The sequence below is a fragment of the Hevea brasiliensis genome, chromosome 10, assembly GCF_030052815.1.
Source record: "Hevea brasiliensis isolate MT/VB/25A 57/8 chromosome 10, ASM3005281v1, whole genome shotgun sequence".
In the NCBI taxonomy this organism is placed as follows: domain Eukaryota; kingdom Viridiplantae; phylum Streptophyta; class Magnoliopsida; order Malpighiales; family Euphorbiaceae; genus Hevea; species Hevea brasiliensis.
Genome location: NC_079502.1, coordinates 100,414,686 through 100,486,774, shown reverse-complemented (window position 1 = coordinate 100,486,774; position 72,089 = coordinate 100,414,686). Strand labels below are relative to the sequence as shown.

The 72,089-nt window shown below is 33.1% G+C and overlaps 3 protein-coding genes and 1 pseudogene across 6 annotated transcripts; all 4 read right to left on the bottom strand.

The window, feature by feature from the left end:
- Window positions 1-552, bottom strand: part of LOC131169451 (lectin 7-like) — a 730-nt pseudogene extending 178 nt beyond the window's left edge.
- A 110-nt stretch (window positions 553-662) lies between these two features.
- LOC131168806 (probable 1-deoxy-D-xylulose-5-phosphate synthase 2, chloroplastic) lies at window positions 663-6,055 on the bottom strand. Its single transcript, XM_058128504.1, has 10 exons — window positions 5,922-6,055; window positions 5,595-5,756; window positions 5,234-5,398; window positions 4,969-5,119; window positions 2,756-3,027; window positions 2,381-2,654; window positions 1,998-2,305; window positions 1,633-1,914; window positions 1,261-1,545; window positions 663-1,150 (listed from the first exon to the last, which is right to left on the bottom strand). Exons 1-10 carry the CDS (start codon window positions 6,009-6,011, stop codon window positions 1,004-1,006), a joined length of 2,136 nt encoding a protein of 711 aa, XP_057984487.1. The 5' UTR covers window positions 6,012-6,055; the 3' UTR covers window positions 663-1,003.
- Window positions 6,056-36,000: 29,945 nt separating this feature from the next.
- Window positions 36,001-42,636, bottom strand: LOC131168719 (probable glycosyltransferase At5g03795). 3 transcript variants are annotated; one of them, XM_058128502.1, is made up of 6 exons: window positions 42,027-42,636; window positions 40,720-41,006; window positions 39,889-40,121; window positions 36,674-36,831; window positions 36,418-36,530; window positions 36,001-36,246 (listed from the first exon to the last, which is right to left on the bottom strand). In XM_058128502.1, exons 1-5 carry the CDS (start codon window positions 42,531-42,533, stop codon window positions 36,429-36,431), a joined length of 1,287 nt encoding a protein of 428 aa, XP_057984485.1. In that variant the 5' UTR covers window positions 42,534-42,636; the 3' UTR covers window positions 36,001-36,246; window positions 36,418-36,428. The 3 variants fall into 3 exon arrangements, with proteins under 3 accessions (XP_057984485.1, XP_057984486.1, XP_057984484.1); XM_058128503.1 differs by lacking the exon at window positions 36,001-36,246 and having other exon boundaries at window positions 36,276-36,530; window positions 42,027-42,363; window positions 42,479-42,631; XM_058128501.1 differs by lacking the exon at window positions 36,001-36,246 and having other exon boundaries at window positions 36,276-36,530.
- Window positions 42,637-43,267: 631 nt separating this feature from the next.
- On the bottom strand, window positions 43,268-50,272 carry LOC131169304 (uncharacterized). 2 transcript variants are annotated; one of them, XM_058128500.1, is made up of 4 exons: window positions 49,832-50,272; window positions 48,422-48,716; window positions 47,213-47,263; window positions 43,268-43,838 (listed from the first exon to the last, which is right to left on the bottom strand). In XM_058128500.1, the coding sequence occupies exons 1-4, from the start codon at window positions 50,146-50,148 to the stop codon at window positions 43,455-43,457; spliced, it is 1,047 nt and encodes a 348-aa protein (XP_057984483.1). In that variant the 5' UTR covers window positions 50,149-50,272; the 3' UTR covers window positions 43,268-43,454. The 2 variants fall into 2 exon arrangements, with proteins under 2 accessions (XP_057984483.1, XP_057984482.1); XM_058128499.1 differs by having other exon boundaries at window positions 43,268-43,848; window positions 47,213-47,256.
- Window positions 50,273-72,089: the final 21,817 nt, after the last annotated feature.

Here is a 72,089-nt window from a genome sequence, read left to right as displayed (position 1 = left end):
TCTACACGTAAGGTATTGCTGCTGGAGCTATAAGTCACCCATGCATTTGCAACCAATCCACTGCTAAAAATCCAGGGAGCATTTGTTACAGATTCAATGGAGTTTACATTAATCCCTACATGACTAATATTGTAGCTTGGATCCCAGGTGTTTCTCTAAGCATCAAACTCAACCGCAACAACTTGATTTTCTATGAAGCCAGTGTAAGTAGAATTAGGACTAAATAGTGCAAGAAATCCCCCACTTGAATCAGGAGGGATCTGAGAGCCAACTGTTGCTATGAAGAAGCATATTCCATCGCCATAAATTGTAGGGTCAGTTGTTTTCACCACAAAAGAAAAGTGGTTTATAAAGTCAGTGAGCTTTCTTCTTTGGGCATCCCAGATATGCACTGGTTGAATATTTGCATGGAATAAGATAGAGGAATGCTTTAAATATTTGTAGCAGGTAACAGAATAGGTAACAGAATTGTCTTCTAAAATTTTGCCCCTTTTTTTTTCTTCTGAATTTTCTAAGATATGCCTTGTTTGTTCCGAATCTTGAAGTTACCATGTTTGTACTTGAATCCAATGTAAATTGGCTACATCTTCTCACAGCAAAAGCCAATACTTCTGTATTCGCTAAATGATTCACTCAGAGCATAATGTATTTTTTGGACTATGTGCATGGAAGTTTGTGTTTCACATTGACAAATACTTCTGTTTTTACATATGAACAAACAGAATAGAAGAAGGAATATTACTGAATGTTTTAAGAGAAATTTCTCGGTTTTGTCTTTTAAAGTTCTGACTAGTGCATATACAGAGGCGCTATTGGTGACTTAAACTCAAGTGAATCATTTTTGAATCCTCATATCGAGATCCATTTTAGTCATGGGATTGGAGGAGTTCCAAATCTTTGTACATTAATATCCAAATATAAACTTGTAAGTTGCAATTTTCACAGGAGTCTCTCACTTGCAGTGATGTGCATGGCTTTTGCTATTCCTGAAGCAATACTCACTTCACTTGAACTGAAGAGCTTCTTTTGGCTTCCCCAAGAGAGATAAGACTGTGGCAGTGATATGGTTTGAGGAGAGCCCTGCTGCTTGAATTTGGTCTTGAGGTGATCCATGCTCAATATATCTGTCAGGGAGAACCATTGGTCTCAACTGCAATACGCTTTAAGAAGGTTAGAACAGAAAGAAAAGTGAAAAGTGAACAAAATGAAAGCAAGTCTTTTACGAAGCAGCTGAAATTTGCATGTTGAAAGAAAAATCACCTTTATTGGTCCATCCAGAATGCCACTTAAACTCAGGAAGTGGGATACATGGGAAGAAAACCCTCCAATGGAACCCTCTTCTACTGTAATTAGGAACTCATGCTCTTTAGCCAATCTCCTGACAAGATCTGTGTCTAAAGGTTTGCAAAATCTCGCATCAGCTACTGTCACAGAAATGCCTCGGGTTCTGAGCATGCTTGCAGCTTCTACACATTGTTGAACTATAGAACCATATCCCAAAATGGCTACTCTATTGCCTTCTTTCAGTATTCTTCCTTTTCCAATCTATTCAGTAATTAAAAAAGAAACATTTTGGTTATCTGTTATTGGTTCTGCTGTATGTAATTTTCTGAGTTGATTGCTTACGCTAACCTCAAGTGGGGTTCCTTTGTTGTTAGGAGGAAGAGCTGCTCCAATTCCATTGCCCCTTGGGAACCTGAAGCAGCTGGGTCTGTCATCTATGGCTGCAGAAGTGGCAATCATGTGCATCAGCTCAGCTTCATCAGATGGGGCCATGACCACCATGTTGGGCAAGCAAGACATGTATGTGACATCAAATGCTCCACAATGAGTGGGTCCATCTGCACCAACCAAACCAGCTCGATCCATGGCAAAGCGGACTGGTAACTTTTGAAGGTCCACATCATGTACCACCTATGTTACCCAGAAAAAACTTAGTATGGTATTTTGCAGCGGACTTATCTTAATTAATCAAGTATCAACTTCCGTTGGCTCACCTGATCATAACCTCGTTGCAGGAATGAAGAGTAGATAGCACAGAATGGCTTAAGTCCTTCAGTGGCCAAACCAGCTGCAAATGTAACAGCATGTTGCTCTGCGATGCCCACATCGAAGCAGCGATCTGGAAACCTCTTCTGGAAATAATTGAGACCAGTCCCACCACCCATCGCAGCATGAATGGCTACAATCTTGTTGTCTGTCTCAGCTTCCTTGATCAGAGCTTCAGCAAAGTACTGTGTATATGAAAGTGTAGGGGATTTTGGCTTGAATTGCTTCCCAGTTGGAATATCAAACTTGACGACACCTGAGAGTATGAAAGAATAAGGATCTTCTAAGGAATTCATAACACCACTACGTGACAAGAAAGTTGTAGTCTCACCATGCATTTTATCAGCTGCTGCCTCAGCTGGGGGATAGCCCTTCCCTTTCTCTGTCACAATGTGAATCAGAACTGGTCCTGGGGCAGGCATTGCTTTAACTTTTTGAAATATGGTCACTAGATCTTCAACGTTGTGCCCATCCACTGGACCGATATAATATAAACCTAGCTCCTCGAAGAGAGTAGATCCAGAAGCACTAATCATTCCCCTTGCATACTCATCTACCTTCGCTGCAACTTCATGCGCTTGCGCACCTATTTGCTTTGTGATGCTCTTCAACACACAAAACCAAAAGTCAGATGTCTTCTGATATTAAAATTAAATGCGAGGACCAGAGCATGGAGATAAAAAAAAAATGAAAACTTGTAACTTACTTTTGCAGCTTCACGAAGTTTGCGGAACTGGGTGCTTGCCTGGAGCTTGGTCAAAGCACTACTAAGTGCTCCAACTGGAGTTGCAGGGCCATCGATCGTAGCAGTGGGTAAAGATACTTGCTTATTGTCATTCAATATAACAATTAGATTAGCATCAAGGAATCCTAAATTGTTCATGGCCTCGTATGCTTGTCCAGCTGTCATGGCTCCATCTCCGATTACAGAAATGACATTGTTGTTCTTCCCCAACAAGTCTCTTGCAACTGCCATTCCTGCATATTTTATTTTGTAGAAAACTTATTACTACATTGAATTCCTACTTGTACAAGCAGTACTGGTTAGTAATATGAATTTAATTGTTGCATATAGCCTGTAACTGGATCTCTTCTATTCAATTTGATTTGCATACTAACTGGATTGATGGGAAAAATTATATTATTAAACGGTGACTTAAATTTACTTGGTTGTTAAGGATTGAAGTCTTATAAAGTGGGTCAAAACTTACGAGTAAAGTAATAATTAAAAAATAAAAAGGAAATTAACTTTTCCAATTTGCTACTGAATTGCCGACTCAGTAAGCAGATCATGTTTAGCTATGTAAGGAGATTGATTCTCCATTTTGAGAGGAGCCCAATTTTGTGATAGAAAACCCATTTTGTGAGAGAGAAAATTAGAGTGAATTTTCTATAAACCAAACCTTTGAGAGGCTTTGAGTGTAATTGGGTACGAGAGTTTGAGTGATTTGAGAGATAGAAATATTTAGTGTTTGTAATTATTTTGTTTATAATAGAATATTTATTTATAGAGTAAATTTATGATGAATCACTTTAAATTTAAATTTTGTGTTTTTTGTATTTTAAATAATATTTAGTGCAATAATATGAAATTATTTAAATTATATTATATAAATTATACATTAATTATATGTAAATAGGTTTAACATATGAAATATTTAAGGAGATAATGTTATAATAATGATACAAAATTCTCTTCTGAAGGCAAGTTTAAAATGCTAACAATAAAGTTCATATTTATTATTTAATCAGTATGAAATAAATTACAATCATTTATTTTTTTTATAAAAAGAAAAGATATTTCATAAATTAAAAATAAAGTAAAAAATAAGTATGAATTAATATATAATATTTTTCATAAATAAATTAAAATTTATAAAAAAAAGTAATAAAAAAATATTTTAATAATATATTTAATTCGTAAAGGTCTTAATTTTTAAAAGTTAGTTTTTAAAGAAAATAATAATTTAAATAATAAAAAATTAAAATAATAAAGTTAATAATAATAATAATCATAATGAAAAGAAAAATTAAAGAAATTAAATAATTAGTGTAAAAGAGAATTATATATTCATTCTTTGTAAAGAGTGACATGTAGCAAATAATGTTTTTGCATAAATGAATTCAAATAAAAAAAATTAATGTAAAAAATTTTTAAATAATGTATTTAATTACAAATATATTAATTTTTAAATATCAAATTTTAAAGAAAACAATAATTTAAATCATAAAAATTAACGTAATAATGTCAATAATAATTTTAATTAAAAGAAAAATAAAAAAATTAAAATAATTAGTAGAAGGAGAGTTATACACTATTTTTTATGGACGTTAATACGTGGTAAATAATATTTTTATTTTATAAATAAATTTATAAAAAATGTAATATAAAAAATTTTTAAATAGTACATTTAATCACAAATGCCTTAATTTTTAAAAATAAAATTTTAAAGAAAATGATAATTTAAATTATAAAAATTAAGTAGTAATACTAATACTAATAATAATTAAAAAATTAAAAAAAATAAAATAATTAGTATAAAAAAACTATACACTGTTTATTGATGGTGATATATGGTAAATTTTTTAATAATTAAAAAAATAAAAAAATAATTAATTAAATTAAAAAAAATTATATAATTATTTATGAAGCATGACAAATTTTTAAAAAAAATATCACATAGTAACGCTATTTGAATACTGCTTGCTTTATAATATAGGAAATATTATGAAAAATTCTTCGCACATATAAAAGTAATATTATTTTTTTTACAAAAAAATGAACTCTCTTTGTAATATAAAAAAATATCTTACATAATTATAAAAAATAATACATATATACTAAATTCACTTAATAGTTTATGTACTTATAGATATAAAGATTACACTTCTGAATAAAAGAGCTGCGCCTATACATACCAAGACCAGCAGAGATGCTTGTGGAGCTATGTCCGGTGCCAAAGGCATCATAAACGCTCTCATCTCTTTTAGGAAATCCTGCAAGCCCTGAAGTTTTCCTTATGGTGTGCATCCTAGACCTTCTTCCCGTTAGAATTTTATGTGGGTATGCCTGCAAAAAAAAATCCAGACCCTGTTTAGGATTACATACTCTGGACATTCAAACTCACCATTCTGCTCTTTTTTTTTTTTTTAAACTGATTGTTTGGAATGTAGAGTATCCCACCTGATGACCAACATCCCAAACGATTCTATCGTCAGGGGTGTTGAACACATGATGCAGAGCCACTGTTAGCTCGACAACTCCTAAGCTGGCACTCAAATGCCCTCCTGTCTTTGATACACTGTATATAATATCTGCTCTAAGCTCTGCTGCTAGTTGTTCAAGATCCTGAAAGTTATCGATATATAACAACCAAAATAAGTAGGCAGTTCAAAAAGATTCCACGTTAAAAGCAAACAGAACAAGAACGCCAAAAAAAAAAAAAAGGAAGCAGCAGTTCTCATTGGTGTGATAACAACCCTGTAAACAGATACAGAAGATCACCATCAGCTCTGCGTTTTTTTTTTTTTCTCTTTCTTGTTACCTGTGTGGATAGGTTCTTCATGTGAACTGGGTAATTGATTGTATCTAGCAATGGTGTGGCTGTTTTCCCTCCTGAGAAATCAATTTTCCAGCCATTTTGATCTTTCCTTATCATCGTATTCCCTTCCTCATCTGGGTGGCCGGCAGATGCTTGTATAAAGAACTGAAACGAATAACCAACCATCATTTAACTACCCATAAACAAGATCACATCGTCAAACACCAAAGCGTAAAGAATAAACCAGAAATGAAGATGGTTAACAAGATGAACATCATCATCATCATCATAATCATCATCATCATTATCATCATTATTATTATTATACACCTGTTTTCTGCCATAAAGGATTGATCTTGGAGCTTTCAAGAATGGAAAGAGAGATTGGTTTGCTATAAAAGAAGAACTAGAAACCGCCATGGCTTCTAAAATTTATGTAGTAAGAGAAATAAGGAGAGAGATTTTGTGTGAGGGACTGAAGAGGGGGAAGTACCAAATTTATATAGCGGGCAGCCCGGCAGGGTAAGACAAACAACGACTTGTGTATCTTTTTAGTGTTTATTCGATTAAATTCTATTAAAATGTGTTTCAGTAATATATAATTAAATTTTAATTTTAAATATAATATTTATGTCAAATTTAAATTTTATTAAGTGTTGTTCTTCGTACTATAACTTGTTTATATAAATGATTAATTAAATATAATATATATTTTTTAATAATATTTATAAATATTTTTATATATTATATTTTAAATAAATAAAAATTAAATATTTTATAAAAATATTAAAATATTTGTATTAATAAAATTTATAAAAGTAAATGGGTCAATATATTAATAAGATAATATTAATAATTGAATTTGGGCTAAATTAAATAATTTAAGGTGAATTTTAATTAAATTTAAGGTGAATTTAATTATTAGAAATATTAATAATTTTTTTAAAAAAAAGATAATTTTCGTAAATACTCATAAAAAAGAGAACTTTTGTGTCATAAAATATTCTATCAGTCTCACAAAAATATTTTTACTTCTATTTTTAGTAAATATAAATAAAATAATATATTTTAACACCCACTTTTTAAAATAATAGTTTTTTTTCTTTACATCAATCGATATAAAAAAAAATAAACACATATTTTTTATAATTAATTTTGATTAAAATTAAAATTTATAATTTATAATTTATAATTTTAAAAATACTCTAATATTATAAATCAGAGCTCATCGATAAGCCATGCATTATCCAATGGGTGGTTGGCAGCTCCCTTTCATATTGTATTTTTTTTTTTTACCCATGACTATATCTATATGTCCCTATTGGAAGGATTAATTATTCAATGCAATATTTTATATTTTAAAAAACCTTACCAATATCCAATATTTTTCCCTTATATATATAATTAAAAATATTAAAATTTAAATTCTTAATTTTTATAATATGACATCGGAATCTGATCATGAAATTATTAACTCTATGACATTAATATAACAAGATAAAGACAATGGACATGAAATAGAATTTGTTAATGATAAATAATTGCATATATGCAACTATATATTATACAATTTACATTAACTAATAATAATAATAATAATAATAAACTTAAACTGACTTATCCATTAAAAGCGTATAATTCACTTGACAAACTTAGATTCGAGTCTCTATTCTGTTAATTTCCTATTAAAAATAACAATAATAATCGAATCATATACGTATGTCAAATTGTTATAATTTATTGCTTAAATTGAGATAGGGGTGCAGATATATTACCATAATTGCATAAATTTCTTTAAATTAATGGATTTAGAAAAAGAAAAGTTATACAAGGATTAAAATGAAAAATAAGTTGCTTGAAAAGGATTGAAGTAGCTATGTATGGATGCTCTTCTCAAATCCCTTCAAGGGAAGAATCTTCATCATCTAATCAGTACAAAAACAAATTAATTATTCCTTTATAATACTATGGGGATTTCACAATTAACATGTTATTAGCTAGAAAATTAAAAGAAATTATTAGAGTTGAGTTTAGTTAAGAAATTATCAATTTGATAGATATGTTGAAAGGTGGAATATCACTAAATCTAGCATCACAACCACTGCTAACCAAGCTATCTTTGGCTGTGTAATATAATATTATGACTGAAATGGCATTTTAATTTTTTAAAAAATAATTATTATTTCTGCACTTGCATGCGCACACTGAGTACTCCAATGATTTTTTTTTCTTAATATATGATGATGATGATAAAAGGAAACTACCAATTTAAGCATATATAGGGTTAAAATTGTTTTTGAAAAAAAAAAAGATTAAATAAGATCATAATTCGTTAAATAAATTCAAAATTAAGTTTTGAATAAAAAAAGAATATAACCTTAAATAAATTTAATTAAAAAAATAAAATATTATTTTTCTATTTTTTAATAATAAAATATTTAAAATATCAATTTTTATTAATTTTATAAAAATTTATTTTAATTAAAATTAATATATAAATTTTAATATTTAAAAATTAAAGAATTAATATTTTATTATTAAAAAATAATTTTTTATTAGGTGAAAATTTATTTGACTTAAAATTTAATTTTGAGCTTATTATATATATATATATATATATATATATATATATATATATATATATATATATATTTTTTTTTTTTTTTTTTTTTCTGTGGGTAAAGAGAGATGTGATGATATCACCTACCATCTTTATGTATCTCCAAAAACGCAGAGTTTCCTATAATGCAAAATGTTTTGAAGATATATACTTAGAAAATAATGATAAATATTGAAAGCATAATTTATTCCTTTAATGTACTTTTTCTTTTTATGGTTCTAATATGTCTTTAAAAGGATATGTAATAATCCTTTTTGTGAGACACCTATTAACTGGTTTTACACTACAATGCATTAAATTTGTGGATTTTTATTTTAAATTAAAAAAATTAAATTTTAAATTTAATAATTAATAAAAAATTAATTAAATTAAATTCTTATAAAAATTTACCTCCCAATAAAATTGTTATAAAAATTTCAGTGCTTGTCAATTATCAAGAATTTAGAGTTAAGTTAGGCGTGAAGGTTAAGAAAAAGAAAAAAAAAAAAAAAGCTTAAATTTGTCGTTACGTAGAGAATCAACAAGTCAGCATTCATTTCCAGATTCCTACATAACATTTTCAACGGCTCATTTTTCTTTCATGTTTATATATATATATTACGTTTCTTACTAAAATTATTAGTGTTTACATAAAAATAATTTATTTATTTATTTATTAATTATTTTTGTTTAAAAATTAATTCAATTAATTTTTTATAAAATTAATTCAATAAATTTTATTTTATTAATTTAATTAATTTATGATCTAAGTTGATTATTAAGTAAATATATGGTTAACTAAGATAAGAACTCCCTCTATAATAATGCATTTACAATTTTTCTTTTCCTCTACAAAGACAATTCCAATATAACTTTAGACAAGAAATTAACTTTGACTGGGAAGTATTATGGATTTATTATTAAAATAATGTTAAAAAATGTATTTACTATATCAATGTCAAATCTGGCGGTCCAAGGGACCACTACGGTTACTTTTTTCTCTATAATCCTTACTTTCCTTATTAATACATATATAATTTTTCTTCGAGCATAAGTTTAGATTCAGTCTCAATGGAAAAATGCACATAATAACATATCTTTACAGATTAAGATCTATGAGATCACCCCTTTCATTATGGCGTGACAGCGAAATAGTACCATTTAAACCTTGTTTTTTATACTTTTCTCAAAAGTTTGGAGAAAGATGCAATTAAGGTGAAATTCTTTTTCCTCTCTGTGAGGATCTGAAGATTGAATCTAGCCGTAAGAAGAATACTTGGTCGATAAATAACTCACTTCTTGATCTTTAACCTCCTTAGTCATTACGAGCGTCCCCTATCAGTGTAATAAGACGTATCTATTTGTTTATTTCTTACCTTAAAATGGGAGTAGATTTGAAAAAGGATCTTAAAATATCTAATATGGGGCCTAAGGATCTCTTAACACCCTCTTTTTCTTCTCATTGAAATTATTTCAAAAAAATTGATCATAGTAAAGAAAAAGGGGAGAACAAACACACTTAGAGATAACATGTTATTAAAAAATAACATTTTCTTAAGCAAGTTGAGTTATCTTTGAAAATCTGATAAGAATAACATTTTTTTATAAGCCAATAAGAATAAATTCAAACCTGTATAATTTTGAAAGCAATATAATTAATATCATTATTTTAAAATGTCATACCTTACCCCTCTGTAAGGCATAACATGATCTCGTAGAATACCTAATGAACTACCGAACTTCACCTACCGATAACTCATTAAGTACCCGATAAGGGATTTTAAAATAAATTTTTTTTTCTTATTTTTGATAAGTAGTGAGCATTTTCTAATAGGCATTAAAATATTTAATTGAAGTTAAAAACTAATTAAAACTTTTGGCCCATTTTATTTTTCCACAAAATTTATAAAAATTTTGTGAGTTCTTCTGTATTTTGAGAAATCAGTTCTTCAAATACCTGTAAAAAGCACTTCTAAAAATTTTTCTCAACAACTACTTCAATTTCACAATCAAACTCAATCCATTTCAACAACTCCACAATCATTTCAATCAATTTCTCAAGTCCAAAATTCAATAATCCTCAAAATATTAGCAATACATTTCATTCAGATTAAATAAAATAGTTCCACTCATATTTCATTAGAGACAAAATAATTTATATTCATCATACTAGAAATTTACATTCAGAAAATCCAAACTAAATTTATTATAACTTTATACAAACTTTTGTACAAAATGCTCAAGACCGATTTTACAAGTCCATAAAATTACATGCATACATACATCAAAATGAATATTTACAGTCAGAGTATAAATTATACCTGATAACTTCTAGTAGGTAGATCCCCTGTCCTCAGCAGCTCAATCTGCTGCTCCTCGAGTCTCTATATCTGCGATAGCATACAAAGCTATCGCTGAGTGGTGCACAAACTAGTAATTTAAAACTTAATACAAATTATGCTTGACAATTCATAACAAATAGAATTTTAAAATTTCTAAATTCTTCAAAATCCATGACCTTCAGAAGTCAACATTATCATTCATGCAAATTATTCATTTGAATAACATTTTGATCAAATAGTAACTATTTATTTACATTTCTTTTAAATTCCGAAACAATACAAAAATTTTTGAATTACTGACAGATTATTTATTTCAATCACAATTTATCAAATCATGCATAATTTAAAGGGCGTTACCAACAATACACACAATCGAACCCATGACCCAAAATTCAAATAGATGTCGTGTTGTACACCACGACATTTCACACTCTCCCAATAAATGAGGCTAAAAGAGAGAAACAAAGACTAGCTAGTATATATGAGTACTCATTCACATCATTCCCCAACTAGCAAGCAGAGAGGAAGAAACTCGCCCCATCAAGTGGAGGAGTTATCTCACTAGACAAGCTAATGAGAATTCACAACATATTTTGTCATATCAACTGTGGTTTCAAATCATATTCAAAATAATTTCTATTTACAAAGTGTTTACAAATCATTAGCATATTTAATCATCATAAATTCATGCTCAAGGTTGGCAACACATCAAACTTAAAATTTACAATCCTTAAAACAATGCAATAAATCCTTAAATGCATAAGAAAATTTATATTCAAATTATACAATTTCATTCAATAAGTTAAAATTCTCAACACAACAAAAATCATAAATCATACAATAAATTTATTTCAAATCAATTTGGAATTAAAAAATAACAAAAGAGTTAGTTGTGCACAAACCTCAAGCGAGTCGCCTCTTGACGTTGACTCGGTTCCTTGGGTTCTTTCCCGGTATTCTTTCCAATTGAAATATACAATTTCACAATGTTTCAGTACTAGAACTTAACATAAATCCAAAATAAATTTAGCTTCACTTTTACCTAGCTCTAACGTGCTAAACTCGACGTTCTTGAAATTTTGTGTTTCGGGGTTACTATTTATTATACTATTCAAGTCAAATTGTTGACTTTCTAAGGCTTAATAGGTATGGAAATTCCAACTTCACCCACATACCACATTTTGGTCACCAAACTTGTTGGTTTTGGTTGTTTACTCAAATTCTAAGTCTTTTAGGCAAATTTGGTAAATTTCAGTTTTAGAGTTCTAAGTTGCACTGTTCCATTGGTCACTTTATTGTTGGAATTTGGCAAAAATTTCTTCATAGAAAATGTTCCCCATTGTCTTAAGTTTATTCTCCTTTTTGAATCACCCCAATTGGAGTTTTGTAGCTCAAGTTACAGCCAAAATACAGTTACTGTTCATGCTGCAGAATTTATTTCTAGCAGATTTATTGATCCAACTTCGCTCAGCAATTTGATCAAGTTAAGTCTATAATTTGGTCTAATTTTCTTCATATGAAATGTTCTACTATGTCTTAGGTTTCCATCGGTTTAAGAATCACCTAAATCGGAGTTTTCTAGAGAGAGTTATAGCCATTGAAACTTTACTGTTCATATAGTAAATCTGCAGTTTTGCAGATTCAGTGAGTCAACTTTGCTCACTAATTTGATTGGGTTAATGGCATAATTTGGGTTGGTGTTCTTCATGAAAGTTTTAGGCCTATATCTCATCTAACCACTGGTAAAATTTCAGGTCATTTTGATTTTCCTAGCTGGAGTTATGACCCAAACACAATTACTGTTCATGTGTACTGTTCATACTACAGATTTTCAAGTTTGGCTAGTTTGTTCACTAGGTTTTGGTCACTTTTTGAGCATGCTTCCTAAATGAAAATTGTGTCATTTAGTGCCTATTTTCAGTCTCAATTGGTCCCATACCAATTGGACTTGTAAAATTTCATATTTGGTCCCTCAAAGTTGACTTTTGGTCATGGTGCATACCTAATCCGAATTTGGCTTTTAATTTAACACTCCTAACACACCTCTTTAGGTCACAATTGACCATTTCTTTCCTTAAACTATGTCAAAGATATCATTTAGCACTTCTTCACATTTTTGGTCTCTAAACCCTAATGTTCAAAACCCTAATTCATGTCATTTGTTGCATTTAGCTAATTAAACACTTATAAACATGCTCCCTTAACTCAATTAAGCTTCCAAACATGTTTAGCTCAAACAAATTTATAAGTTGTCCAACCAAACCCCAGCTGTCCAAAATTCTATATAATCCCTCAACAATTTTTCTTTCCATTTTAAGTTTATTTACAAGCTCAATAAGTTAGAAATGTAAGAATCAAACTCAAATTATCAAAATTGATTACTAACCTTTTATGTAAAATTTCTTTTTCTTCAAAACTTCTTTCTTTCTTTTTCTTTTTGTTGTCAAGCTCCTTCCCAAGTGACTATAACAAGTTTTTGTGAGCAAGTATGGGAGAAGTTGAGGTTTAGTGAGGGTTTCAAAGCTTGAAGACAACTTTAATGGAGGAATTTCCATAGAGATGAGAGGGAAAGGGAAAGTGACGTTTTGAAGAAGACCTTTATCTCTTTTTTTTTCTTTCTTTTCTTTTTGTTTTTATGTCTTTAGGAAGACCAAAAATCTAATTAACTAAATATATTAATTATTATTTTTATGGCATCATGCATGAGGTCATGCATGATGTCATCACCTTTTGACTTTTCCATTTTCTTCTTTTTTTTATTTATTTTTCTATTAGTTCTTTAATTTAATTCTTGATTCTGAAATTTTCTTTTCTCCAATTTTATTTGACAGTTAGGTCAGGAGTCAGCTCTCAGGGTCAATTGATCAAATTGCCCCTCGCCGGTTCAACCCGGTTTGCAATTAATTTAATATTTCTTCCGGCTCCCTGACCTAATTATTTGACTGGCTTAACAGTTCTTTTTCGTGATTTTCTCTTTTCCACTGTGTTTATAAGGGTCCTAAGGACCGCGGCGTCACATTTTATGGTTCGAAATTTGAGTTTAAATCGACTTCGCAGTCGTTCCCGAGACGGTCACCATCATTGTGACTCTCGGCTCGTTTAACTTCCTATGTTCAGTTTTTCTTGTTTATACTTAACTAATTGGATATTACTAATTATTTGTGTTTATTGTTTATTTAGTTGTCTTAAGTATGGTTCTAATCCCCTTAATTTTCCGGACCGAAATCGATCACCGGAACAGTAAAATATATCAGGCTATACAAATAGAGGTGTTACAATTCTCCCCCCCTTAAAATAATTTAGTCCTTGAAATTGTGTTCACTATCTGTTCTCAAATAGTCATACATATTGTTTTCTCGTGTTTTTCTCACATTTCTGCGTAGCTTCAAAATCGGAATAATGGTCTGTAGCACTTTAACCAACACTATTTACTCATCAATTGCTTATCTCGTATGCCAAGTTTCTTATGAGCTTCTGTCATAAGTTAGATTCAATTTCATTTCAATTTTAGAGGTAAGCAAATCTGTGTGTTAGTGGATCCACTCTTTCTAGGACCTCGTATGATCCTATGGGGGAGAACTTAGTTTTACTCTTTTCTTATCAAATCTATTGATCATTTAATGCAACCTTCAGTTTAGTTTAAAATATTTTAGTCTTTTCTTGTTGTTGTTTTAACAATTATTTTTCTTTATAGTCTTTTTTTTTTATATGACCCTGTTGATCATATATAAACTGTTCATCTCTTTCTTGGCCATAGGTCCATAACCATTATCTTACTATCTCCATTTATGACCAAGGCCTATGTGCCATTTTGCACTATCTTGTTTGCTTTTGTTTAACTTATTTCCTTCTTGATAAAATAGTTCGGGATATCATTACGCGTCTTAAGTAAGTCGTTTGCCCCGGTGGCAAACTCTCATCTAGTATTTTTCTCATTTCTTACTGTTCTTTGTTTCTTTTCATTCCACAATTTAACTTTAATTATTTTATTCCTCAATCTTATCTTCTTCCTTAACTTGGCTGTCGAGTCGTAATTTAGTACCTCTTATTGTCCCTAATAAATCCACTATACTTCAATATTACTTGATTTGGTCCTCCGACCATTCTAGTCAACACTTTAACTAATATTCATAATGTTTCTTTATTACATTCACACTAACTATTCTAATTTTTACTTCCACAACTCTTTTATCTATCAATATTCTATAGCTTATTTTCTGCTGATTTGTGATCATTACCCCCTTTTTTTTATTTTTTTAACCATAAACAATTCTTTAATCTTAAGAAGGGAGTCTACAGGACTCTCCTGTTTCCCATGCTATTCAAAAGTTTCGCTTGAATTCTAATCTAAATCTTATGATCCGCACAATAAAATTGTGCTCTTCCTAAAGAATACTTGGCCAACTAGTTCTTATTGAATTACTGTTATCAGTAGAATATCATTTCTTAATTGTTTTATAAGTTATAATTGTCATCCATAGCATCCTGTCTCTTCTAGGAAAATAAAATTATATTTTGTGTCTTACCGTTACACAAATAGAATACTGTTCCTTACTAAACTTTGAGCACAAGATCCATTGCAATACCAGAACAACTATAAACTCCATATCGGAGACTGGATGACTTAGCCCTATAGGTGTTATTTTTAAATTTTTACCATGCTAAAATCTCTAGTCCTATAATAATTCTTGGTGTACTGTAATTCATGCTACGGTAACGGAGTCTTTAACTCTCACTACCTTGTAACCATGATATTTTGATATTCTAATTATAGAGTTTTAAATCCTGAATTAAGATTTTCAAACTTAGTTCTAGTAATAAAACTCTATTCTGGTACATTTGTACCAAAGCGAAAATCATTTATAACTATTCTTATCCTTATGTACTATTGGGTAGTACGTAGCTCTACACAATAAATCTCAAGTCAATACTGTAATCTGCAGCTTACAGCACAAACATCAAGTATATTGTATAGTTACTATGATAAATCCCAATAGATCAAACTTCCCTATGTTTTATTTCTTTCAAATCCACTAACATCTTAAACTTATTTTGGTTATGGTACTTACTGACATCTATCAACAGTAATACTTTTACTTCCATCTAGGGCAGATATATTACTACAACTTACTTTTAGGTCCTCTTGCCTTACTTAATTAGGCTTACTAATTAACTTTATAATTTATCATAGTCTAGGAGATGTCTCTCACTAGAAACTTTTTCAAAATTAATTCCAATCATGCTTATTATCGCAATTCTTATCTTAAAAGACTAATTACTAACACATTAAAATTTATCTCCATGCAAGGGAATAGCAGTAGAAAATATAATTTTAGCATTAGTATATAAACAAGTAGAGCCGGAATCAAATAGTACATAATTATTCCTTTCACAAGTTAAGATCATATCGGCAACTACATCTGAAGTCTCTGCTTCTTCCCCTCGATGCACGGTGTTCCCTCTTTCTAGTGTATTCCTCTGCTCGGGTTGGTCCATTGTGCAAGGATTACCTGAAGTGTTGTCTCTACTTCTGCCTCTGCCCCTACTGACTATTAATGAGCCTCTAAAATTAGAACCTCGGACTGATTCCTTTGGTGTAGTATGTGGCATAACTCGACGTGCACTAGTACAATCTCGGGTGAAATGTCCAATTCCACCACAATTGAAGCAGGCTCCAGTGACCCTATGGCATATACCTCCGTGTAATTTCCCACAAACGTCACAGATACGGGTAGGGTAGGAACTTCTGGTTCTTTGACGAATGGTTCTTAATTGCTTCCGCCCTAAAGATCTGCCTCTCTCATACTTGAGAGCTCGGGATCCCTCAAAAACTTTTCTCTTTCCCAAATTTCTACTTGAACTTTGACCAATAGATTTCCCACTTTTCTCTTTTTCATGTTGTTCTTGAGGGGGTTGGGTTTGTACTTGGGCTGGTGTGATTATCACCATTTCTTTGAAAGAACATGGCCATCTGCTGGGCCGTTTGTGCAGTAATTTGTATAGGAGGGATTGGTGCAGTTGGACCCCCAACGCTCTGTGAAACTGGGGTCTCTCTTTATACGTTAGCTGTATCAGACTGCTCTATAATTTTATCCCTCTTATCCATATTTATTCACAGGAATTTTTTTCTATTTTCTGTACACCTAACACAAGGAGATTTCTCCCCGTTAGTTCATATTTATGATGTAAATGTACTGTATGTAACAAATATGGACTTTGAGCAGTTATACTTAACAAGGAAAGATACAAATTCTTAAGTTAAAACATACTTCAAAAATTTTGCTCTGATACCACTAAAACATGTCACACCTTACCCCTCTGTAAGGCATAACATGATCCCCTAGAATAACTAATGAACTACCGAACTTCACCCACCGATAACTCATTAAGTACCCTACAAGGGATTTTAAAACAATTTTTTTTCTTATTTTTGATAAGTGGTGAGCATTTTCTAATAGGTATTTAAAACATTTAATTGAAGTTAAAAACTAGTTAAAACTTTTGGCCCATTTTATTTTTCCGCAAAATTTATAAAAATTTTGATAGAGTTACATTTGTATTATGAGAAACCAGTTCTTCAAATACCTGTAAAAAGCACTTCTAAAATTTTTTTTTAACAACTACTTCAATTTCACAATCAAACTCAACCCATTTCAACAACTCCACAATCATTTCAATCAATTTCTCAAGTCCAAAATTCAATAATCCTCAAAATACTAGCAATACATTTCATTGATTAAATAAAATAGTTTCACTCATATTTCATTAGAGGCAAAACAATTTATATTCATCATACTAGAAATTTATATTAAGAAAATCCAAACTAAACTTATTACAATTTTATACAAACTTTGTACAAACTGCTCAAGACCGAATTTACAAGTCCATATAATTACGTGCAATACATACATCAAAATGAATATTTACAGTCAGGGTATAAATTATACCCGATAACTTCTTGCAGGTAGCTCCCCTGTCCTCAGCAGCTCAATCTGCTGCTCCTCTAGTTTCTATATCTGCGATAGCATACAAAGCTATCGCTGAGTGGTGAACTCAGTGGTGCACAAACTAGTAATTTAAAACTTAATACAAATTATGCTTGACAATTTATAACAAATAGAATTTTAAAATTTCTAAATTCTTCAAAATCCATGACCTTCAGAAATCATCATTATCATTCATGCAAATTATTCATTTGAATAACATTTTAATCAAATAGTAACTATTTATTTACATTTCTTTTAAATTTCGAAACAATACAAAAATTTTTGAATCACTGACAAACTATTTATTTCAATCACAATTTATCAAATCATGTATAATTTAAAGGGCGTTGCCAACAATAAAATTTGTTAATGATATATAATTGCATATATGCAACTATATGTTATACAATTTACATTAACTAATAATAATAATAATAAACTTAAACTGACTTATCCACTAAAAGCGTATAATTCACTTGACAAATTCAGATTCGAGTATCTATTCTGTTAATTTCCTATTAAAAATAACAATAATAATGGAATCATATATGTATACCAAATTGTTATAATTTATAGCTTAAATTGACATAGGAGTGCAGATATATTACCATAATTGCATAAATTTCTTTAAATTAATGGATTTAGAAAAAGAAAAGTTATACAAGGATTAAAATGAAAAATAAGTTGCTTGAAAAGGATTGAAGTAGCTAGGTATGGATGCTCTTCTCAAATCCCTTCAAGGCAAGAATCTTCATCATCTAATCAGTACAAAAACAAATTAATTATTCCTTTATAATACTTTGAGGATTTCACAATTAACATGTTATTAGCTAGAAAACTAAAAGAAATGATTAGAGTTGAGTTTAATTAGGCCACAGGTTTAGTTAAGAAATTATCAAATTGATAGATATGTTGAAAGGTGGAATATCACCAAATCTATTATCACAGCCACCGCTAACCAAGCTATCTTTGGTTGTGTAATATAATATATGATGATGATGATAAAAGAAACTACCAATTTAAGCATATATATGTTTTAAATTGTTTTTGAAAAAAAAGATTAAATAAGATCATAATTCGAAAAATAAATTCAAAATTAAGTTTTGAATAAAAAAAGAATATAACCTTAAATAAATTTAATTAAAAAAATAAAATATTATTTTTCTATTTTTTAATAACAAAATATTTAAAATATTAATTTTTATTAATTTTATAAAAAATTATTTTAATTAAAATTAATAAATAATTTTTAATATTTAATAATTAAAGAATTAATATTTTATTATTAAAAAATAATATTTTATTAGGTGAAAATTTATTTGACTTAAAATTTAATTTTGAGCTTATATATATATATATATATATATATGTATGTATTTTTTTTTTGTGGGTAAAGAGAGATGTGATGATATCACCTACCATCTTTATCTATCTCCAAAAACGCAGAGTTTCCTATAATGCAAAATGTTTTGAAGACATATACTTAGAAAATAATGATAAATATTGAAAGTATAATTTATTCCTTTAATTTACTTTTTTTTCTTTTTATGGTTCTAATGTATCTTTAAAAGGATATGTAATAATCCTTTTTGTGAGACACCTATTCACTGGTTTTACACTACAATGCATTAAATTTGTGGATTTTTTTTTAATTAAAATTTAAATTTAATAATTAATAAAAAATTAAATAAATTAAATTCTTATAAAAATTTACCTCCCAATTAAATTGTTATAAAAATTTCAGATAAGGAATTTATGAATATTAAAAGTGCTTGTCAATTATCAAGAATTTAGAGTTAAGTTAGGAGTGAAGGTTAAGAAAAAGAAAAAAAAAAAAAAAGCTTAAATTTGTCTTTACGTAGAGAATCAACAAGTCAGCATTCATTTCCAGATTCCTACTTAACATTTTCAACGGCTCATTTTTCTTTCATGTTTATATATATATATATATATATATATATATATATATATATATATATATATATATTAATTAAATTAATTCAATAAATTTTATTTTATTAATTTATGATCTAAGATGATTATTAAGTAAATATATGGTTAACTAAGATAAGAACTCCCTCTACAATAATGCATTTACAATTTTCTTTTCCTCTACAAAGACAATTCCAATATAAATTTAGACAAGAAATTAACTTTGACTGGTAAGTATTATGGATTTATTATTAAAATAATGTTAAAAAATGTATTTACTATATCAATGTCAAATCTGGCGGTCCAAGGGACCACTACGGTTACTTTTTTCTCTATAATCCTTACTTTCCTTATTAGTACATATATAACTTTTCTTCGAGCGTAAGTTTAGACTCAGTCTCAATGGAAAAATAAAATGAAGCACATAATAACGTATCTTTACAGATTAAGAACTACAAGATTATTCTTTCCATTCTGGGGCGATAGCGAAATAGTACCATTTAAACCTTATTTTTTATACTTTTCTCAAAAGTTTGGGGAAAGATGCAATTAAGGTGAAATTCTTTTTCCTTTCTGTAAGGATCTGAAGATTGAATCTAGCCATAAGAAGAATATTTGGTCGATAAATAACTCACTTCTTGATCTTTAACCTCCTTAATCATTACGGCGTCCCCTATCAGTGTAATGAGACGTATCTATTTGTCTATTTCTTAACTTAAAATGGGAGTAGGTTTGAAAAAGGATCTTAAAATATCTAATATGGAGCCTAAGGATCTCTTAACACCCTCTTTTTCTTCTCATTGAAATTATTTCAAAAAAATTGATCATAGTAAAGAAAAAGGGGAGAACAAACACACTTAGAGATAACTTGTTATTAAAAAATAACATTTTCTTAAGCAAGTTGAGTTATCTTTGAAAATCTTGATAAGAATAACATTTTTATAAGCCAATAAGAATAAATTCAAACTGTATAATTTTGAAAGCAATATAATTAATATCATTATTTAAAATGTCACACCTTACCCCTCTGTAAGGCATAACATGATCCGTAGAATACCTACTGAACTACCGAACTTCACCTACAGATAACTCATTAAGTACCCTACAAGGAATTTTAAAACAATTTTTTTTTTCTTATTTTTGATAAGTGGTGAGCATTTTCTAATAGGTATTTAAAACATTTAATTGAATTTAAAAACTAGTTAAAACTTTTGGCCCATTTTATTTTTTCGCAAAATTTATAAAAATTTTGATAGAGTTCTGTCTATATTTTGAGAAATCAATTCTTCAAATACCTGTAAAAAGCACTTCTAAAAATTTTTCTCAACAACTACTTCAATTTCACAATCAAACTCAACCCATTTCAACAACTCCACAATCATTTCCATCAATTTCTCAAGTCCAAAATTCAATAATCCTCAAAATACTAGCAATACATTTCATTCAGATTAAATAAAATAGTTCCACTCATATTTCATTAGAGACAAAACAATTTATATTCATCATACTAGAAATTTATATTAAGAAAATCCAAACTAAATTTATTACAACTTTATACAAATTTTGTACAAACTGCTCAAGATCGATTTTACAAGTCTATACAATTACATGCAATACATACATCAAAATGAATATTCTGATCGAGTATAAATTATACCTGATAACTTCTAATAGGTAGATCCCCTGTCCTCAGCAGCTCAATCCGCTGCTCCTCTAGTCTCTATATCTGCGATAGCATACAAAGCTATCGCTGAGTGGTGAACTCAGTGGTGCACAAACTAGTAATTTAAAACTTAATACAAATTATGCTTGACAATTCATAACAAATAGAATTTTAAAATTTCTAAATTCTTCAAAATCCATGACCTTCAGAAATCAACATTATCATTCATGCAAATTATTCATTTGAATAACATTTTGATCAAATAGTAACTATTTATTTGCATTTCTTTTAAAATCTGAAACAATACAAAAATTTTTGAATCACTGACAGATTATTTATTTCAATCACAATTTATCAAATCATGCATAATTTAAAGGGCGTTACCAACAATACACACAGTCGAACCCATTACCCAAAATTCAAATAGATGCCGTGTTGTACACCACGACATTTCACATTCTCCCAATAACCGAGGTTAAAAGGGAGAAACAAATACTAGCTAGTATATATGAGTACTCATTCACATCATTCCCTAACTGGCAAGCCAGAGAGGAAGAAACTTGCCCCATCAAGTAGAGGAGTTGTCTCACTAGACAAGCTAATGAGAATTCACAACATATTTTGTCATGTCAACTGTGGTTTCAAATCATATTCAAAATAATTTATATTTGCAAAGTATTTACAAATCAACATATTTAATCATCATAAATTTATGCTCAAGGTTGGCAACACATCAAACTTAAAATTTACAATCCTCAAAACAATGCAATAAATCCTTAAATGCATAAGAAAATTTATATTCAAATTATACAATTTCATTCAATAAGTTAAAATTCTCAACACAACAAAAATCATAAATCATACAATAAATTTATTTCAAATCAATTTGGAATTGAAAAATAACAAAAGAGTTAGTTGTGCACAAACCTCAAGCGAGTCGCCTCTTGGCGTTGACTCGGTTCCTCGGGTTCTTTTTCTGTATTCTTTCCAACTGAAACACAAAATTTCACAATGTTTCAGTACTAGAACTTAACATAAATCCAAAATAAATTTAGCTTCACTTTTACCTAGCTCTAATGTGCTAAACTCGATGTTCTTGAAATTTTGTATTTTGGGGTTACTATTCATTGCACTATTCAAGTCAAATTGTTGACTTTCTAAGGCTTAATAGGTATGGGAATTCCAACTTCACCCACATACCACATTTTGGTAACCAAACTTGTTGGTTTTTATTGTTTACTCAAATTCTAAGTCTTTTAGGCAAATTTGGTAAATTTCAGTTTTAGAGTCCTAAGTTGCACTGTTCCATTGGTCACTTTATTGTTGGAATTTGGCAAAAATTTCTTCATAGAAAAATTTTCCCATTGTTTTAAGTTTATTCTCCTTTTTGAATCACTCCAATTGGAGTTTTGTAGCTCAAGTTATAGCCAAAATACAGTTACTGTTCATGCTACAGAATTTATTTCTGGCAGATTTATTGATTCAACTTCGCTCAGTAATTTGATCAAGTTAAGTCTATAATTTGGTCTAATTTTCTTCATATGAAATGTTCTACTATGTCTTAGGTTTCCATAGGTTTAAGAATCACCTAAATCGGAGTTTTCTAGAGAGAGTTATAGCCATTGAAACTTTACTGTTCATGTGGTAAATCTGCAGTTTTGCAGATTCAGTGAGTCAACTTTGCTCACTAATTTGATTAGGTTAATGGCATAATTTGGGTTGGTGTTCTTCATGAAAGTTTTAGGCCTATATCTCATCTAACCACTGGTAAAATTTCAGGTCATTTTGATTTTCCTAGCTCGAGTTATGACCCAAACACAATTAATGTTCATGTGTACTGTTCATACTCTGATTTTCAAGTTTGTTCAGTTTGTTCACTAGGTTTTGGTCACTTTTTGGGCATGCTTCCTAAATGGAAATTGTGTCATTTAGTGCCTATTTTCAGTCCCAATTGGTCCCATACCAATTGGACTTGTAAAATTTCATTTTTGGTCCCTCAAAGTTGACTTTTGGTCATGGTGTATACCCAATCCGAATTTGGCTTTTAATTTAACACTCCTAACACACCTCTTTAGGTCACAATTGACCATTTCTTTCCTTAAACTATGTCAAAGACATCATTTAGCACTTCTTCACATTTTTGGTCTCTAAACCCTAATGTTCAAAACCCTAATTCATGTCATTTGTTGCATTTAGCTAATTAAACACTTATAAACATGCTCCCTTAACTCAATTAAGCTTCCAAACATGTTTAGCTCAAACAAATTTATACTTTGTCCAACCAAACCCCAGCTGTCCAAAATTCTATATAATCTCTCAACAATTTTTCTTTCCATTTTAAGTTTATTTACAAGCTCAATAAGTTAGCTCAATAAGTTAGAAATGTAAGAATCAAACTCAAATTATCAAATTTGATTACTAACCTTTTATGTAGAATTTCTTTTTCTTCAAAACTTCTTCCTTTCTTTTTCTTTTTGTTGTTAAGCTCCTTCCCAAGTGACTAAAACAAGTTTTTGTGAATCAAGTATGGGAGAAGTTGAGGTTTAGTAAGGGTTTCAAAGCTTGAAGACAACTTTAATGGAGGAATTTCCATGGAGATGAGAGGGAGAGGGAAAGTGACGTTTTGAAGAAGACCTTTATCTCTTCTTTTTTTTCTTTCTTTTCTTTTTGTTTTTACGTGTTTAGGAAGATCAAAAATCTAATTAAGTAAATATATTAATTATTATTTTTATGGCATCATGCATGAGGTCATGCATGATGTCATCACCTTTTGACTTTTCCATTTTCTTCTTTTTTCTTTTTTTTTTAATTTATTTTTCTATTAGTTCTTTAATTTAATTCTCAATTACGAAATTTTCTTTTCTCCAATTTTATTTGACATTTAGGTCAGGAGTCAGCTCTAGGGGTCAATTGATCAAATTGCCCTTCGCCGGTTCATCCCGGTTTGCAATTAATTCTATATTTCTTTCGGCTCCCTGACATAATTATTTGACTGACTTAACAGTTCTTTTTCATGATTTTCTCTTTTCCACTGTGTTTATAAGGGTCCTAAGGACCGCGGCGTCACATTTTACGGTTCGAAATTTGAGTTTAAATCGACTTCGCAGTCGTTCCCGAGACGGTCACTATCACTGTGACTCTCGGCTCTTTTAACTTCCTATGTTCGGTTTTTCTTGTTTATAGTTAACTAATTGGACATTACTAATTATTTGTGTTTATAGTTTATCTAGTTGTCTTAAGTATGGTTCTAATCCCCTTAATTGTCAGGATGACATCGGTCAGGAACGATGAAATATACCGAGCTATACAAATAGGTGTGTTACAATTCTCCCCCCTTAATATAATATCGTCCTCGAAATTGTGTTCACTATCTGTCCTCAAATAGTCATACATATTGTTTTCTCGTGTTTTTCTCACATTTCTGCGTAGCTTCATAATCGGAATAATGGTCTGTAGCACTTTAACCAACACTATTTACTCATCAATTGCTTATCTCGTGTGCCAAGTTTCTTATGAGCTTCTGTCATAAGTTAGATTCAATTTCATTTCAATTTTAGAGGTAAGCAAATCTGTGTGTTAGTGGATCCACTCTTTCTAGGACCTCGTATGATCCTATGGGGGAGAACTTAGTTTTACTCTTTTCTTATCAAATCTATTGATTATTTGATGCAACCTTCAGTTTAGTTTAGAATATTTTAGTCTTTTCTTGTTATTGTTTTATGATTATTTTTCTTGATAGTCTTTTTTTTTTTATATGACCCTGTTGATCATAAATAAACTATTCATCTCTTTCTTGGCCATAGGTCCATAACCATTATCTTACTATCTCTATTTATGACCAAGGCCTATGTGCCATTTTGCACTATCTTGTTTGCTTTTGTTTAACTTATTTTCTTCTTGATAAAATAGTTCGGGATATCATTACACGTCTTAAGTAAGTCGTTTGCCCTGGTGGCAAACTCTCATCTAGTGTTTTTCTCATTTCTTACTATTCTATTTGTTTCTTTTCATTCCACAATTTAATTTTAATTATTTTATTCCTCAATCTTATCTTCTTCCTTAACTTGGCTATCGAGTAGTAATTTAGTACCTCTTATCGTCCCTAATAAATCCACTATACTTCAATATTACTTGATTTGGTCCTCCGACCATTCTAGTTAACACTTTAACCAATATTCGTAACGTTTCTTTATTACATTCGTACTAACTATTCTAATTTTTACTTCCACAACTCTTTTATCTATCAATATTCTATAGCTTATTTTCTGCTGATTTGTGATCATTACCCCTTTTTTTTTGTTTTTTTAACCATAAACAATTCTTTAATCTTAAGAAGGGAGTCTACAGGACTCTCCTATTTCCTATGCTATTCAAAAGTTTCGCTTGAATTCTAATCTAAATCTTATGATCCGCACAATAAAATTATGCTCATCCTAAAGAATACCTGGCCAACTAGTTCTTATCGAATTACTGTTATCAGTAGAATATCATTTCTTAACTGTTTTATAAGTTATAATTGTCATCCATAGCATCCTGTCTCTTCTAGGAAAATAAAATTATATTTTGTGTCTTACCGTTACACAAATAGAATAATGTTCCTTACTAAACTTTGAGCAAAAGATCCATTGCAATACCAGAACAACTATAAACTCCATATCGGAGACTGGATGACTTAGCCCTATAGGTGTTATTTTTAAATTTTTATCATGCTAAAATCTCTAGTCCCATAATAATTCTTGGTGTACTGTAATTCATGCTAGGGTAACGGAGTCTTTAACTCTCACTACCTTACAACCATGATATTTTGATATTCTAATTATAGAGTTTTAAATCCCGAATTAGGATTTTCAAACTTAGTTCTAGTAATAAAACTCTATTATGGTATATTTGTACCAAAGCGAAAATCATTTATAACTATTCTTATCCTTATGTACTACTGGGTAGTACGTAGCTCTACACAATAAATCTCAAGTCAATACTGTAATTTGCAGCTTACAGCATAAACATCAAGTATATTGCATAGTTACTACGATACATCCCAATAGATCAAACTTCCCTATGTCTTATTTCTTTCAAATCCACTAATATCTTAAACTTATTTTGATTATGGTACTTACTGACATCTATCAACAGTAATACCTTTACTTCCATCTAGGGCAGATATATTACTACAACTTACTTTTAGGTCCTCTTGCCTTACTTAATTAGGCTTACTAATTAACTTTATAATTTATCATAGTCTAGGAGATGTCTCTCACTAGAAACTTTTTCAAAATTAATTCCAATCATGCTTATTATTGCAATTCTTATCCTTAAAGACTAATTACTAACACATTAAAATTTATCTCCATGCAAGGAAATAGCAGTAGAACATATAATTTTAGCATTAGTATATAAACAAGTAGAGCCGGAATCAAATAGTACATAATTATTCCTTTCACAAGTTAAGATCATACCAGCAACTACATCTGAAGTCTTTGCTTCTTCCCCTCAATGCACGGCGTTCCCTCTTTCTAGTGTATTCCTCTGCTCGGGTTGGTCCATTATGCGAGGATTACCTTAAGTGTTGTCTCTACTTCTGCCTCTGCCCCTACTGACTATTAATGAGCCTCTAAAATCAGAACCTCGGACTGATTCCTTTGGTGTAGTATGTGGCATAACTCGATGTGCGCTAGTACAATCTCGAGCGAAATGTCCAATTCCACCACAATTGAAGCAGGCACCAGTGACCCTATGGCATATACCTCCATGTAATTTCCCACAAACGTCATAGAGACAGGTAGGGTAGGAACTTCTGGTTCTTTGACGCATGGTTCTTAATTGCTTCCACCCTGAAGATCTGCCTCTCTCATACTTGAGAGCTCGGGGTCCCTCAAAATCTTTTCTCTTTCCCAAATTACTACTCGAACTTTGACCAATAGATTTCCCACTTTTCTCTTTTTCATGTTGTTCTTGAGCGGGTTGGGTTTGTACTTGGGCCTGGGTTGACAGATTATCAGCCATTTGCTGAAAGAACATGGCCATCTGCTGGGCCGTTTGTGCAGTAATTTATATTGGAGGGATTGGTGTAGTTGGACCCCCAACGCTCTGTGAAATTGGGGCCTCTCTTTGTACGTTAGCTGTATCATACTGCTCTATAATTTTATCCCTCTTATCCATATTTATTCATAGGAATTTTTTTCTATTTCCTGTACACCTAACACAAGGAGATTTCTCCCCGTTAGTTCATATTTATGATGTAAATATACTGTATGTAACAAATATGGACTTTGAGCAGTTGTACTTAACAAGGAAAGACACAAATTCTTAAGTTAAAACATACTTCAAAAATTTTGCTCTGATACCACTAAAATATGTCACACCTTACCCCTCTGTAAGGCATAACATGATCCCGTAGAATACCTAATGAACTACCGAACTTCACCTACCGATAACTCATTAAGTACCCTACAAGGGATTTTAAAATAATTTTTTTTTCTTATTTTTGATAAGTGGTGAGCATTTTCTAATAGGTATTTAAAATATTTAATTGAAGTTAAAAACTAGTTAAAACTTTTTGCCCATTTTATTTTTCCACAAAATTTATAAAAATTTTGATAGAGTTTTATCTGTATTTTGAGAAACCAGTTCTTCAAATACCTGTAAAAAGCACTTCTAAAAATTTTTCTCAACAACTACTTCAATTTCACAATCAAACTCAATCCATTTCAACAACTCCACAATCATTTCAATCAATTTCTCAAGTCCAAAATTCAATAATCCTCAAAATATTAGCAATACATTTCATTCAGATTAAACAAAATAGTTCCACTCATATTTCATTAGAGACAAAATAATTTATATTCATCATACTAGAAATTTACATTAAGAAAATCCAAACCAAATTTATTACAACTTTATACAAACTTTGTACAAACTGCTCAAGACCGATTTTACAAGTCCATACAATTACATGCAATACATACATCAAAATGAATACTTACAGTCAGGGTATAAATTATACCCAATAACTTCTAGCAGGTAGCTCCCCTGTCCTCAGCAGCTCAATCTGCTGCTCCTCTAGTCTCTATATCTGCGATAGCATACAAAGCTATCGCAGAGTGGTGAACTCAGTGGTGCACAAACTAGTAATTTAAAAATTAATACAAATTATGCTTGACAATTTATAACAAATAGAATTTTAAAATTTCTAAATTCTTCAAAATCCATGACCTTCAGAAATCATCATTATCATTCATGCAAATTATTCATTTGAATAACATTTTGATCAAATAGTAACTATTTATTTGCATTTCTTTTCAATTCTGAAACAATACAAAAATTTTTGAATCACTAACAAATTATTTATTTCAATCACAATTTATCAAATCATGCATAATTTAAGGGGCGTTGCCAACAATACACACAGTCGAACTCATGACCCAAAATTCAAATAGATGCCGTGTTGTACACCACGACATTTCACATTCTCCCAATAACCGAGGCTAAAAGGGAGAAACAAATACTAGCTAGTATATATGAGTACTCATTCACATCATTCCCCAACTGGCAAGCCAGAGAGGAAGAAACTCGCCCCATCAAGTGAAGGAGTTATCTCACTAGACAAGCTAATGAGAATTCACAACATATTTTGTCATGTCAACTGTGGTTTCAAATCATATTCAAAAAAATTTCTATCTACAAAGTGTTACAAATCATTAACATTTTTAATCATCATAAATTCATTCTCAAGGTTGGCAACACATCAAACTTAAAATTTACAATCCTCAAAACAATGCAATAAATCCTTAAATACATAAGAAAATTTATATTCAAATTATATAATTTCATTCAATAAGTTAAAATTCTCAACACAACAAGAATCATAAATCATACAATAAATTTATTTCAAATCAATTTGGAATTGAAAAATAACAAAAGAGTTAGTTGTGCACAAACCTCAAGCGAGTCGCCTCTTGGCGTTCACTCGGTTTCTCGGGTTTTTTTCCGGTATTCTTTCCAACTGAAACACACAATTTCACAATGTTTCAGTACTAGAACTTAACATAAATCCAAAATAAATTTAGCTTCACTTTTACCTAGCTCTAACGTGCTAAACTCGGCGTTCTTGAAATTTTGTGTTTGAGTTACTATTCATTACACTATTCAAGTCATATTGTTGACTTTCTTAGGCTTAATAGGTATGAGAATTCTAACTTCACCCACATACCACATTTTGGTCACCAAACTTGTTGGTTTTTATTGTTTACTCAAATTCTAAGTCTTTTAGGCAAATTTGGTAAATTTCAGTTTTGGAGTCCTAAGTTACACTATTCCATTGGTCACTTTATTGTTGAAATTTGGCAAAACTTTCTTCATATAAAATGTTCCCCATTGTATTAAGTTTATTCTCCTTTTTGAATCACCCAATTGGAGTTTTGTAGCTCAAGTTATAGCCAAAATACGATTCTTGTTCATCTTTGAGAATTTATTTCTGGCAGATTTATTGATCCAACTTCGCTCATCAATTTGATCAAGTTAAGTCCATACTTTGGTCTAATTTTCTTCATATGAAATGTTCTACTATGTCTTAGTTTTCCATCGGTTTAAGAATCACCTAAATCGGAGTTTTCTAGAGAGAGTTATAGCCATTGAAACTTTCTTGTTCATGTGGTAAATTTGCAGTTTTGCAGATTGATGAGTCAATTTTGCTCACTAATTTGATTGGTTAATGGCATAATTTGAGTTGGTAAACTTCATGAAAGTTTTAGGCCTATATCTCATCTAACTACTGGTAAAATTTCAGGTCATTTTGACCTGCCTAGCTCGAGTTATGACCCAAACACGATTACTGTTCATGTGTCTTTGTTCATCTGCAGATTTTCAAGTTTAGTCAGTTTGTTCACTAGGTTTTGGTCACTTTTTGGGCATGCTTCCTAAATGAAAATTGTGTCATTTAGTGCCTATTTTCAGTCCCAATTGGTCCCATACCAATTGGACTTGTAAAATTTCATTTTTGGTCCCTCAAAGTTGACTTTTGGTCATGGTGCATACCCAATCTGAATTTGGCTTTTAATTTAACACTCCTAACACACCTCTTTAGGTCACAATTGACCATTTCTTTCCTTAAACTATGTCAAAGACATCATTTAGCACTTCTTCATATTTTTGGTCTCTAAACCCTAATGTTCAAAACCCTAATTCATGTCATTTGTTGCATTTAGCTAATTAAACACTTATAAACATGCTCCCTTAACTCAATTAAGCTTCCAAACATGTTTAGCTCAAACAAATTTATACTTTGTCCAACCAAACCCCAGCTGTCCAAAATTCTATATAATCCCTCAATAATTTTTCTTTCCATTTTAAGTTTATTTACAAACTCAATAAGTTAGCTCAATAAGTTAGAAATGTAAGAATCAAACTCAAATTATCAAATTTGATTACTAACCTTTTATGTAGAATTTCTTTTTCTTCAAAACTTCTTCCTTTCTTTTTCTTTTTGTTGTCAAGCTCCTTCCCAAGTGACTAGAACAAGTTTTTGTGAAGCAAGTATGGGAGAAGTTGAGGTTTAGTGAGGGTTTTAAAGCTTGAAGACAACTTTAATGGAGGAATTTCCATGGAGATGAGAGGGAGAGGGAAAGTGACGTTTTGAAGAAGACCTTTATCTCTTCTTTTTTTTCTTTCTTTTCTTTTTGTTTTTATGTCTTTAGGAAGACCAAAAATCTAATTAAATAAATATATTAATTATTATTTTTATGGCATCATGCATGAGGTCATGCATGATGTCATCACCTTTTAACTTTTCCATTTTCTTCTTTTTTCCTTTTTTTTATTTAATTTTCTATTAGTTCTTTAATTTAATTCTCGATTCCAAAATTTTCTTTTCTCAAATTTTATTTGACAGTTAGGTCAGGAGTCAGCTCTCGGGGTCAATTGACCAAATTGTCCCTCGCCGATTCATCCCGGTTTGCAATTAATTCCATATTTCTTCTGACTCCCTGACCTAATTATTTGACTGACTTAACAGCTCTTTTTCGTGATTTTCTCTTTTCCACTGTGTTTATAAGGATCCTAAGGACCGCGGCGTCACATTTTACGGTTCGAAATTTGAGTTTAAATCGACTTCGATGCGTTCGAGGCAGTCACCATCACTGTGACTATCGGCTCTTTTAACTTCCTATTTTCAATTTTTCTTGTTTATACTTAACTAATTGGACATTACTAATTATTTGTGTTTATAGTTTATTTAGTTGTCTTAAGTATGGTTCTAATCCCTTAATTGTCTGTGACACCGATCAAGGAATCATGAAATATACCAGCTATACAAATAGGGTGTTACAAAAATTCATCGATTGTAAATAGTTATAATCATTTGGTAAATTATTCTTAATTAACTTTTGCTGATGAATGTTAAATTGTCATTAAGATATTATATCTAATTTTTACATACAAATATATTATATTTTTGGTTTATTCTTAGTTAAATTTTTGTAAAATCAAATTCAATGATTTCAATTTCAATAATTTAAACTAAATTGATCAAATTAATTCCAGTTTCATTCAGCTAATAAAATTAATTAAATTTGATAAAAACAATATTTTATTTATTAAAAATATATATATGCATTTATTTTTAATCTCTAATTTGTAAAATATTTTATTTTAATAATAAAAATAAAATTTTTTATTTTAAAATTTTTAATAATATATGTTTTCTTTCTTATTATTTTTCTTAAAATATTGTTAAATTGACATAGTTATCAACATGATGATTAAGAAAATCCTTAATGGGACATAATTTGGGGACATTTTTCTATTGTAAAGTCACACACTCTCCTAATCAAAGATTAGGCATGATTGTTTGTCTTAAAAAATGTCATTTTAAGTAACATTTGGTGTTTCTTCACAGCAATCCATCCTATATAGATGTGTCAGCTTTTGGAAATATCACTTCGATTGACATTTTCTATAATCTATCTCTATTCATATTAAATGAAAAAAAAGCTAATAATTACTTTAAAAAATATCATTTTTATTGATATTTTGAGTGCAAATATATTGACAGTTTCTTAAGTAATATATTATTTTATTAATTATTTTGATTTGACATTACTTTAGTATAGATTTAATATTATTTTAATAATGCTCTAATTCCTCAATCAATAGTTTTCAACAAACATTGTAGCATACTCTCCAACACATGAAAATAATACTCTCTTCCCTTTAACAAATATACACTTCTTATATAAAGAATATTTAATAATTTCTATACTTTGAATTCATTAAAATCCAAAATAAGACAAAAATTCAACAGAGTAAAAATTAAGAAACGACAACGTATTTAGCTCTAATTGGGAGGTTGACTAGCAGTGCCGGTCGCTTTTCGGAATCTATCTTCACTTGAATTGTCTTTGGAAATTCCTCCCTCTTCAAGCTGTCCATATCTGACCCAACGAAGGCTTGTATACAAATGGTAAGGTGGGGTCTCTATTTTAATTGTCTGTCTTCTCTTTATGTAGAAATAGGAAATTCCATGTTTGAATGTTCTTGAAGTCCAAGCAATCTTGGACGGTATATCTTTCAAGTCGGTGAGATTTTTTTTTTTTTTAAGTAAAAATAGATACACACTAAGAGTTAGTGACGAGAATAGATCACACCTTAAATTCATTATAATTTTGAAAAATTATTATTTCAATATAACTCAACGTACACACACATTCACAACAGAAGTGAAATCTCAAAAGATAACTCTAAATAGGCACGCTCTATGCAAAGTACATAAAAATTTTTTTTTTCATATTTTTTAATATTTAAAATATTTAAAAAATTAATTAATAAATTTTTTCATAATAAAAAATTAATTATTTTTTTAAAAAATAATTTTTTCTTTTAAAAAAATTATTTTCTTATATTTTTAAAATTTTATTAAAATATAAAAATATTTATATGTAATTAACATATATAAATTAATAAATACACTAGCTAGTAAAAGACCAGGACTAATCAAGAACCAATATATATATATATATAAATAATTCTATAATAATTTTGTTTATTGTCAATAATGAAGCAAAACCCATTTGGCTTTTTCAAGTCTTGAGTAAATAAAGTAAAATGATTGGTCTACAGGTTGACAAGAAAATTAATAGTTACAGGCTTGAAATGCAGAGATTCAATGGATGAATTGAAGTTGCCAATGTTGATTTGGAGTAGGAAAGAAATTAAATAAATGTTTGGCACGTCAAAGTCAAGCACCACTCACAAATTTTATATATATTTTTTAATTAATTAATTATATATATATATTAATATAATTATATAATTTAACATTGTTAAATTCATTTTTATATAAATTTAAATTTTTATTAAATATATTTAAAAAAAAAATTTAAAATGACTCATTATTTAAAATAATTTAAATTAAAATAAGTCAAATGAACCCAAGTGAACTGATTATAGCATTTATAAGTTAATTTTTATGAGACTATTCTTATTCTTCGCATGTGCCATGAAGTTGAGGAAGTTAGATATTGTTAAACATTAATTGATGGACAGCTTTGAAATTAAGTGTAAATAAACTCTATATCAATTAATTTTTAAGTCAAAGTGCAATACCTAAAGCTAGAAAGCTATGCATTTGGAGTCTACCAACTTGGACAAAATTAATAATTTTTTTTTCTCTGCATACCCGTAATCAATTGGCTATGTGTAATATAGATATTTAACTTTAAGTTTATTTTAAAATAAATTTAAAAAAATATAATTAAATTCTCTCATAATTATACTTAATTTTATTTCATTTAAACTAATTTTTTTTAAGTAAAAAATTAATTTTTTTCATTATAAATATGAAAAATAATAAAAAAATTAATTAAATTAAATTTTTATAAATTTTAATGTCTAAATAGAGGATTAAAGAATTTTAAATGAGGATAGAATAGATAAATATTTATGAATACAAATAGCATACGAGTTACGGCCTTACACATGGAGTTTTGATATAAATAAGTTGAATTTGATATTATAAATTTAGAGTGTATAATTCAAATCTTATGGGGACATTGATGCTGAGAGAGATGGTTAAGCTATCGTGTCATGTATCTAAGTTGTGATGGAGCATTCAAGAGTTTAATCCCACCGCTTGCCGCCACCGTATAAAACGTGTTACGCTAAAGCCAAAGAGCTGTTAGTAAATGACGGCCAAAATCAATCCCTGACTTTAGTCCAGAGGCGAAGCAAAGTTATGAATGGCGTACTGCTGACGAACTGCCACTTGACAAATAGGATAAACTTTATTATCGTCAGCTTTATGTAAATTTCATCGTAATTAACTATTAACAATTACATGAAATAATAATTTCTCCGAGGATAATGGATCTAAAGGCGCAAATAATGGACTCCATCTACTAGTGAAATAGGTTGAGCAGTTGATCCCAAAATCCAACAAAACTACCTTTTGAAATAAATTATTTAAAAAAAATTAAATTAAATTAAATTATTGTACAACTTATATTCTTGATATTGAAATCTATAAAGATACATAGAAAAGAATGATAAATTTATTTCAAAATCTTTATTAAAAAAAGTGTTAAAGAAATTTAACATGTTTTATTACAAGAGGAGATTGTTATTAGTAAAATATGATATTCATCTTTCTAAGAAAATATCACCAAAAACACTTGAATAAAGAGAGAAAATAACAAAGATTCCATTTTTTTCTGTAATTAAAAATTTAATGAATGCAATATTGTATATTAGATCAGATATCGCTTACACTGTTAGTTTGACTAACAGGTTTCAATTTAATTCGAGTGTAGATCACTGGACAACTGTAAAGAATATCCTTAAGGATTTATTTTTGATATATGGAGGAGGTGATCTTCAAATAGATGATTTTATGGATTCTAATTTTTAGTCAGACGTGAATGATAGAAAGTCTATCTCCGATTTTGTGTTCATATGTAATGGAGGAGCAGTCAGTTGGAAGAGTTCCAAACAGTTAACAATTGCAAACTTTATTACAAAAGCTGAGTATATTACTGTATCAGATGCTGCAAAGGAAGCTGTTTGGATTAAGAAATTTGTAACAGAACTTAAAGTGGTTCCATCAGTTATATCACCAATTCCATTGCATTGTGATAACAATGGTGAGGTTATATGAGCAAAGCAACTCTGGTCTCACCAGAAATCATAGTTGAAGGGGCAATGAAGCCATGCAAAAAATAGTTTCAGCTGATAATCCGGCTGATCCCTCTACCAAAGCCATGACACAAAACCAGCTAGACCAACATTTTGAGAAGATAAATCTCAGATTTTGTCATGAATGACTCTAGTGCAAATGAGAGATTGTTAGTAATATACACTAGAGCATATTATACTATATTATGTAAATAATTATTCTCATTTAATGGCAATTATTATTTTCATTTATGTTCAAATTGTTTGAATTTAATTTGAAAATGCCCTTTAATATCTTATTAGATGTTCTATTCTTAAGTTGTTAAAACTATCTAATACAAGTATTATATTATAAATTCGGTTCACAATTTAGGATACTTCACTTGGCATGACTTGTTCAGAAAGATTGACACTTGTTTTTATTTCCATGAATTAGTATGAGATGCTAATAGGATAAAATGATGAGTCTTATACTATATAACAAGCATGATGGACACTTATATGATAAATAGGCTGAATCAATGATACAAGATGACTTATGCAAGGAGTTTACTCTTATCAATATAAAGCCATCTAGATCATAATAGTGCATTGTAATCCATTGACTTGAGATAACAAAGTTATCTTATATATAAGTGATTTGAGTTTAATACTACTTATAATTTTTATTTTTTTCAAAATAATTTTTTTAAAATATTTTTCAAATAGAGAGTCGATCCAAAAGAAATCAGTTGAATTGATTTTTTTATAAAATTTTAATTTCCTATTCAGCTCAAAAATAATAAAATATGCAATTAAGGCAGTTCCGGTTTAGACCAAGAAGTCGATGGTCATTTCCTTCTATCTATCAAGAGATTTCCCTAACTGCAAAATTAATTGACACCCAATTGCCTTTTCCGTCTCTTCAAAGCAGGAATTGGGCTAGATATGATGATATATAATTAGGCATCAGAACAAGAATCACAGATCGTATCTGCATACAAAAGATGCAAAAGGTGAATGTAAAGAACAAATTAAATAATGACCTTAATTGTCTTAGAATCCCATTCACAAAGAGTCATTAAGTATGACATTAATAATTTACAAGCTTTGGGTTGTTAGCGTGCAACCTTTAAGCGTATACAAAAGTTAATTGGAAACGCACCCGTTATCCAGTTAATATTTAATAACATGATGACGCAGCCAGAGATCGTACATGACCATATGGAATGCATCATATTTGATTGGAGGCGAATTCCATTGGAAGTGCTTCTGGACCTAATATAACATGCCACAAGAAATTTCATTAGTAAATAACAGGCATGGAACATGAAGTTACCAAGTCTAAGACATCTCTAGCTCTATGACAAAAACATATTCACTGGACAAAATAAGCAAAGTTTTTAAGTTATGATCTCTACCTCAACCAAATTCTTATGCAAAGCTACAAACTCATCATCAGACATGTTCTTGAGAACTTGCTTGAGGCTGTATACGTCTTGCTCCTTAAGTATGACAGAAAATTTTCGCCAATCAAGAATGTCATTGAATGGCAGGTCATAGTAGTTGGATAATATTACTGCCAAAGAAGGGACACAAATGAAGGAAAAACCGATTATTACACATTTTTAAGATAAAAGCCCAAACCTCAGTCAAACAAACCAGTGCATTGCAATTCCTTTGAAAATGTAGAATACCAAGACAGGTTAACAGACTATCAAGCACCTAACGTCACTCAACTAGGGCAAATTTCACCTAGTTCTCCTCAACTAAGAAAGTTGTTTCATTACCGTACCTCAACTTTAATTTGCTTATTAAAAATCCTTCAACTCTAATTAGATACTCCACTATGTCCTTCTGGCCAAATTCTGTTGACTCTGGCGAACCGCTGACATAGTGCGTCCAAGCTGGCTTTTTCATAATTAAAAAATTTCTCTCCTCAATGTGGCACTGCACACTCCCCCTCCTTATGAATTTCTTTCTCCTCACTCGTTGGGTTTTCTCACTCAGTCCACTTTTTATCTCTCACTCTGATGACATTCAATTCCTTCTCACTTGAAATCACCTTCTTTGTTCAAAGAAAAAAGAAATCCTATGGTGAAAAATAATTTTTTGTTTTTCATTTTATAAGAAAACTCCAATTTTCATTTTCCATATAAAATAAGGAAAAACATAAAAAAACACGTTCACCTGTCAATAATAAAAATCAATTTTCTAATTCAAAAAATTTTTAAAAATTATTCATATCGTTTATAATTAAAAACACATTATTATAAAATATATTTAGAAAACTTATTTTACTTTAAAATTTTTCTAATGTATTATTTATTTTTATAATAATATAATTAATTTTTTGTCATTGTAAATAAATATTTTCCAAAATAATTATTTAATTTTAGTTGTGAAAAGTTATAGTGCAATTTTGAACATAGAAAAGTCGTTATTTTCCATTTGAAAAGCAACTAAAAAACAAAACTTTTATTATAAAGGAAAATAATGAAAAACAACTGAAATTGTTTTTCAAATTTTAGTTAAATTTTACAAAACTAAGAAAAAAAAAACTAGTTTTCTAGTTCTTCATTTGGAAAACTAACACATGTGAATACAAAACTCTATTTTTCAATTTTCTTAAAAAAAAATTCAAAAGAATGCCCTAATTTTCCACAAGTGAACATACTCTTAAGATTTTCCAAATTTGGAAAATTCCAAAAAAAAAAAAATTGAAGTGAGGAAAGAAAGAAATGTGGATGCCAAATGCTAAAAAACTGGTGACGAAAGCTCTTTGAATTTTCACTGAATTTGACAACAATAACACACTCAATTGAAAAGCGAGAAAGAAAACATAAGAAGGAAACCACATTCTACTTCTTAAACAACCAACCAAACCAAATTTGTAAACCAAATCCAAACACATGTCTCACACCCCTACTCACCTCCTCCCAAACATGGCTATTGTTGCTTGCTTCTTCACCTCCTCTGTCCCTATTCCCTAACACCAACCCCAACCTCAATCTCCACCCACCATTTCTTTCCTCCCACCTATCTCTCCTCCACCTCTGCCTCTCTTCCCCCTCCCCATTCCTTCGCCACTGACCTTTTCCCCCTCTTCGTCCTTTTTGCCTCCTCTTTTAGCAGAGATGGCGAGTGCGGTTTCCAAGATGGCATAATTTCTGGTGGGGTGGTTTCCAGGTTTTTAGACCTAGAGAAATTGAGAGTGTTCTGGTGGTTGCTTCAATTTGATGGGTTCAAGAAGAGGCTTTTTGTAATGATCTGTTTTTCGCTAAGGTTGGCATCAAGAGTGGTGTTAGTATCTTCAATAAGGTATAACTCTTTAGATGCTACTAAAATGGAAATGAATAAAATTACGAATAGTAGAGGAAATTGAGGAGATGCTTTAGCTAGCCATGTGGTAAAAGAAAAGATGGTTAGTGGCATGGCATTTTCCAAATTTGGAAAATTTTAGGATTCATTCTGTTCTTTGAACAGAGAAGATAATTTTAAATGAGAAGGAATTGAAGGTCATAATTTTAAATGAGAAGGAATTGAAGGTCATCAGGGGATGAGATAAAAAGTGGACTGGAAAGGCAAGAGTGAGAAAAATCTAAAATGTGAGGAGACGGAAATTCAAAAGCAGAGAGTGTTAGTGAAATGGTGCTTCCAAGTTGATTTTTTTAACTGTGAAAAAAATCAACTTGGAGGCACCATTTCAGTAATTCACTGGAGTCCCCAACGGAATCTGGCCAAAAGGACATCGTGAGTACCAAATTAATTTAAGAAACAAATTAAAGTTAGGAGATGGTAATGAAACAACCCTCTAAGTTGAGGGACGGTAGGTGAAATTTCCCCTTGAATTAAGTATGCAATTTTGCCACTCCCCACCATTAACCTTGTGACAACAAAAATAGGTTATTAAACTAGAACTAAAGCAAATAACCAGAGTATCAGACTCAAGTTATAAGTCCAGAAACAAAGGTGCATCAGATGTGCATGTGTAAAAGGGGGCCCTCATCATGCTAACTAAAGAGGTAATCAAAATTAGTATATATAAATTAAAAAAAGTAATAATAATTATCAGTTGTGCCTTATAACTAGACATACGGAGACTCCAGTTAGACAAGTAGAGCACATTAGGTTAGATGATAGAAAGAAAGAAAGGGGTAGACCTAAATTGACACTCCAGTTAAATTTCTGAGGATTTAACCCAAAATCGTTTAGAGTAGAAAAAGCAAATCCATATAACCGACCCCAAATTTTTTGGATAAAAGCTTAGTTAAATTGAGTTGAGTTGTGCCGTATAACTAAAAAGATTAGAAAGAATGAGCTTTCACCGAACACTCTGCAAGGAGTTGCAAAGGCCAGAACCTCTGTCGGGTCTACCACCCTGCTTGCTAACCTCCACTTAAATAACTATTGTGTATAAGTAAGCAATGAGAAAAAAGAAAAGGAAAATGAAATACTAATCTTACTATAGGCCCTTTTTCTTCACCCTCCTTTTGAAATTGGATCAGGGGATTGTGGGGACCTTGGCTATAGATTTTAAACATTATCTTCATTGTCTGACAAGTGAAAAAGTACATGCATATGCATACTATTCTTAAATATGTTCAAGAAATAACAATGGATCGCAAATACTTACCAGGAACACATCCATAATGGATTGAATCAGCTATGCGAGCACTGTTGACCTGAGAGCCACCAGGGCATATGCAGAATTTAGTCCTGTAAAATCTCTTTTGATACACTAGATGTCCAGTAGCCCTACTTATTCTGTTATTGGAAATATCAAGCTCTGTATCATTCTCCCACACACGTGCTAAAACGACTCTAATTTTAGAGTTTCTATGACCAGCCCAAAAACCAAGTGTTGTCCTGCAAAGAATGCTTATTGTTAAGCAAGGAACTTATGGAAAGACTGTTTCTTGTTCAAAACCATTTAACATCCTTTCAGGGCATTCATCATACATTAATTGACAACCACTAAAATAGGTAAAAACTCAATCAAAGAGCTACTGCCATTCTAATAACCATTTTCCAAAAATGACAATACACAAAACAGAGTAGATGCTAATATCAATTGTATTTAAGATTCCAGAGATTAGATTCATCATTAAGAAGTGATGAAACTGCAGTTAATCTGAGTGGTTTTTGGTAGCAATGCTGCTTTAACAAAATCTTGACCACAATTTCCCAACCATATGATAACAGAAAGAGACTGAAGGCTAACAATGAACTAAGGAGAAGACCAGGGCTTCAGAGAAACTTGATAAAACTATTGAATGGTCCAGTTTTGCAACACAACAAGAATAGAAGTGAACTAAGCTCTTAAATTGAAGTGAGCATCTGAGTTAGATAACATGAACTTATACATATTGCTTAAATCTCAATTGGTAACATAATAAGGATACAACTGATTACTGATCTGAACCCCTAAAATCAATGTTCATAAGTTCATATTTCACGATGTTACCTATTTTCTACATCATTCCCTCCAGCTGGAAGGGCAAATGGCTGCAATACTTGAGGAAGAGCAACATCTTTGTGTGGAATGAATCCAACATCATAGCTTGGGGAGCACACAACTCGTATTGCATTCTTTACAAGAAATGGAACTCCTTCAGTTGCCCTTACACCAACATCATGACAAGTGACAAAGAAGTGATCTGCACCCAATGTTCGGTTCCAATAGGGATACTTTGCTATTAAGCTCTCCACATAATTCTGAACAATAATGGTCATATTCTCATAGGAGGTTCCCTAAGAGAGAGAGAGAGAGAGAGAGAGAGAGAGAGAGAAAACATCATATACCATTAGATAAAGGAACCCAATTCTAGGTTAGATAATGAAAGGAACTTAATCCATTAAACCAACATTGCTATACAAGGTTCAGCAAAGAAAATATGATGTCATCAACAAAAGATTGCCTCACAAGTTGCAGACGATCATGTATCAAAGTATAGAGAATAACACCAGACAGGCAAAATTGATGAATATGATCAACCAACACAATCACAGGAACAAGCGATAATTGCTGCGTTGTAAATTTTCAAGACCTTTACCTTCAAATCAAAGGATTTCCCCATAATCACCTAATTAAAGACTCACACTTAAAAAATTTTATCATCTTTAAGAAAGAATCGGCAATTTTCCTAATAGAATTATATTGTTTGCTTATGGAGATGTAAAATTTTATAAGAATGTATATTTTGATAATTCAAAAATTTGCATAGACTTATCTTCTCATTAATCCGTTGTCCTAGTCAACTAATTAGTTGAGTAATTGCGACTGAATTTCCATGAAAAGTAGATTCTCACCATGAACTAATGGTATCCCTCAGTAACACAAGTAAAAAAGAGCAGACTCCACAGGTTAAAAAATTTTTGGCATAAAAAAATGGGAAAAGATCCATCTGCATTGTACAACTGTGACACAACTTTGCATGCCTAGAAATAATATTCTGTTTCACTTTAACAACTCTAGGAAAGATTTCTATGTGACCCACCACTGAAGTAGTATTCTCCATTTTACAGAAGAAGTGGTGGACATTGCTTTCTTGATTTAGTTAACTTTTAACTTATAGGTAGCTGTTTTCCTTTTTCTTTGAAATCACTCACAGGTAGTTCAAAAAACTTTATCAGCAAATTACATGCATTGTGTTGTAACTGATCTCAGTTGACGACAAACTAGGAATCCTACTGAAGAAAAGCTAATAATATCAAAAAACGAGGGCAATGCCTCATCTATGAATACCACTACTTTGAGCAAGAAACAATTACCTTGCCTCGCATCTTGTGGCAGGAGATGGGGATAAAGAAGAGGTGAGCCTGATCGGCATCCTCAGTCCGAAAGCGACTCTCTCTGATATTCTGGAAAAAATAGCCCTCGCTAGCGTACTTGCCAGTCAATTTCCTAGGTGTTTGATAAAAGGTGTTGGGATCCCCATCGGGATATATAAAAACTTTGAAGTCCCTCTCCATTGCCTCGTAATTCAATTTGAAAATCTGAGGCAGGTAGTACAGATCCGATATCTCATCCTCAAATAATTTCCCTTCCTTGTTTGTCTCTGTCTCCGTCTCTATAACCGTCCCTTCCTGTGGCTGCTTTACAACGGAACTGGAGAGCAGAGGAGAAGAAATGGAGGAGGACGATGAAGACGAGGATTGGAGAGAATTGATGGGAAGGTAAGCGAATGAGATTAGGGTTAGGATAGCGAGAGTGAGGAGTGAACCTTTTAGAGAACACATGTGTTGTGACGCTTGCTGTTGGAGCTTTCCGGCCGACATTGCCGGGGAACTTAAATGTGGTTTCCGATGATAAAGACTGTTCAGTGTCCGCTGGCAACGGTGGTGGTAGAGGTGGAGTGTGCAGTAGGTATTGATTGAGTAAAAGGAGCCAAATCGGAATCTGCGGAACGAGCTGCGAAGGTTCAGTTTAGCGTGAAAGTGGCAGAGTGGACTTTCGCTGCTCAGCCTGCCGTGCTAATAATCAATGGTAGCATTTTTGGAAAAAACAAAAAAAATTCCATATGGAACCATTTTTATTTTTAAAGAAAGAAATGGATTAAAAAAAAAAAAACTTGTTAAAAAGAAAATGCTTTCATTTTCAGTTCAATTATTTATTAACAAAATAATATAATACTAAAATAATTAATAAATTCTATTGTAAAATAATAACTAATAAATTTTAGTTGAATAGTATTACACTAATTTATAAAATTATAAAATTTGCATATATAAATATATACATATAAAATAATTTTTTTTATTAAAATTCAAATTCAAAACTACTTATAACATTAATAATAATTTTGCATATCTAAATCTAATAATATAATATTTATATAAAATACTAGCACCATGAGTGTTTTTATCACTAAACTAGTCTTAATGTTTTCCTATTTTAATTTAAATACGTTCATACAAGTAATTATAAGAACTTCTAGACATGAACCTTTTTTTTTTTAATTAAGGGAGATCCATATTTTCAATTTATACACATGAATAGTACATTATCAAAGTTTTTCGATGGTATTTCTAACTTTTCACGAAAGGCAAGCAATTTAGCCTGCAAAATTCAACCACACCAGTCTTTGAAACCTGCTCTGCAAGTAAAAGGTCAGGTCAGGTCAGCTACTCTCTACTTCTCTAGCTATCTAACCAAGCTTTTTTGAAGACAAATAGAAAGCATTAAAGAATTCTTTGGTTTTAAGGCTGCAGCATGTACAAGAAAATGCCACCCGCAACAGCTACATTAAGAGACTCATAGTTTCTTGCCATGGGTATGCTCACAAGCTCGCATTCTCGTAGAGACTGCTCTGAAAGGCCATGCCCTTCACTGCCCAAAACCAAGCATAATGGAACATCAGCTAAAGAATCTGCAAGCCCTTGAGATAACTGCGACACTGGTTTCAGTTCATCATTACTTGCTGGGTGGCCAGCAAGCAATTGCATTTGGAATTCATGTTTGAGAGCTTCAAGGTGTTGCCAACTGCCTGCAACTATAGGGACCTGAAAGGAGGCTCCTCGACTGGCTTTGAGTGCTTTGTCATTGAATGGATCACAACAGCCGGGAAGTAGGAAAATACCACCCTGTTCATATCTGCTACCGTATCAAATCTTCTGCTATTAAAGGTGAAGAAATAACAACTCAACTAGAATCTCAACCTAAGGAATGCATTTGATGTAATAAACATCCAAAGAACAATTTGATGGAGGGAAAAATTGCAGTGGCAAATCAAGGCTCCTAAATTTGTGGGGACGAAAATACATTTATATAAAATAATTAATAAAAAATTCAATTCAACTAAAAAATCATTAAAAGATTGTATGTATTCATACATCTTCAACTAAAATAATAAAAACAAAAGTAAGAACATAACAACTTATATATGTACACATCTATTAATGTTAAACATTCTAAATTGCATTCACCTCTCTTTATTTGCATCAAATGCCACAATAATTGAATCAATATCAAATTTTCCAGCTCCATGTAAATGATAAGTAAATTGGTAACAAAATCACCATCCATTTTATTGTGCAGTTTTGTTTTAATAATTCTCATAGCAAAAAACATACATTCTATTGTTACAATAAACACAAGTAAAATTAACATAAGTAGATTAACATATCAACAAAAGGTTATATAATTTTTTATTTTCCTGTCTTTAGTCAGATTTGACACAACTTTAAAATTATTGACATCTTTTGGAAGTACAATTTTGATCAATGTCAAATTTAAAAAGTCAATTCTAAATAAACTTTTGAATGCAACTTCAAATGCCACAATAATTGAATCAATATCAAATTTTCCAGCTCCATGTAAATGATAAGTAAATTGGTAACAAAATCACCATCCATTTTATTGTGCAGTTTTGTTTTAATAATTCTCATAGCAAAAAACATACATTCTATTGTTACAATAAACACAAGTAAAATTAACATAAGTAGATTAACATATCAACAAAAGGTTATATAATTTTTTATTTTCCTGTCTTTAGTCAGATTTGACACAACTTTAAAATTATTGACATCTTTTGGAAGTACAATTTTGATCAATGTCAAATTTAAAAAGTCAATTCTAAATAAACTTTGAATGCAACTTCAAATGCCACAATAATTGAATCAATATCAAATTTTCCAGCTCCATGTAAATGATAAGTAAATTGGTAACAAAATCACCATCCATTTTATTGTGCAGTTTTGTTTTAATAATTCTCATAGCAAAAAACATACATTCTATTGTTACAATAAACACAAGTAAAATTAACATAAGTAGATTAACATATCAACAAAAGGTTATATAATTTTTATTTTCCTGTCTTTAGTCAGATTTGACACAACTTTAAAATTATTGACATCTTTTGGAAGTACAATTTTGATCAATGTCAAATTTAAAAAGTCAATTCTAAATAAACTTTTGAATGCAACTTCAAATGCCACAATAATTGAATCAATATCAAATTTTCCAGCTCCATGTAAATGATAAGTAAATTGGTAACAAAATCACCATCCATTTTATTGTGCAGTTTTGTTTTAATAATTCTCATAGCAAAAAACATACATTCTATTGTTACAATAAACACAAGTAAAATTAACATAAGTAGATTAACATATCAACAAAAGGTTATATAATTTTTATTTTCCTGTCTTTAGTCAGATTTGACACAACTTTAAAATTATTGACATCTTTTGGAAGTACAATTTTGATCAATGTCAAATTTAAAAAGTCAATTCTAAATAAACTTTTGAATGCAACTTCAAATGCCACAATAATTGAATCAATATCAAATTTTCCAGCTCCATGTAAATGATAAGTAAATTGGTAACAAAATCACCATCCATTTTATTGTGCAGTTTTGTTTTAATAATTCTCATAGCAAAAAACATACATTCTATTGTTACAATAAACACAAGTAAAATTAACATAAGTAGATTAACATATCAACAAAAGGTTATATAATTTTTTATTTTCCTGTCTTTAGTCAGATTTGACACAACTTTAAAATTATTGACATCTTTTGGAAGTACAATTTTGATCAATGTCAAATTTAAAAAGTCAATTCTAAATAAACTTTTGAATGCAACTTCAAATGCCACAATAATTGAATCAATATCAAATTTTCCAGCTCCATGTAAATGATAAGTAAATTGGTAACAAAATCACCATCCATTTTATTGTGCAGTTTTGTTTTAATAATTCTCATAGCAAAAAACATACATTCTATTGTTACAATAAACACAAGTAAAATTAACATAAGTAGATTAACATATCAACAAAAGGTTATATAATTTTTTATTTTCCTGTCTTTAGTCAGATTTGACACAACTTTAAAATTATTGACATCTTTTGGAAGTACAATTTTGATCAATGTCAAATTTAAAAAGTCAATTCTAAATAAACTTTTGAATGCAACTAGTCTTTCTCAAAGAAATATTCAAAATGAAATTTATTTACGAGCATGCAAATATTTTTTCAACATTAAAGTCATGTCTAAAGGGTGGTTTTAGTGTAACGGTAAAGTTACTCTATTTGTGACTTGGAGGTCATGGGTTCATACCACAGAAACAGCCTCCCTGCAAGAGGTAAGGCTGCATTACATCAACCTTTCCCAAAACCCAAATGGAATGTTTCATGCACTAGGTCACCCTTTTATTAAATACAAGCAATTCCATTACATTTTCTCTAGAATAATTGTTCATCCCCATAATTATAAGTTCATTTTAGCTAAAAAATTTAATTAAAATTTTCATTAACTTAATCAAAATTTTAATTTCTAACTAAAAGAATTATACTTTTTTACTTTGAGAGGGCAGAATAAAAATTTTAAAAATAGTATGAGGGGGCAGATAATAGCAAGTGATAAAATTTTCTTACAATATATAATATTTGTGAAGGGTTTTTCCAAAATGTTGGGGAGGGAGGCGCAATTGCTTCCCCTCCCTGTGGATCCAACACTGAATAATTGAACCTGCTGTTCACTAAATTGAAGGATAAATATCTGATTGGAAGAAAAATTGTGGCTTGCAACAACCACAGCCATTTCCTTGATGATGTTGACAGGTAAATAGGGCAACTAGTGTTCAATAAATGAATTCATGATTACAATTTTCAAACAGTTCCAAACTTAGATACATCACAATGTAGTGGTATAGAAGGTTGAAATTGCAGGAGAAAAGGACAGGCAAACTTAAAAAAGCAAAGGGTGAATTAATGAAAAAGGATATAACAGCCGTAAACTGTGCAGAATGGAAGAAAAAAATCCATAAAGCTATCCACAACTTAATTACAATTAATTCTTAGTTAAGCTAAGCACCAGAGTATCAAGCCAATCAGTATGAACGCAAGTTGTAACTTAATTGGGAAAATTTTATATATACATAGGATAGAATGCACCAAACAATTAACAAAAAAAAGCTCAAAAAGTAGAGGGAAAAGATGAGTTTTGCAGGTTGTTACTTACCCATCTAAATGCCACAGCTGATCTGACCAATGTTCCCAGGTTACCTGGATCCTACAGTGAACAGCACTCATTAGTTAGTGAGATTTACGTCCAGGTAATTCCTTTAATTCCTTAAATCATTGCCAGCAGGTGCAATCAGAAAACTATAAGAATAAACAGCAGTTTGAGACTCAATCACCAAATGAATATATTTTGTGAGGCAGCAGGAGAAGTAATTAACTAATATGTAAGGGACTTCAAATAATTACAGTTCCTCTGCAGAAGAAGTGGTTATGATCAACATAGTTTCATGCTTTACATTCACTAGGGCTTATTTATAGATGGGCTCGAAATGACAAAAGCACCATTAGGAAATTGAGTTTCAAAGGAGAAAAAGGAAGATTGCAGAAGGGAAATTGAGTTTCAAAGAAGAAAAAGGAAGATTGCAGAAGGGAAAGTGGCCTCTTGTTTTGGTTTTTTATAGGGCCTTTTTTCGTTAGGTACCTGTTAAATATTATTAGCTCATGGGTACACAACCTCTCTTTTTCTTTTGCCATGGAGCTTCAACAACAAACAACGATATGCTTACAGTTTCTCACTAAGCATAGAGAAGGGAAAAGGGGAGTGGGAAAAGGGGGAAGATGCATGGTAGCCGTCCACAACTTTTTATCTCTGTTATTGATGTTCATTTGTCAATGAAGATATTATGATTTTTCTTGATCTGCACCATAAAACCTTCTCCCATCTTCAACAGCTTCCCTAAATACCAAAACAAGCTCCCTATTATAAGGATCAAGCTTCACACCCTCATAAAATGAATTCGCTGCTTCATTGAACCTAGGACTTTTGTAGAGAAACCTTGGATACAGACTCCAACAACTTTTTTGCATGAAGTAACTGCTCTACAGATTTGAATTTGCTTCCTGTGGTGGCAAGCCCAATACTTTTACTGTTATGCCAAGTAATGACCTATAACTTCACTGTTTATTTTGCTCAATATTATGTTATATCAGTACTTGGCTAGTTAAAATGGACCCAGGTACAATTGTTCGATAAACACCCATGTCCAACATGGGTATGCTCTCTCTCTTTCTCTCTCTCTCTCTCTCTCTCTTCTTTTTCTTTGTAATTTTTTCCTTATACTTGTAGGACTAGACTCGATGGAAGAAGAAAAAGCAGCATCAGCTCAACAGCAAGAACAATTGCAGAAAAGTTAGAAATTAGAATAACCTGGATCCCCTCGAGGACTAGAATTCGATGTGGAGCTGGGAACCATTTCCGACAATCTGCATCTTTTTGATGATTACCTACAACAAAGTAGCTCGTAGGAAATCGCATCAGGGCAATTGCTTCAATAGATTCAGTAGATTGCAACTGTGAAAGTTTTTTCATCACCAAAGCGCTCACACGCAAAGTGCGAGTAGAGTTGTTGAATCCTTCAGGGATCTTAGCCTTATCAAGAAGAATTAGACACTCCATTTCAACAGTCCTCTCTTCTGATGACTTCTGAAATTCGCATATCTCCCTGTACGAGTACATGTCTCATAAGCCCTTTATTATCCAAATGACAACACTGATAGGCATGAGGCTAATGTTGAACCAAGTTGCAGACAAGTAAAATACATACGAGAAACAACTTCAATTGAATAATTGTCAATGCAAAAAATCCAATCTCCTAAACTCCAGAAAGTGTTGTCCACTCTAAACTTTTAAGGAAAGAAATCCAATTTTAGATATAAAAAATCAATAGTTCAATATGCTGGATACTATACGATTCAGAATTGTTTCTGTGCAAGTTTATGGCATTATTAATTGCTACAAGCATTACTCACCTAGCAGGGATTGCAAAAATGTTTTAGGACAAAAATTTACCACAAAATTGTGAAATATACATCTGTGGCACGCTCAACTGATCAGCACTGCATACCACATCACCAAGCCAGCGTGAATGCCACCAAGAATCAAGATTTAAAAAACGATTACTTAGATTTTAGAGTTATGTTTTGAATAGAGCTTTTTTATCTGATACTAGTGACTAGTCCTTGGTCCCCACCCCACCCCCCCGGTCCCCCAACCTTTTCCTTTTTAATAGAAAGTCAGTACTTAACCCTTTGTTTGGATTGAGAGAAATGGAGAGAAGAGAAACAGAGGAGAAATTCAACTGGTTTGTAATTAACCCATAACATTTCTCTCCAAATCCGTGGGAAATGGAGAGAAATAGAGATTGGTGAACTAAAAATACTCAAATGTCCTTCCGCAATATAATAGACATTAAAGGGAAAAAAAAGTGTAGTAGTTATTTCCCTGCAATTTCTCTCCTGTTCAAATAATCTATCCAAAGACCATAAAGTTCTTTCTTTTCTTTTCTCTTCATTTCTCTTGTTTAATTTCTCTCCAATTCCCCTGCACAATTAAGGATCCAAACAAAGGGTAAAATCTCCAGAGAGTTTCCACAAGTGGTCCATTCCCAGACACAGAAAATATGCAATCAAACATATCGAAAGAAAAGCAAAGCATTAATAGCATTTCATTTTGAGATAATCGTTAACAACACAATTAAAAATACAAAAAACAACAGATATCCATATTGCACTTTGGGAAGTTAATTAGCAAAATTTTCAGAAAGAACGCAAAAAATACCTGATAGGGGTAGTACCTACAACAAGAGCTGAACCATGGAAGTGGCGATAAGAGGAGCTGTGACGGAGCTTGACGCAGTGCTTCACAAACGGATTTGAAGTACTTGTTATGGATTTTACATGGGCTGGTAATGTAAACTTCACCTCTGCGGAATTATCGATATCCCCATCACTATTGTAATAACGATATTGAGAGATTTTTTGGGTTTGGGTTTGAGGTTGATTTGGTGAAGCAATGGATAGCCTGGGCTTTGAATTAGAGAGGTTCAGATGTGGAGGAGAAACTGCAGGAGCCCTGTATGCGTATGTGCTCTGCATTTCTTCTTCTTTTGTCCCACAAGTCTATGAATAATCACATCACAGGTAGAACTAGATAGTTTTCGCCACTGGGGCTCCGTAAGGATCTCTAGAAGGATATTTTTGCGTTGCTTCTGCTGATGCAGGGGCAGGAGAGAACGGTAATGCTTAATTGATAATTATGTTTTTTTTTTGGAAATTACTAAAGAAACCCTAAACTTTTAAAAAATGTGCAACTTCAACCCAAACTTAGCAAATTATAACCCAAAACTATTGATAATTGCGTAATTCCACCCTTAACTAAAAAATTGCTAATTAAAAATCAACTCTAAATTTTAAACCCTAGTCCTCAAAATCAAAAGATTGCTTCCTTCCCTTCATTCTTTTTGGTTATGTATTAAATACTTCTTTGATTCAAAGCTGATAAAAAATGTTTTTCTTATAAGTGATACCCTACTCAAAGCTAAGAAGTGATATCTGAAGTAATTGTTTTTTGCAAACTTCTCCAATCAACCTTCTTCTTTTCTTTAATTCAAAACTCATAAAAAAATGTCTTCCACGTCATTGATGTTTCCTCTACTCAAAGCTAAGAAGTGATATATGAAACAATTGTTCTTTGCAGATATGGAGAAAGAGTTGCCCTAAATAAATCATGGACAACAAGGAACTCAGGATGTAGATTTTTTCAATTTGGAGTTTGGCAGGTAAGTATAATGGGTTTTGTTTATGATTCTTTGAAGGTTTTGATAGTTCATATGATTAAGCTGTGATTGTGTAATCTTTAATAGTACAGAGTTTAATTGATAATTTTCTTAGTTCAAGTTGGAATTGCATAATCCTTAGTAATTTGGGTTTTAATTGGCAACTTTTTTAATTTAGGATAGAATTACAAAAATTTTAAAAGTTCAAAGTTTTTTTTTGATAATTTCCACTTTTAGGTAGGGAAGAGTAGATTTCTATCATGACCCAGCTTATGAACAGGACTTATACTAGGACCTGGGCCAGTCTAAAGCCCCCAAGGCCTTTAGTAAGTCTAACTATTCCTCAACCCAACTCTAAGGCCCATTTGGGCCCAATTTCAGGAATTCAATCGGACAGAGTCTGGTTATAAAATAGACCATACAATGGGGAGTTTTTGACTCACTCGACCTGTAAACACAATATATAATCATATGGGGAGCTCAGCTCACCCTCCATATAATCATGATGCCATAAAAATAAATGAAAGCTCGGCTCCCTCATCTAGTCCAACATACATGCATTTAATAAGTTTACAGGTCCAACATGGTAAATATATTACAGACCCAAATAAATTAAATATTTCTAACGCATGCAGAATTCTAGGAGTTAACAGAATTATAAAACATTACAGACATTAATAGACGACCTGCGAGGGAGAGAGACAGATTAGGACTCAACAAGAAATCTCCTGTATCCTGGAAAAATAAGGTAAACAAGAGTGAGCGTTTGACTCAGAGAGTAAAATATCAATTTTAACCATAATCTCTATAGCTATCTAAAGCTAATGCACCCTGTAGAGTGAAAAGTAACATCATCATAAATTTCATACAAATCACATCAAAAAAGCAATTTAGAGCACTCACATACCCAATACTATCAAACAATATATATATGAGAGCTGATCCCCTATACAGCTCTCTTAATCCAATCTCTACCAGCGAGTGTCTCTCAAGTCGGACTGTCGCTTAATAAATCAAATAAGGGGTCCCAGCGAGTGTCTCTCAAGCTGTGTCTACCCCGCAAGACCGGGTCCCAGCGAGTGTCTCTCAAGCCGTGTCTACCCGTCTTGTCCATATCCAATACCATATTACACGGACGCCAATGCACGCACACTGCTCCAAATTACCACAAACAACATCCATAACACTTTATCAATTTAAAAATGCAATATAAATCATGCTTAGGATTTAACTACATAGATATATATTTATAAGTGATGCATGGGCATGTTTAAACATATAATAATATAGAAATTACAATTAAAATTAATATTTTACTCACAAACTCAACCGAAGTCACTATAGCGGCTGGGCGGAGGAGGAAGGCTGTCCCGGCTCACCTGACAATTTTATTACAATTATTTAATACATTTTACTTAATACAAAGTGAGAAAATACCAAAGATGTCCTAAGGCGTGCTGAAAATCCGACAGAGTCTCCCCTATACCTAGGACCTATCCAACCTGCAAAAGGGTTTAAAACGCATTTTTATATCCACAAACCATACACTCACAACTCAATCACATCACACAGCCCCTCCTGAGCCTATTCAAACAGTCATCAATCACAATATGTAAAATTCAGTTTAGTCCTTATAATTGATCCTTTTGCAAAAACTATCCAAACAAGTTCTAAAAATTCTAAAACTTTGCCCTGCGGTCCTTAGCAATATTACTAAACTAATGCAAAAAGAATTATAATTTTTCTAAGCTACCACAGATATTTTATGGATTTTTAATCCAATTCAAGCACTAGATAATTAAGAAAAAGTAAGGTTCGGGTTTACTTATGCTGATTCCGACCCCAGGGACGGGCTCGGGATGTCTGACAACGGTGGAGTAGCTAAAATCTCGATCAAATTTCAAGACTTTTTCGGTAACCATTGAATTTTCGTGAATTGAAGGTACCTACATGAAACCCATAACACGGGAGTTAGTATATAATTTTTACGAAATTTTTTAAGCTCATTTATTGCTCGAAAAAAATACTACGAAGTTTCGTGGGACCCACAGAAAAACGATGTCGGAAAATTTTGAAATTTATATTGCCGTGAAGCTCTCGACGAGTAGAGCACTACGGTACTCTCAGTTTTCTTGTGAGATTAACGGTTTGCGAGAAATTTAGCCCAAAAGTTGAAATGGGCTAAAATTTCCCGGACAAAAATTGGACAAACCGCTTGATGGATTTTGGTGTTCTTGGTGTCTATGGAAAGCTCTCGAGGTGTAGAAGAGTTTTGACACAAGACCCGATCCGATCGGTGGCTGAATTGGTCGGATTTTGGCCGGGAAGGTGAAGCGACGCGCACACGTAAGGGGAACTTCGCGCGTCGTTTCTGGCCGCCTGGAGCGTCGGCCGGCAGCCAGGAGGGACTGGGGCAGCGCCCCTGCGAGTGGGGAGGGCTGGGGTGGCGACGGTGCTACGAGGGGAGGTGAGAGGAGAGAAAAAATGGGAGAGAGAGAGAGGAGACGTCGAGCGCGCGCAAGAGATGAGGAAGAAGAAAAAGAAAAGGCCGGTCCGATTCGATCAGTCCGATTCAGGATATAAAATTTTGAATTTTTACTCTGCCTTAGGATAAAAAACGAGGCCCAAAAATTCTAAAAAAAATTCTAGACAACTTAGAAAAATTCGTAGAGTCCAAATATATTTTTAGTTTTTCCACGTGGCCTTTAAATTAATTTTTAAAAATCATCAAAGTTTTATATTTTTCAGAAAATCAAACCTGATTTCTAAAATCCGAAAAATTTTAAATAATTTCCTAAAATTTAAATAAAATAAAATATTAATATTTACTCATAAAATAATAAATTTAAAAATTAGGGTTGTTATATTTCTGTTTAAACTGAAAAATCGAGTCGAATCGAATCAATTCGGTTCAATCGGTTTGATTCGATTATTTTCATAAAAAATCGAAAAAATTGAACCAAACCGAAATTACTAATATATATATATATATATATCAAGGAAACCCTATGATTTTTGAGTTTTGATTTCTAAATTTTTTTTTTATGCTTTTGTTATTGAGATTTAATGTTGAAAATATGAAATTTGACAAAATTTGATCTTATCGATATAAAATCGAACCGAACCAATATTTATCAGTTTAGTTCGGTTCACTTTTCTCTTAATAATCAGTTTGATTCAATTTTTAAAATTTTTTATTTTCTGTTTTTGATTTTATAGGTTCGGTTCAGTTCGAAACCGAACCGATCATTTGCACTCCCCTACTTTTGGAGGCAAAATGCCTTTATTCATTTTTAAAGTTATGCCAAATAGTCACTTTAAACCTTTAAAAATGTTTTCACTTAAGCCTGAAAGCATTTTGGAGTCCAATTAAACTCCTTAAATATTTAAAATAATGTATTTAACTCAAATTAATTGAGATTCACAGCGTGTAGATGAACAAGGCTTCACATAAGCAAGTGTCCAATTCACTTTACCTGACGCGTTACTATTCTTCTTCATCCACTCTGCCACCGTCTCGCAGTCCACCGGACTATGAGCCTCATCCATCGTACGATTCCAGCAAAGTTCATGCAAACAATCACATAACACATCCATGTTTTTACAATTCCCAAAGAGAATTCCACTCCATTCTCGCATCTAGGACCTGGGCACCATTTGATTCTCCTTTTCCCACACTCTTTGACGAGGAATCAAAGAAGGAACCTCGCATACCTCGCCTTATATTGCTTTGGCAACTCCTTGGAAGAATTGATCCAGTCTTTATCAACAACAACTCTTTATCAACAACAACTCGACAAGATGGATTAGGGCATCTTAGGATCAAGCAACAAGCACCACCATCAATACTTTTAAATATTTCAACCAACAAGGATTATAGAAAGGATGACACAAGTAGCAGTAGAAAATCTCAACGAGAATGGTGTTAATAACAAATATGGCAAGTTTTCTAATCTCACAAGAAGTAAAAACGATCCTATCAAGCTAGCGGATTTACTTACCTCCTCTTCATTAGCAAATGAGTTATCGAGGGCTTTGTTACGTACCTCCTCCAGCTAGTCATTAACAGGGTTATGAAAATCAGACCGAATCGACTGATCGAACTGATTTAACTAGACACCAAAACTTGGTTTGATTCGATTTAATCTATAGTATATTAATACAAAATATTATATCCGATTTAATCTATAGTATATTAATACGAAATTATACTATAGTATATTAATACAAAATAATTAAAAATGAGAAATGAAAATTTAAATAATTAATAGTGTCAATAATTTATTTTTATTAGTATGTTAAATTGAATTATTAAATTATTTTTTATGTACAATATAAAGTACATAATTTTTTTATACTTGCTATATAATTTTAATATATTAATATTTATTTTTCATTGGTGTGAATAAATTTATTATTATAAAATTTTAATTTTAAATATTTCTTTATTATAAATAATTTGATATTATTAACTAAAATTTTAAATGATTTAAAAAAAAATATTTACACATATAAAACTTAATTAAACTTATTTTAATAATTATTTATAAAATATATAAAAGTATCAATTATAAAATATCCTTATTATTAATTTTATAATACATATTTAAAAATATATCGGTTAAATTCGGATTTTACTCCAATTGAATTTTAAACTCTTAACCAAGGATTGGGTCCATTCTAAAAACATTGGTCATCAACAATTTTAAGGATGTAGTCATTGTCGTCGGAACTAATGTCAAAATCATCATTGGCATTATAGAGATCATCATGGCCATTGTCATAGAAATTATAGTTCATGAGCTCATCATCAACGGAAACCATGGCTAAAAGCTAGAAGAAAGCTTAAAAAATCTAATCTAACTTTTAGGAATATGGCAAATAGTTGGGAGAAAATAGAACACATGAGTGAGTCATGTGATCATATAACTCACTTTGGTTCAATATTAGCTAATCTTGTCAATTTTAGAATTAAATGCAACGTTTTAAATAATTGATGGGCTTAGTTGGATCTCAAAATATTTTAAGTACTTGAGTAACTATTGGACATCTTCAGGCCAAAAGGTCTAAGCTAATAACTGTTTAAACTTAAGTAAAAAGTCGATTCGACTTTAATAGAGTCAATTGAATCTATGATTTCCTAATTTCAATTCAAATTAACTCAATAATATAGGTGTGGCATGAGAACATGAAATGAACTATTTGAGAGTCCCAAAGTCAATCTTCTTCTTTATTGTCATTTGTGAGTAGGACACCTATGTTGAAAGTAGTCGCACAACAATGTCCTATCATCCCTCAAACTCTTAGGCAATCCCTAAATCATGATAGTAAATATCATAGTAGAATTTGCACTACGGTCACTCAAATTCTCATTCTTATCCTTAAATCTAGTTATTTAGAGCCTTTCTTCAAGGACAAATATATTAAAATATACTGATACAACAATAATAATAATAATAAATGGAAATTGAATCCATAGATAACTTAAATCTTTTTCAATATGATTTATTATCGTCTTAGATAATTGATCATAACATTAACAACTTTTATAAGGAGAGAAAGAAAGATCTCCATATAGTATCCATTGATTTAGAAAATGCATATGGAGTATCGAGGTAAATTTGTTGGCAAGTGCTAGAGAACAAAGAAGTCAATCTCATATCTATAAAGGTCATTAAAGAGATGTATGAAGAGTCAATTACAAGTTTAAGAATAGTGAAACGGGTATGGACAAATTTTCCACAACCATGGGTTTACATTGTGAATTAGCTTTGAGTCCATACTTATTTGCCTTAGCTATAAATGAGTTAATCAGTCATATTTAGATAATATCTTACAGTACATATTATATACAGATAATATTGTCTTTGGAGATAAAATTAGTGAATAAGTTAATCAAAAGTTGAAGTTTTAGATAAGAATGCTCGAGAGCAAGGATTTTAAGTAGAAGTAAAATGGAATATATGTATTGCGAGTTTAACTCTCATAGAAGGAATGGAGGGAAGGTTCAATTAGCTGGAGTTTTGTGTCAAAACACAACCAATTCAAATATTTATGTTTTATTATCCAAAAGAATAAAGTAATAGATAATGATGCAACTCATAGAATCAAAACAGGATGAATGAAATGGAGGAATATGATGAGTGTGTTATGTGACTATAAGATCCTTGACAAAGTAAAAGATAAGTTCTATAGAACTTTTATTAGGCCAACTTTGTTATATGGGAGTGGAAATTGGGCATCTAAGGTCTATAAAATGAGTGTGGTAGAGGTGCAAATGTGAAGATGGATGTTTAGTATTATGATAATGTATAAGATTATGAATGACAGTATTCAACAACATAGAAAATGCTCTAAAATGGAAATGCGACAAATTAGTAGTGAAATGAGTGAGTAGGAAAAGGGGAGACCTAAAATAATATGGAAGGAAGTAGTATCAAAATATTTATAATTTTTAAATATTGATGCAGAGTTATATCAAACAAAGCTGAATGGCGAAAAAGGATTCAAATAGTCTAACTTAAATACTTTAGAATTAAGACATAGTTGTAGTTAGAATTGCTCATCAATGTACAAGTGTGCAACAATCTCAACATTGAGATTCAAGGAAAGAAGAATACAAATTGACAAAATTTGCAATGGCAATAAAACTTCCACTTTCAATTATGAGAAATTGGATGGTGTTAACTCCAAATGACTGGCAATCTCTTCCCTGTAGTCTGCATATCTTCATTTAACGGAGGAATATATAAAAAATCCATGTAGTTCTTCCTCCTTGTGAATGGGGCTTTAAGAAAAACATTTTCGGAATAATTAAATAAAAAATAAAAGTTATATCTGAGCTTTGGATGAAATGAGATGAACGAGTAGTGTCTTGTTTGAACAATCACTGAAAATTTCATTGCAAATGAATTTGAACAAAACCTTAGTTGTATGTACAAATAAGCAAGGAGGGAATAGCTTGAAGACCTATATATTTAATTCATAATTTAGGTGGCTAAGCCTAAGCCCCTTACTTAGCTTGCTATTTTATGTGCTGATAAATATGCCCATTTTCAATATTTAATAGAATGATTTCATCCTTAAAAGTAAAAAAGAATGGTGAAGACATTTTTCATATCATGTGGTAAGTTTTTTCTTAAAATTGTCACGTGATGCAATAAAAGTTTTATTTGTTTATTATTAATTATTACTTTTTCCTTAAATATTATTATATTAATATTTCAATTTTTATTTAATTATCTAAGTTATATTTAAGATTAACACATATATAGTAACTTATATAATTAATTAATAAGTAAAAATAATAGTATTTGTTATAATATTTATTATTCAATAATAATAATAATAATAAATATTATTATTATTATTTAAAATAAAAGAATAATTTAGTTTAAACTTAGCTTGTTAATTATTAATTATTACAATTTTCTTTAATAATATCATTATATTAGTGTTTAATTTTTTTTCTTTAATAATTTAAGTCATATTTAAGACTAATACATATTGTAACATATATAATTAATTAATAAAAAAGTAATTATCTGTCACATGGCACAAAAAGAGCTTGATTTACTTGTTATTATTTATTACTTTTTTCTTAAATGTTATTATATTAATATTTCAATTTTTATAAGTTATATTTAAGATTAACACATATTGGAACATATGTAATTAATTAATAAAAAAATAATTGTATTTGTCATAATATTGATTAAACAACAACAATAATAAATTATTATTGTAACACCCTTAATTTTTAAATTTATTATTTTTGGGTAAATATTGATATTTTTATTTTATTTGAATTTTAGGAAATTATTTGAAATTTTTCGGATTTTAGAAATCGGATTCGATTTTCCAAAAATAAAAATTTGATGATTTTTAAAAATTAATTTAAAGACCACGTGGTAAAACTAAAAATATATTTGGAGTCTACGAAATTTTTCTGAGTTTTCTAGAATTTTTTTAGAATTTTTGAGCCTTGTTTTCGGTCCCAAGGCAGAGTAAAAAATTTAAAATTTTATATCCTGAATCGAACCGGCCAAATCGAACCGGACCGGATCGGACCGGCCGAATCGGGCCAGCTCCTTCTCCTTCTTCTTTTTCTTCCCGCGTCGCGCTGCCTCTCTCTCTTTCTCTCCCGTTTTCTCTCTCCTCTCACCTCCCCTCGCCGGCCAGCCGCCACTAGCCCTCCCCACCTCGCCGGCGCGCCACCCCAGCCTCCTTCCACTGCATGCCGTTGCCTGGAACGCCGGGAAACATCGCGCGAAGCGACGCGAAGCGCAGCTCGCCGCTTTGTTTTCCCGGACGAAATTCGGCAAATCCAGCCACCGATTAGGCCTGGTCTTGTGTCAAACACTATCTACACCTCGAGAGCTTTCCATAGACACTAAGAACACCAAAATCCATCGAGTGGTTTGTCCAATTTTTGTCCGGGAAGTTTTAGCCTATTTTGATTTTTGGGCTAGATTTCTCGCAAACTGTGAACCCCACAAGAAAACCGAGAGTACCAGAGCGCTTCACTCGTCAAGAGCTTCGCGGCAATATAAATTTTAAATTTTTCTGACACCGTTTTTCAATGGGTGTCACGGAACTTCGTAGTGTTTTTCTGAGCATTAAATGAGCTTAGAAAATTCTGTAAAATTTATGTACTAACCCTCGTGTTGTGAGCTTCGTGTAGGTATCTTCAATTCGCGAAAATTCGATAGTTGTCCAGATCTGTGAATTTTCGGCCAGACAGACTGGCTACCGAAAAAGTCTTAGAATCAGATCGAGATTTTGGCTACCCCACTATTGTCAGATGTCCCCGAAGTCGGAATCGGCATAGGTAAACCTGAACCTTGCTTTTTCATAATTTTCTAGTGCTTGAATTGGATTAAAATTTCATAAAATATTCGTGGTAGCTCAGAAAATTATGATTCTTTTTGCAATAGCCTAATAATATTGCTAAGGACCGCAGGGAAAAGTTTTAGAATTTTTAGAGCTTATTTGGGCAGTTTTTGCAAAAATGATCAATTATAAGGACTAAACTGTAAATTTATATATTATGATTGAGAACTGTTTGGATGGGCCCAGGAGGGACTGTGTGATGTGATTTAGTTGTGAGTATATGATTTGTGAATATAGAAGTACGTTTTGAGCCCTTTTGCAGGTTGGGTAGGTCCTAGGTATAGGGGAGACTCTGCCGGATTTTCGGCACGACTTAGGACGAATTTGGTCTTTTCTTAGTTTGTATTGAGTCAAATTTATTAAATGATTGTAATAAAATTGTCAGGTGAGCCGGGATAGCCTTCTTCCTTCGCCCAGCCATCATAGTGACCGCTGTCAAGTCTGTGAGTAAAATATTAATTTTAATTGTAATTTCACTATTATTATATGTTCAAGCATGCCCATGCATCACTTATATGTATATATCTATGTAGTTAAACTCTAGGCACGTTTTATGTTGCATTCACAACTGTTAAAGTGCCATGGATGTTGTTGTGGTAATTTGGAGCAATGTGCGTGCGTTGGCGTGCATGTGATGTGGTGTTGGCTATGGATAGTACGGGTAGACACGGCTTGAGATCTTCTCTGGGACCTAGTCCTTCAGGGTAGACACGACTTGAGTTCTTCACTGGAACCCTGATTTGGTTATTAAGTGGAAGTCCGAGCTGAGTTCTTCGCTGGCACAGGTTGGATTAAGAGAGCTGTAGGGGATCAGCTCCCATATATGTATTGTTTGACATTATCGGGTGTGTGAGTGCTCCAAATTACCTTTTTGCTGTTATGATGTGAAAATATTGCTGATGTTACATTTCACTCTATAGGGTGCATTAGTTTTAGATAGTTATAGAGATTATGGTTAAAATTGATATTTTACTCTCTGAGTCGAACGCTCACTCCTGTTCAATATTTTTCCAGGCCACAGGAGGATATTTTTGAGGTTAACCTGCTTTTCTCCCTCGTAGGTCATTTATTAATGCTTGTATAAACCTGTTAACTCTAGAATTTCCGCATGTGTTAGAAATAATTATTTAATTTGGGTCTGTAATATAAATTATTATTTTGGACCTGTAAACTTACTATTTTATGCATGTTGATGGACTGGATGAGAGAGCTGAGCTCCCATTTATTTTTATGACTTATGTGGAGGCGAGCTGAGCTCCCCAATTGATTACATATTGTGTTTACAGGTCGGGTGAGTCAAAAACTCCCCGTTAAAAGGTCCATTTTATGGCCGGACTCTGTCCGGTTAAATTCTTGAAATTGGGCCCAAATGGGCCTTAGAGTTGGGTTAAGGAATAGTTAGGCTTACTACGGGCCTCGGTGCCTTTAGGCTGGCCCAGGTCCTAGTGCCGGTCCGGCCCATAGGTTGGGTTGTGTCAAATGTGGTATCAGAGCTTAGGCTCCAGATTCATAGGGAAAAATTGTCTAAAGTGTTGGGAAGAGTCTACTAGGAGTCACATGCGAAAAATAGGGTCCACATTCGTCTTGCATTGTCATCTTTACTTCTAGTTTATGCTTCATATAATTGTGTGTAATATGAGTCTATAGAGCTGTGTAACATGCTGTTTTGAATATTGTGGGCTAATTCTGCTAAATTTCAAGAAAATGCGTAGAAGCAGGAGAGCTGCCACTACACCAAAACCAGATGTGCCTGACGAGGTGTCGGCACAAGATGAGGCACCTGCCCCAAGGAGGCGGGGTTGGAGGCCTAGAGCTGCTCAAGTAGAAGAGTAGCTGCCACCAGTTCAGGATCAGTCTTTTATAGCACAGGGTCCCATGGACCCAATGGCAACTACTCTAGCTGGTTTGTAGAGAACCATCGATATGATGGCACAGTATATGGTCCACCCTCCCCAACAGCAGCAATCCACCGCACCAAGAGAGGAACCGTATAAAAAAATATTTAATTTCAAGAAATTAGTGCCTGATACTTATGATGTGTCAGATGATGCCTATCGATTTTTAGATTCCTGCAGACAGGCAAGAACAGAGTTGCAATTGACTGATAGAAGACTTATAGAGTGTATACAGCATGTCATGGGGCCTATGCCTAGACAATGGATGAATGACTATATATTACCTCAGATGGAGGGTTTGTCGTGGACCCAGTTTGTAGAACTGTTTATCAACCGGTTTGTACTAGAAAGTTTTAGAGATTAAAAGCAGTGGGCCTTTGAGGCCTTAAGACAGAATGACAGGTCTGTACATGAAAATGCTCTGCACTTCGAATTGAGCGATTATGCCCCTACAAAGAAGAGCTATAGAAACTATGAAGTTGAAGAGATTCCTAAAGGGGCTTGACAGGAGGTATGCAAACTTGGCCATGATGTCTGATCAGTCTTTTGATGTGGTAGTTGATCGAGCCGGACAGATTGAGATTAGCTACACTGGAGATGACAGTGGAAGAGCAAAGAAAAATAGAGTAGAGGGTTCTTCAAGTGTTTCCCACATGGGTACTACGGATAGTGGTGGCCAAACTAATTACAGAGGAAGAAGCAGGAATAAGAGGAGTGGATTTAGACACAAATCTCGAGGATTCAGACCAGGGTACGGATCCAGCAGTGGTCACAGTTCAGGATACAACAGTTCTGGGTCTGGTTCAGGATTCTCCTTAGCACCTTGCACACAGTGTGGAAAGGGACATTCAGGACCTTGTCTGATGAGTTCAGGAGTATGTTTCAGGTGTGGCTAACCAAGTCACTTTGCTAGAGAATGCCCCATGTTCAGCGAGCCACAGATGGGGTCACAGGGTTCTGTTGCAAATGTTCCTCGTCAGTTGTATCCTGGTGCTTCCAGCATGGCAGGCAGTCAGTTCAGTGGCCAACAGGGCTGAGGACAAGGGGGACGTGGATTTGGAGGCAGATCAGGAGGTAGAAGTCAGTATCAGGGTTCTGTAACGTAGGGTAGGGGTCAAGCTCGGGTTTTCACCCTGACCCACCAGGATGCTCAGGCTTCCAATGCAGTTGTGGCAGGTATTCTTCTGGTCTGTTCCTATGAGGCTCGTGTTTTAATAGATTCGAGTGCTACGCACTCATTTGTCTCCCCTGTGTTTGCCATGAGATTGGGTAGAAACCCTACAACTTTAGAAAGCCCTTTATCTGTAGCTACCCCACTTAGTGACAACATAGATGTAGACATGGTTTTTCCCGGTAGCCCAGTAGTAGTGGATGGAAAGATCCTCCCAGCAGACTTGGTTCCTCTACCAGTAATGGATTTCGATGTAATTTTGGGGATGAATTGGTTGGCAACTCATTATGCCACTTTAGACTGTAGGAACAAAAAGGTGTATTTCCACATACCTGGTGTGGAAGAGTTTAGCTTTGATAGTGACAAGAGCGTGGCTCCATATAATTTGGTGTTAGTAATTAGTACTAGAAAAATGTTGAGGCATGGATGTGAAGGGTATTTGGCATTGGTAAGAGATACATTTGTAGAAGGTGTCAACATGGAAAATGTTCTTGTTGTTAGAGAATTCATGGATGTCTTCCCTGAGGAGCTTCCAGGGTTGCCACCAGGAAGGGAAATAGAGTTTTGCATTGATGTTGTGCCGGGTACAAACCCCATATCAATGCCGCCTTACAGGATGGCACCAGCAGAATTGAAAGAGTTAAAGGAGCAACTATAGGAGCTTTTGGACAAGGGTTTTATACGTCCGAGCACTTCACCCTAGGGTGCTCCTGTTCTATTTGTGAGAAAGAAAGATGGGTCATTGAGGTTGTGTATTGACTATAGACAGCTGAACAAGGTGACTGTGAAGAACAAGTATCCACTTCCTCGGATCGATGATCTGTTTGATCAGCTCCAAGGGGCTAGATTCTTTTCCAAGATAGACCTGCGATCAGGCTATCATCAGTTGAGAATCAGGAATGAGGATGTGTCCAAAACAAAGATTCGTGACAAGATATGGTCATTATGAGTTCTTGGTGATGTCTTTTGGACTCACTAATGCACCAAAGACCTTCATGGACACGATGAGCAGGTGTTCGTGCCATTCCTAGACCGTTTTGTCATCGTATTCATAGATGACATTTTGGTATACTCTCAGACCGAGGAAGAACACGTGTGGCACTTGAGGATGATGTTGCAGACTGTTAACATCATATTTTGGCCGATCCCTGAAATCAATAAACTTTAAAGCCGATCCCCAACACATAGTCTCCCTTTACCAACTAACCATATTTCCGATCTCTGCTCAAAAGGAATTTAATCAATATTAAGTCCCCATATCATTTAAAGCCTCACCGAGCTCTCAAACCAATGGTCAAGTCCCCTGATCAGTCAATTATATTTCCGATCTTTCTTGTCAAACAGATTGAACCAACATTAGGCCTTCGTGCCACTAGTCTTATTGTCGATCTCTCATTTAAAAGTTTGGGAATAATAAAGTTAAGGTTTCGATCTGGTTTAATGACGATCCCGATCTTAAGTGTTCAAGTCAAATTTCCAATTTTAATCAAGTCCCGTTTAGCGTTGGTTCTCAGCCGATCTCATGCTTATTGTGTTTTCCGACCTCTTACACTTAGATTAATAATCACTTTTAGTTGTTGTTCTAATATGCTCAGACAATCAAGTGCTTATGCAATTTAGAGACTTTCCAATCATTGAACAAAAAGGGAACTTTCATTTCATTTCAAGATTATACAAGTCATTCGGCTGGAGGATCACCCCCAGCCTGATCTACATTTTGTTCGCTTCCTCTCTCACCCTCAGCCTCCTCCTCACTATCCTCACCTTCGTCCTAGGGAGCCAGATCTACCATCCAAGAGAAGTCCTCCTCGGGATATCGCTTTCTGAGCTCGGCTAAGAGATCCCTATGAGCGTTCACATAAGCGCCGGCCTCCCTTGTCACCGCCTTTTCTTCTTTTGCTTTGAGCTCCTCAGTAAGGTGGGCAACTTCACCAGCTCGGAGCGCCTGAACTTCTTCAAGAGTATGAGATCGCTCGGCCAGAACTTGAGCTTGCTCGGCCAGCTTATCCTCGTAGAACTTCATTCGCCCCTTAATTTCAGATATGTAGTTCTGAGTGGATGAAAGTTGGGATCGGAGGGAAGCCACTTCGTGACCCATATTCTCCACCTCCTTACTCAGACGGTGAGCCTTCTCGGGGATAATGTGCTGGTTCACCCAACTCTCCACGTTCAGGCTCATTGTCCGGGTCAGGATGTCATCAAGATTGTTCGGGGATAACCTATCCCGATCCTCTTGAAGGCAGATCGAGGCCCCCAGGACCTTGGCTAAGCCCGAATTTTCCCGAACAGTCCGGTTCTTCTCCAGCGAGTGGATCAGAACTTGAGCGCCACGGGAAAGGGTCCTTATAGGAGGTTGGGAAGGACCCCCTTCCGCAGTCGAAGCGACTGGAGGAGGTGGAGGCGGCTCTTCTTGGCGAGGAGGAGACCGGACCACTTCTATGACCGGCCGTCCCGAGGGTTGAGACGAGCCTCCTTGCATCTCTTCGGGATCATGACTGGGCGTTTGAAGCAGCTCGGAACGCTTCATCTCCCACACTTTCCTGGAGACCTCCCTCTTCCGCTTTCGGGTCTCCTTGGAAGCCTCGCCGCTTGCCATACCTGCACAAAGAAGAGGTCAGTGAGATCGCTAAGACCCAAAGATCAGAGATATAGAAAATACCGATGCCGAGGTCAGAGAGCTAAAGCCCGCGATCTTCGCCAGTAATCAACTCCATTGTCCAATGATTCAGTTCAGCTGTCACTGCATCCAAACAAGTGAACTTCTCTCTGGCCACCTAATCTTTCAGTTCCATCACCATCAGGCCTTCTTCCCTATTCAGGGTGATCCGCTTCGGAAGCAAGGGACCCTGGTGCAGCCAGCTGCGAGGGAAACCCTCAAAGCCGTTCGGAATTTTGCTCCTCAGAATAAAGAAGCGATTCTTCCAATTCTTCAGGGAGGAGGGCAGATCGGTAAAGAGCCCACAATGTGGCTTCGCCTGGAAGAACCAATACTCGTCGTCCTTTTGACGAGTTAACCTATGTAGTTCGACGAATACCTTAGCTGTAGGACTGAGTCCCTTAGCTCGACAGAGCCCTCTGAAGGCTACTAGGATTCGCCACGAGTTCGGGTGAACTTGGGCAATGCACACTTGGTGAAATTTTAAAACTTCCTTGAAGAAGTTGTCAAGAGAGAACCGCAGCCCGGCTTTTAATTGTTCTTCATATACCATGATCATATCGTTCTCCTCGAAGAAATGATAGGCACGAAGATCACCGTGACACTTAATCAGCTCGTATGAATCAGGCCGGATGTTGTACTCCTGGCTGAACGACTGCAGGTCGGTTTCTTACAGGATTGATGGCAGCTCGTCCATGGGAAGGTTTTCTCTCCCTGAAGAATGTACATGCCTTGATGGTGCTGCTTGCCCCGGAGCTGGAACAGAGACCCTGGGAGGTTCAGGTCGCACGCTTGGTCCGACCACCTCCACTTCATCAGACGACCACGAGATTTGAATGGAAGGGGGGCTTGCCGCTCTCTGACCCTCGGCGCCGCTCATTTTCAAAGGAAATAGAGAATTTAAACTAAAAGGAGGATCAAAACCCTTACAGGAGCTTGATCAGTGTCAGAAGAACTTGAAAAATTGAAAGAATTTTGGAATCGCTCGCGGGATGCTGAAAATGACATAAGAGAGCAACTGGCTGGCCCATCCCCTATTTATACCCGTCTGAGCATTTAATGCTCACAGTGTTCCAGGCGGTGCATCGGTTAGCGGGATTCGCCAGCTTTTCTGACACGTCTCACGAATATTCCAGAAATTCCATAATAAAAGGGATCGGCTAGTTACAGATCGGTGAATTAAGGCGGATCAGTTAAGGGTTGTTCAGTTAGGAACCAGATCGGATAAACACATCAGAGATCGGAAAATAATCAATGCAATAATAATAAAAATGATAGTTGTCAAAATAAAATTTTATTTCTGAAAAGGTCGGATTACATCATTTGGGCGATCTCTAGAGATCGGATTACATTGAAAGTCAAATTACATCATTTGGGCGATCTCTAGAGATCGGCAGTACATCCCATCTAATAAAGACCTATGTCAAAGCCTAGTCTCGTGGCTGAATCAAAAGATGTGGACAGATGTACAGCTCAGATGGGGGGATTATGACTCTCATGAAGATGAGAGAGGTCGTCATCAATGTTATTGCTCGGAACTGAGTCACTATCGGGACACCCAATGTAGTGAGAAGCCAAATGAATTTCAAGGGGCAGTCACCAATGTTAAGGGGAATATTAGCAGTCTTCTCGCCCGAAATCAGTCCGCCGATTATATCGGTCGAATGATTCGAGATCGACACGATCGAAGTCCTCGATCCAGGTCGACAAATTAGTCTGGTTCTCCCACTATCATCAAATGAGGTTATAATAATTTTCCGATCATCGGGATCGTAAATTTTTAGTCGAGGAATGAAAAGGACAATCGGAAAAAGATCAAAGGCCACTATCATGGCCCGGACTATTGCCGGAGCAGTTAGAACAGGAAATGTGAGAAGGAAAAGGAGAAAATCAAATGCGGAGGGCTTTCCTGTTTAAGGTATATATATAGGGAAAATCTGAGCATTTATTGCGAGCAGAAAATGAAGCAGATGCCTCGAAAATCAAAGGAATAAATGCTTTGACTGAACCGGACCGGATGAAGGAGAAGATCGGAGTTGGAGAGGTTGGAAGAGGGGAGCCCGGCATGAGAGAGCGGAAAAGGATCGTGTTAGAAAGATCGGAAAGGAGCGGAGGTCAGAAAACAAAGGGAATAAGACAACTTCCGCTAACTATCGTCATAATCAGAGCCGAGGTAGTTAAAGCGTTGCAGACGAAATCTCCACCGCACGCCCCAGAATCGCCCGCATTACTGACATGTGCCAGAGTATGTCATGATAGTGCTGTACATCCCAATCTTCACCGTTGATCTTACTTTTAAGGACAAGCCCGAAGCCCTTGGATTAAAGAAGAAGACGACAAGACCAGCACCTTTCACGCCCAGCCCTCGGATCGCCCTTGACGATAAAATTTTGGGCCGTCAGATTAGAAGAGAGAAAGGACAAAAATTCTAAAAGGGATCTCAGCCGGTCGTTGTGATTCTCTTTAATTCCCGAGCCTCAGATCATGTCCTTTAAAATCCTAACCCTCCATCTCCCTCAAAATAAATCCTGACCCTTCATGGGGAGCACCCGATTCCTATAAATACCTGCATGAAAACTGTTCAAGGAGGACAAAAAAAAGGGGTGGTGACTATAGCGGAAGAACTCTGAAACTTAATTCAGTTCGTTACTCTGTTATTTTTAAGCTTTCATAAGAAAAACTTTTGAAACCAGTTTTCTGAAGTGTTTTCTTGCAAAGGGATTTTTGAATACTGAAACTCTCCATTTTCAGTTCGTTCATTATCCTGTGACACTCTCACTTTCAGTTCTTAGTTATCTTTATTTCCACTCTTATTGTCCAAGCTCAACTTCATTCAAACTCGGTTATTATTTTGACCTGACCGCATTTTAGAGAAACATCCTTCATTTCAAGGCGAACCTTAGCCCTCAGGCTATCAGCCCGCAGTCCTATTACGTTTTGTGATTCTGTAGTTAGTTCAATAGATTCGGCTCCCTACAGGTGAGTGCTCATATCGCTGCTTTATCAAGTGCTCGTTTTGATTTTACGTATTTCCTTTGTTTTTTTTATGTATGTAATTTTCACCAAGTTTATATTTCGTTAAAAAATGCGGAGAAGGTTATTCTCGAGTTTATTTCTTTGTTAATCAGTCCATTCTTTTTGTTAATCTTTGTTACTTCTAAATGCAAGTGTTCTAATCTCGAGTAGCGTATAAGTGGTTGGATAAAATGTAGGTAACTGTATCTTGAGAGTCTCTTTAAAATAATAAAAGGTCTGAATAATAAGTCAGGAAAATAGTAAGGTCGAATCACTAGAATAACACAAAAGACGATTGGGCAAGACGTCACAAGGCGGAGTAAAACCGAACCTTAGATAAGCAAATGGGACAGATCGGGTATTACTTGCCAAAAGGTGCTATTAGGGCGACTACATAGGAGGTCGGTGAAATTCGGTCTGTACCCCCTGTTCGGTCATGGGGTACCAATGAGTTAAAAGAAGCCTCATTCGGGTCCCTGGTATTGTTGGATGCCAGAACCCTTAGTCTTAGGCTCTTATGATGCGTAGCTATAATCAGATTTTAAGAGGTCGGAAAAATCCTTATCCGACTCCCATTCAAATAAAGGAGATCGGAGGAGAGTTCTTATCCGATTCTCAACCAAAATTTTAGCAAATATTTAAAAGAGATCGGAGGAGAGTTCTTATCCGATTCTCAACTAAAATTTTAACAAATATTTAAAAGAGATCGGAGGAGAGTTCTTATCTGATTCTCAATCCACAATTTTAATAAATATTTAAAAGAGATCGGAGGAGAGTTCTTATCCGATTCTCAATCCAAAAAAAATTCTAATTTTAACCTAAAAGAGGTCGGAGGAGAGTTCTTATCCGATTCTCAACCAAAATTTTAGCAAATATTTAAAAAAGATCGAAGGAGAGTTCTTATTCGATTCTCAACCAAAATTTTAACAAATATTTAAAGGAGATCGGAGGAGAGTTCTTATCCGATTCTCAATCCAAAATTTTAATAAATATTTAAAAGAGATCGGAGGAGAGTTCTTATCCGATTCTCAATCCAAAAAAATTCTATTTTTAACCTAAAAGAGATCGTAGGAGAGTTCTTATCCTATCTCCAATCGAAATTTTAATCTAAAAGAGATCGGAGGAGAGTTCTTATCCGATTCTCAAATCGAATTCTAACAAATATGCAAAATAACCCCTTAAACAAAATTGATACGCTACAGTAACTCACTAAGGGTTGTCTCATTTATTTATGTATCTGGGAAACCCGAATTAGTGAAAAATCAAATATTCCCTTTTACCAAGAGGATTAACATCTCCGTTCGAACCTCCTAACTATTAATTTTAGTGTATAAAGAACTTGAAGTTAAATCTGCTTACCCTCATTAAGGGACGAGGTGGGGTGCCTAACACCTTCCCCACCCGTTTACGGACCCCGAACTTAGAATCTCTGTTTTTGAAGTGGTTTCATTCTAATTCATTTTCACAAATGGTTTTCTTTAATTTCCCTCAAAATTAAAGTGGCGACTCCTCACTCTTTCCCACTTCGGTGAGGGTTCGTCCAGGCGACCGCAAAACACCTTGCGACAGCTTGGCGACTCCACTAGGGAAGGTATCGATTTTCCTTCAACCCCAGCCCAGAGGTCCAAAAGCAGATTTAATTTTATGTTCCAATAAACTAGAATTATATTTAGATAGGTTCAATTTACGAAATTCGAAAACCTTAGTCTATTGATGTTTGTTATTTCTACTAACCGCTTTGTTTATTTTTGTTTTATATCCTACAGCATTCTCCGTCTAAAAAGAAAAAATAAAAATGCCCCTATATTGGGAAGAGGTAAAGGTGTCCCTTCACACACTGAACACTCACGTAATGTCCTCACACACTTCAGCCCTATACCCGGGCTTTCTTACCCTTTTAGGAAAATAGGAGGGAGTCATGTAGCGGTACCCGTGGGTTTTACCCCGTTAGTATCCGTGAAGGCTTCTGCTCAAATTGAAACTAGATTTGTTCACTGTGATACCCGTGGAACTTTCCCAACAGTATCATGGGGGATAGAATGGGGCTCTACTGTTTACAGTAGGGGCAATTTGGGAACTTGTGGCTTTTAGAAAATTAGACCTTGAGCTAAACTATCACGATAGCTGGAAGTCGTAGCAAGTTACCTTATAAGATAGAACTATCCAATTAGGTAGCACCTAGCCGGTACTAGGACTCTCCTTATTTTAAGACAAAAGGGGCATACTTACTCTTACCCTATTCTGTTTGTTTTATTTTGTTCTTATTTTTGAGGGTAATCTTGAATCATACTGTTAAGAAAACCTACACTCTTTCCTACTTTGATAAATGTGTAGGTGTCACTCTGCCAATAGTATAATTCAAAATTACCTAAATTTACCCTGCTAACAAGTCTTTCCTGCAGGCATCACCAAAATAAGGTGTGTAAAAGGATAAGCATCAGTTTTAATATGGTATCCTCGAGTCAGTCGGCAGAAGAAGTTCTTAAACCAGAACAGAATGCTAAACCATTGTTGAACCTATGAGGCGGTTTGGGCCATGGTTTAGCAAAATTGTGAATGAATAGTATAACTCCCGTAGGAACCCCTTCGCTAGGGTTATGCGAAAAATTGGATGTGCCATATGGACAGATATCATAGATGCGCATTCAATCCAGTCATTCACAGTCAGACTATCAAACGATGCCATGATAAAATTGATGCAATCATCCTTCTGCAGATTTCATTTTGGCTCCCAAATGCCACTGTATCCTTTGTCCAAACCAGGACCTTTAGTTTTTTTTTACGAAACTCAAAATTCATTAAAAACTTTTTTTACTTCCTTATAAAAAATCAACATTGCTTCAAACAAAGCAAGTCTGACCAGGCACACAGTTCAAACCAAATGAGTGTACTTAACAAGATCATGAACAAAGAAGATAATGGAAGACCTGGAATAAGTCTAGAACCTACAAGGACAGGTTTCCGAATTGAAAGACCAAGTCTCGGAGGTCATGAGACTAATAAGGGAAATGTCCCATAATAAGCCTGCTTCAGACCCTAACTTACCACTACCTCCCCCGCCTCCCACAACGGTTGATTCTCACTATGCTTCAACCTCTTTCACTTTCCAGCCATCGATCCCGGATCCGACAATCACTGTCAATCCGGCCCCACTGATTAATGAACCACCTTTCTCCTATTATCCGGCTATCTCAAATGTCGAACCATCCCCTTCAGTCCTGATCCCTCCAATTCATTCCGCCCCTCATTTCCTAACTGGGGGAGTACCTCTTGCAGTAGGAGGGGAAAATAAGACAAGAGAAAATGAGAAGCTGTCCGCTCTGAAAGAGAGATTGAGAGCTATAGAGGGGCTGAACATGTATGGTTCAGTCGATGTGGCGTCACTTAGATTGGTTCCTGATGTGGTGGTGCCACCCAAGTTCAAAGTCCCGGACTTCGACAAGTACACCGGGAACTCAGACCCCCGCATTCACCTGGCCACCTACATTGCTAAAATGTCTGCTTGTAAGACGCAGCGGACTTCTAGTTCACTTCTTCCATGAGAGCCTCTCTGGGGTAGCCCTGAGATGGTGCATTCAGTTGGACAGGAGCAAACTGCGCTCCTGGAAAGATTTGGCAGATGCTTTCCTGAA

Bases quoted from the DNA above. Each gene is read 5' to 3' on its own strand.
- LOC131169304 (XM_058128499.1), bottom strand. From the start codon at position 50,148: ATGCAGAGCACATACGCATACAGGGCTCCTGCAGTTTCTCCTCCACAT. The intron at 48,717-49,831 runs GTATTTTTTGCG...GTACTCGTACAG, and splicing joins GTAGGTACTACCCCTATCAG to GGAGATATGCGAATTTCAGA. The intron at 43,849-47,212 runs GTAAGTAACAAC...ATACGGTAGCAG, and splicing joins CAGCTGTGGCATTTAGATGG to ATATGAACAGGGTGGTATTT.
- LOC131168806 (XM_058128504.1), bottom strand. From the start codon at position 6,011: ATGGCGGTTTCTAGTTCTTCTTTTATAGCAAACCAATCTCTCTTTCCA. The intron at 3,028-4,968 runs GTATGTATAGGC...TAAAATATGCAG, and splicing joins AAGCATCTCTGCTGGTCTTG to GAATGGCAGTTGCAAGAGAC. The intron at 2,655-2,755 runs GTAAGTTACAAG...TGTGTGTTGAAG, and splicing joins AACTTCGTGAAGCTGCAAAA to AGCATCACAAAGCAAATAGG.
- LOC131168719 (XM_058128502.1), bottom strand. From the start codon at position 42,533: ATGTCGGCCGGAAAGCTCCAACAGCAAGCGTCACAACACATGTGTTCT. The intron at 41,007-42,026 runs GTAATTGTTTCT...TCTCTCTCTTAG, and splicing joins GCCACAAGATGCGAGGCAAG to GGAACCTCCTATGAGAATAT. The intron at 36,531-36,673 runs GTAGAGATCATA...ATGTTATATTAG, and splicing joins TGCATAAGAATTTGGTTGAG to GTCCAGAAGCACTTCCAATG.